At 36.0% G+C, this 72,089-nt stretch overlaps 4 protein-coding genes across 6 annotated transcripts; 2 read left to right on the top strand and 2 right to left on the bottom strand.

Moving 5' to 3' along the window:
* Positions 1-1,825: 1,825 nt before the first annotated feature.
* On the top strand, positions 1,826-8,857 carry LOC104884848 (cyclin-dependent kinase C-2). Of its 2 annotated transcripts, XM_048647554.2 has the most exons (12): positions 1,857-2,295; positions 4,222-4,303; positions 4,430-4,520; positions 4,716-4,825; positions 4,917-4,989; positions 5,085-5,205; positions 5,341-5,458; positions 7,094-7,233; positions 7,313-7,370; positions 7,578-7,648; positions 7,781-7,906; positions 8,039-8,857. In XM_048647554.2, the coding sequence occupies exons 1-12, from the start codon at positions 2,189-2,191 to the stop codon at positions 8,736-8,738; spliced, it is 1,797 nt and encodes a 598-aa protein (XP_048503511.1). In that variant the 5' UTR covers positions 1,857-2,188; the 3' UTR covers positions 8,739-8,857. The 2 variants fall into 2 exon arrangements, with proteins under 2 accessions (XP_057251976.1, XP_048503511.1); XM_057395993.1 differs by lacking the exon at positions 7,781-7,906 and having other exon boundaries at positions 1,826-2,295.
* A 30,417-nt stretch (positions 8,858-39,274) lies between these two features.
* Positions 39,275-40,459, top strand: LOC104896286 (hypothetical protein). Its single transcript, XM_019250271.3, is given in 2 exon segments — positions 39,275-39,877; positions 39,880-40,459. Coding segments are annotated over 2 exon segments (585 nt in total). The 5' UTR covers positions 39,275-39,414; the 3' UTR covers positions 40,002-40,459.
* A 1,316-nt stretch (positions 40,460-41,775) lies between these two features.
* LOC104884845 (protein root UVB sensitive 1, chloroplastic) lies at positions 41,776-50,830 on the bottom strand. 2 transcript variants are annotated; one of them, XM_057396067.1, is made up of 9 exons: positions 50,677-50,830; positions 48,627-49,573; positions 48,214-48,489; positions 46,579-46,635; positions 46,268-46,466; positions 45,957-46,072; positions 44,774-44,950; positions 43,285-43,723; positions 41,776-42,169 (listed from the first exon to the last, which is right to left on the bottom strand). In XM_057396067.1, exons 2-8 carry the CDS (start codon positions 49,467-49,469, stop codon positions 43,436-43,438), a joined length of 1,956 nt encoding a protein of 651 aa, XP_057252050.1. In that variant the 5' UTR covers positions 49,470-49,573; positions 50,677-50,830; the 3' UTR covers positions 41,776-42,169; positions 43,285-43,435. The 2 variants fall into 2 exon arrangements, with proteins under 2 accessions (XP_057252050.1, XP_057252051.1); XM_057396068.1 differs by having other exon boundaries at positions 48,627-49,632; positions 50,677-50,828.
* A 1,353-nt stretch (positions 50,831-52,183) lies between these two features.
* Positions 52,184-52,723, bottom strand: LOC104884846 (uncharacterized). Its single transcript, XM_010669549.2, has one exon. It carries the CDS (start codon positions 52,721-52,723, stop codon positions 52,184-52,186), a length of 540 nt encoding a protein of 179 aa, XP_010667851.2.
* Positions 52,724-72,089: the final 19,366 nt, after the last annotated feature.

Raw genomic sequence — 72,089 nt, 5'->3', positions numbered from 1 at the left:
TTGTAATTTTTCTTCTTCTCTGGACTCCATGTTCCTACCTCAATCTTGTTGTATTTCATTTCAAAATTTATTATGCTTTTTATCTTCAATTTATATGCTTGTATGTACCACATATGAGTATACTATTTTCAAAAAAAAAAAAAAAGAAAGAAAAAAAAAGAGTATACTATGCCAAAAATTATTCTTTAAGTATGAATAATTTGGGCAATTTATATTCAATGTATACATACATGTTCTTATATGTATTCTTTATATGGATTGGTTTGCGTGACATGGAAAAGTCTAACCTTGCATTACTAGCCAAGCTGAATTAATGCATTAATGTGCAAAAAGACCTACTTGTTCAAGGGTGTTATGGTAAGCACTCGACTCACCAATAAATTTGGGCTTCGGCCAAGGTTTCAAGCAAAGCCTCATGGGGTTTCAAAGGACTCTGTAAAAGCGTTGCTATGGTGAAGTCAAGATTTGGGTGAGTCTTCGGCCTGGGAAGTTAACCTCGGTTTGGCATGCCAATAGGCTAACGAGATTGTTCCCAAGCCCAAAGGATCTTATTCTCAATGTTAGCATTTCAAATTGTGCATCAGTTAATCAATCCTCATTCAAAAACATGGGAACCTAATATGATTTGGAGCAATTTTAGCCGTGATTCAGTTCTAGCCATCTTTGCAATGCATTTTCCTTCTTCCCACTCAACCGATTATGATGATTTCTATTAGATTAAGTTGGCATCAGGGATGGTTACTAGCAAATCTGCTTATAACCTCTTGTGTAATGGCACCTTCTCACGTCATCACAATGTAAAAAGTTTGAAACTGTCTCTGGAATATGAATGTTCCACCAAAATGGAAAATGTTCCTTTGTAGAGTTTTATGGCAAGCAACTCCACACAAAGGTTAACTTGAATAAGAGGGGTATAGATGTGACTAATAATTGTGTTTTTTGCAGTTCGCATGAGGAAATCGAAGAACATCTCTTCAGGGATTGCTTCTTTTCCCAGCACTTTTGGCAAGCTTCCAATCTGGGGTTGGTCACAAATTCAGGCTCTATGACTCCCTTTTGGAAATGGGTGCAAGACTTCATATATGATTTTATTCTTCAAGGAAGATGGGTACGATAACCTATGTGTTCATGAGTTTGCGATGAAAGTGTAGGCTACATGGCTGAACAGGAATAAATTTATTTCATATCAGTTTGACCATATCCGTGTGTGATTCTTGACGAATTAATAGGTGTCCGTACACAACTTTCACTATTTACTAGCAGGAAGCTTTTAGTGCCTACTGATCACCCCTCAAGTGCCGTGTATCCTCATCCTTGTCTACGTAAGGGTCAAGGTACCGCAAAGAGCCCATTACTAGTTCAAATAGATGGGTCTACTACCTAGGGAGCAAGAGATTAATGGCTACTTCAGCACTACAAGCTATGTATGTTACCTTCCGACTCGCCAATTTGGCCGGCGCATTGGTGTCGACACGACACGACACGATACCGGTATAGTACGATATACGGTCGGATCCTCCACCTCACAACAAAATATAATAAGAAATTTAAAATTTGGTCCAAACATGCAAAGACGACACAATAAACACACCAATATTCAAGTTAGACTTTTTGACAATAACGGCACAACATAAACACATTTTGGGACCTAGGTCGTAGTCTCGTAGATATTTTTCCAAACCATAGACACGTGAATTTAACCCAAAGCATGATACGACAAAACATGATATAGCACCATCACTATTACTAGGAAGAAGGTATTTATAGGATGAAATTCATGAACTGAATTTCATACTTTGCGGAATGTAAAATACAGAAGAAAGAAATGTAGAGAGAAGAAGGAGAGAAGAATTTTATTAATGTGTTTTGTAAGTAATGAATGAATAGTTATACACATTAATATCAGCTTATATACAAGTAGCTGATTTTCTAAGCTATAGAATTAACTATATACTTATACAAGAAAGTTAGTTATAACTAACTATATGCTGAGCTGGCAGCTAGTTACAAACAGAATAACTAACTATCTGATATCTTCAACATAGGAAGGATCATCAATTCATCATCTTGTCTGTTTCAATTTGTTTACACTCCCTCCGTTCTACTTACTACTGCTGCTATTTCAAAAGCAACCCCAACAACACTTTCTCTATCCTCAAGTCTTTCTCCCACAAACTCACATTCAATAATGGCGGTAGCAGAATCAGGGCAACTCAACTTAGAAACTGTATTTGGTGGTTCTAGAACCATCGATTCTTTTCAGAAGTTGCAACAAATTGGTCAAGGCACTTACGCGTAATTCTTCCTCTTTATTTATCTTTTTGCAAGTTTTGATTTATATTCATTTGTTTTGAGTTTCTTAATTGCCCATTTCTCGATGATATAGTATGTATAATTATTGTAAGAATTTGAATGTTGGGTAATTTTAAGTTAAATTAAGGTTAAGCAAGACTGAAATTTATTAGCACATTTGGGTTTGTTACTTGTTAGGTTGAAATTGAAGTGGGTTACTTTTTCTTTTGTTGCTGAAAACCCTAATTTGCTGTGTTTGCATGTTGAAAGGTATGAAAGAGTATAAGACTAGAAATTCAATTTCTGGGTTATCTTTACCATTTTTGTTTGATTTATCGTTAATAAATGTTAAATTAGCTTCTTGATGAACATTGTTGTGTCAGAAAAGAGGTTCTAGTTTCGTGTTCATGTCTGGTTGATGTACAAAAGGGTACAGTTCTATGGAATTTTGATCCAAGAAAGTGTTTCTTGTATTGGTTTAAGAAAGGTATAGCATAAAAACCTCCTGTTCATTATTTGTTAGCAGCAGCCTAAACTTTCTAGCCACTTAGTGGAATTTTGTTAAACTTGGAAGAAATGACATTTGATATGAAATCAAATGGTTCTAACACTAGTAGCAGACATTTGGAGATATAAGAAATCATATGTAATAGACAATTAGGCAGCAGTCTTTGATCTCCAACCTCCGAAGAGTGAACTTAGCAATTATCTAATGGGGATTGGGACAAATTGTGGGAATGTAGTGTTGGTTTACTTTGTGGTTATGATTGGCATAAGAAGAGGTAGGCAGTTTTCATGAGAAGGAAGAGGAGGAAGGGAGCAGATTAGGACATTGTGTATGAAGGGGAGAGGATGAGCACGAGTGGTCCCTCTGATGGAAAGACAGGGAAGAGGAATGCTTAGGGTTTTCCTTTTCACATGGAAAAAGACAAGTTAAGGGGTTACTTTATGCTCTGCAAAACAATAAGATAAAGTAGAATAAGGTGTAAAATTCTGTCACTAATGATTATATGTGTAGGATGTCAATTGTAAGCTTGATACTGTGGAAGTAAAACTATTACTATGTGACTTCTTTCTCTACTTTTAAGCATATCGAATTACTGGACGTGCTTCTAGCTTTGACTCTAGTATATTGTTTATGGTATTTCTTACATGTTTGTGTGGTTATAGTATTGTAACACTTTCATCGATGGTGTTTTTATAATATGTTTGAGGGAAACTAGGACTATGTCTATGGTTATTACCTTAACTTGGCTGGCAAACCCACCATTGGTATTGAGGTAGGGTGGAGTATGTCTATTAATGACCTGAAATTGACATAATGTGGCATAGCACCTGATCCAATCCAATCTCTCTCGTCTTTTCGGTGGTTTTCTCTAAGAATATCTCATTTAATTCCCTGAATTGCTCCATTTTGATAACTTGACCATTGAACCCTGTATCAGATTTACTATAGGACCAAGTTTTTCAGCGTTAATATTTATTATAAGGATGGTTATTATAATTACTCTGGAGGGTTTGCAGCATTCACTTTTCAGTTGTTCTGCTGGTTTTCTGACAGGTATTGGTAGATTTTTGGGGTTGAAGTCCTTCCAGATGAATAGTTGCGGTTTTTAGAACTAATAGTCTAATGTTGATTTGGGTGAGAGTTGAGCATTTGTGGCATGTGTGCTATCTTGTTGGCAGGGCTGGCTTTTGAATTTTACTAGATACTGTTTATATTGTTGTTTAAACTCTAAGATATATCTGGATGTGGGCTTGGTACTCCGTAAGCTTCTCCTAGAAATAGAGAAGTCTTGTAAGTTCATAGTATCTTTTCTTCAATCTTCATGGCTCCTCACCTCCATTCTTGTCTCTAATGAACCCAATCTATGTTATTTGCCTTTTGTTTCTATTATGAATAATGGCAGCATAATGTTATGCTTACAGTCAAGTTTATACGGCCAAAGATATTATAACTGGAGAAATTGTTGCTCTGAAGAAGATAAGAATGGAAAATGAAAAGAACGGGGTATGTATTCAGGCAACACGCCATCTATGTACATTGTCAGATAATAATATACTTGGAAATTCATTATACAGCTATGTTTAAGGTTTATTGTCCAATATGTTGAATGAAATTTAATTGAATTTCCAGTTTCCAATTACTGCGTTACGTGAAATCCGGATTCTAAGTAAGCTGCATCATGAAAATATAATCAAATTAAAAGAGATTCTGGCTTCTCCAGGTGAGATATATTGACTTGGCAGCATAGTTCTGTGGATAAATCTTATGTGTACGTGGTTGATGATTTGATTACTGCATGTTAGGGCCCAGGTCTTGAGAAGGATGAGCAAGGGAAGCCAGGCAAGTTATTGTGTTGGCTTTCCTTTGCATTCATCATATTGTGGTCTTACTCCTCATTGGATTTTGTGTGCTGCAGCTGATGATAACGATGAAAAAGGTGGTTACTACATGGTGTTTGAGTACATGGATCATGATTTAACTGGTCTTGCACGTCGTGTTGGGAAATTTTCCGTTCCACAGACCAAGGTATATATGTCTAGGGCTTCTTCTCAATAGTCAAAACTTATTATTAGAACATGTATCTGGTAACACGTAATACATTCTTTTGTGATTCCAGTGCTATTTGAAGCAGCTTTTGACGGGACTCCACTATTGTCATGTAAACCAAGTATTACATCGTGATATAAAAGGTGTCGACAAAGAAGAGTTTCCATGTTCCTTGGCCTACTCATTGCAAGTTCCTGTGGAGTGTGGACTGATATTTTGTATATGTTTGTACTGTCAGGTGCGAATCTTCTTATAGACAACAAGGGAACTTTGAAGCTTGCTGACTTTGGTCTTTCCCGCTATTTTCCCATTGATGAGAAAGGAAATCTTACCAACCGGGTCATTACCCTATGGTTTAGGTATGTCATTGATTTAGTGAATGATGTTTTGTTTTTCTAAGTATATCCTTTTTGTGTTGCATATTATACCTATCTATTTTTTTATGAATATCTCGTTGTCTAGATCAATTGCTAATGTTTTATTAACTGTTGTAGGCCTCCAGAGCTGCTGCTTGGCAGCACGAAATATGGTCCTGCTGTTGATATGTGGTCAGTTGGCTGTATCTTTGCTGAGCTTCTTGACGGGAAAGCATTGTTTCCTGGGAGAGATGAGGTAAAGCAAAAACCGGAGGATTGCCGGTTAGACTAAAACCACGTATCCTGTATCTGTAGTGTTCCTCCACTTTGCTGTCTTTACCTGAGTTGGTTGTGTGCGTGCATATGTGTGGGTGGGTGGGCAGGGTAGGGAGAACCCTTTCATTTATTATGATTATTATGCATAAAAATTATCTGAGCTGAAAGGGGGAATAAGAGAAGAGTGGGAGGGGATCTAATCCATGAGAAAAGCAACCCAGTCAGCTGCAACACTCCCTCTTTTTTTCAATTATAATGAACTCTTATTAACTATTTCAAGCTAATGGCTATAGAATTTTTAAAATTAAAATGCAGACTCTGTTCCCACTGTTGGTTACCGATTAGCAGGAGAGTCTTCTCTTTCTTTTTACTATTCCACCTAATCTTTCCAGGCCACTCTAAATATAGAAAAGGGTAAGTGGAAAATGGAAAGAACCAGAGAGCTCCCAGATATGCTACTGAACTTTATTAAAATGAGAATTTTGAATTTCTCTCTATATATATATTAGCCCGTTAATGAGAAATTTAATTTTGTTATAGCAAAGAATAATTTCGCGGCTGTGAGGTGCTAAATTTTTACTTACATCAATCATTTATCAGATTTTGGAGCAAGCATCCTCTTTGCTTGTAAACTATATACATATAGCCCAGTTGAATACATAACTTTTCTTATAATCAAGCCTGGCACTTAGAGAAAGTTATAGGCACATAGGTTTGTATATTATAATGACAATAATTGCTCATCAAGTCATCAGTTAATGAGAGATTCTTACCATAGATCAAGGCATATATAGATGCTTTCTTTTTGATACGTCAATTATGTTCCTTGCTGACATTTGGTGCTCTCCAATTGTTGATAATGTAATATATGTAACATTATGTTTCTAAACATGCTTGCAAGTGCTAAACTCGTCAAAGCAGAGTTGCCGTTTCTTAGATATGTATCGTCTGGCAATCAATTAAGCAGCACATTTCTTTTACAATTTCACCTGTACAGATGTTCATTTCATTGTTTCCAATTAAATATTTTCCACTTCAGAGTCTGAAGTGATGCAGGAACCTACTATGCGTTGGTTGCCTTGTCATGCAATGTGTTTTTGTGGTGTCAAGTGTTCTGTCATCTGTATTGTGGTAAATAGCTTGTTGGAAATTTCGTCTTGATGAACAGAGATGGGGATATGTTCTGTCTGAATCCTCATCTTATCAATATTATTGCTAAATGGCACAAATCTCCTTGTCACCATCTTCTAGATAATTTGGCAAAAACAGGGAACACATCCTTCAGAAGAATGTGTAGCTGCTAGAAAGCCTTCTTAGTTATTGGGCGCATGAAGTTATCTTGTTTTCCTTTTCCATTTGGGGGTGCAGGAGAGGGGCTTTCCCCAACTATCTTTCTATATCTATCGCTGTTTGTTTGAACTGGTATCTGGCTGATAGATTGAGAGATGGTGTTCTATGCTCTTTAGTTTATAACACTTGTGATATGAGGAATTCTCTTTTTTTTACTTTTCTTTTTGTTTTGTGGCACGTCAGTTCTGAATTACTATAATTTGGTATCGAGAATAATAAATGTCAGTTCTTATATTTTATTTTTTATATATTTTGGAAATCTCAGGCAGAGCAAATATATAAGATCTTTGAGCTGTGTGGAGCCCCAGATGAGTCCTGCTGGCCTGGTGTTACGAAGCTACCGTGGTACGACAATCTCAAGCCTAACAGGCCAATGAAAAGGTGCCTGCGGGAACATCTTAGACAGTAAGTGTGGGGGTGCCACAAACGATGAATGATTTTACCAATTTTTATTAAACTGAGTTTCGTTTCATTTATGTGGTAGCCTCGATCATCATGCTTTGGATTTGCTGGAGAATATGCTGATTCTTGATCCTGCACAGGTATGAATTGGCAGGTTGCTTTCGTCACCAATTAATTTGTTGTTTCTATGTTCTATCCCTTGTAGAAGCTATTAAGCTGGATTATCTGGCTAATTGCAATGACCTGGTTGCATTGCTGTTATGATGCATACTTCATTTACTTTATATATATATATATATATCCTGTTTCTTTTCACATATTGATCCCTTAGTCACTATTGAATACAGAGGATCTCTACGACCGATGCACTTGATTCTGAGTACTTTTGGACTGAGCCAGTGCCTTGTGATCCTAAGAGGTACTTACATTTCCTCTTTCCTTTGATAAGTTTCATCTTTACTCTGTATCGCATCTTGAAAAAATCTGTTTAAACTTTAAACACATAGTCGTGTTATTTATAGCTCCTCACAATCCTACCTTGCTGAAGCAGTTTACCAAAATATGAATCATCACATGAATTCACGACTAAGAAAAGGCATCAACAGCAACGACAGCAAGAGGAAGCAACCAAACGTCAGAAACTTCAGCGTTCACCAGTGCCTTGTGATCCTAAGAGGTACTTACATTTCCTCTTTCCTTTGATAAGTTTCATCTTTACTCTGTATCGCATCTTAAAAAAATCTGTTTAAACTTGAAACACATAGTCGTGTTATTTATAGCTCCTCACAATCCTACCTTGCTGAAGCAGTTTACCAAAATATGAATCATCACATGAATTCACAACTAAGAAAAGGCATCAACAGCAACGACAGCAAGAGGAAGCAACCAAACGTCAGAAACTTCAGCGTTCACCAGGAAGTCTTCCCTTGCCCATTCTACCCATTCAACAGTCTGGTCAAGCCCAAGCTCAGAGGCAGGCCGGACCTAATTGGCCCATGCATGGTTCTCAAATGCCTGTTCCTTCTGGGCCTGAGCCGCCTGACTATCATCACGGGAAGCCACGTGGACCTTCCAGACATACTCTGAGAGGGAATCACGGTGGAGGACGCAATCGCCCCTACCGTGGAAGTCACAGTGGTGAGCGAGCCCGTGGCAGTGTCTCACACCTGCAACATGGGCAGGGCCCAGCATATGGATCAAGTGGCACAGCCGGTATTGGCCCACGAGGTGGTGGATTTGGTGGTCACGAAGGTGCCAAAATCTACCAACAAGGTGGCCCTTATGATGGTTCAAGTGGCTTGCCTGGTATGGGCCCACAAGGTGGTGCTTCTTATGATACTTCAGGTGGTTTGCCTGGTATGGGCCCACCAGGTGGTGGTTCTAGTGGTCATGGAACTGCCCGAGATTTCCAACAAGGCGGTTCTTATGATGGTTCCAGGTCTGGCCGAGGGCATAACTTAGACATGAGGGGAACGAAACATTATCAGCAGCATGGTCGGAAGCATTAATATTACAGTTTCAATTTGGGTCACATTCCTTTTTGTTGTAGAATGTAGATATACTACTGAGCTGTGACTATATCTGATTACTGATATATACTGAAACTTCAGGAGATAGGCTTTTATCTTGTATAACACAAGTAGGCAGTTCTAGAAAGTCGAAGCGATGTACCAATTGTGAACGAATGGTTTACTTGGCTAACAATCGTTGAATGGGCAGGTGATGAAGATCTATGTCCACTTTTCGTGTAATAATCATGAGCAGCTATGTAAATTATTGTGATTCGTATAGGTCATAGTCTTTATCAGCTCTGAATTTTATTCATGGGGCAAAGGCGAGTAAGACAATCTTACGAAAAATGGATGTACGTTACATTATTGTGAATGAGTTGAAAGTTACTCCGAAAATGCACAAGTCTAAAAGTAAATAATAGGGAAATCGTTTAGCATAGCCCTAAAATGCACCATGTACTCCTGAAAACTTTCAAATGCATTGTGTACCTTTGAGTTTTGTAAAGAACTGCACCAAATACTCTCATTATTTAACAAATGCATATATGATTGACTTATCAAACTAAAATCATGCCCACACACTGTCTCCTTTTAAGTACTTTATATTTATCCAGTAAAACCGCCTAAAGGCATAAATTACACCAAAATTTGAACTCTATCAATAATTCTACATCATAAACTTTTGGTGTTAAAATTTGATTGATTGATTAATTAATTTTTCTTGATAGTTAAATGTTTTAGCATTACACTGTAATAATTTAACAAAATTTGATGCTTAAGGGGTCCCAATTTTAAAAAACTATCATTAGGGTAGTTGGTGTATTTTTTTACAAATCGCAGGGCTACACGGTGCATTTGAAAGTTTTCAGGGGTATACGATGCATTTTTCAAAACCTCATGATTACACAGAACAATTTCCCTAAATAATATAAATTGTATTTAAGGATAGGAAACAATCAATCAATGAGAAAAAACATTGTCACAAAAGTCATAATAAATCATGTAATACAAATAAAATACAATATAAACGATGCATTTTTCAAAACCTCATGATTACACAGAACAATTTCCCTAAATAATATAAATTGAAAGAATTTAAGGATAGGAAACAATCAATCAATGAGAAAAAACATTGTCACAAAAGTCATAATAAATCATGTAATACAAATAAAATACAATATAAAATAAGCTTCAGAAATAATTTTTTGGACTGAAGTGAACTGAATAGGTCTCCTTTTTAAGTGTTTCCAATGTAAATGAGTTGTTGCTTTTAGGCTCCGTTTGGTAGGGCGTAAAACATTTTCCCAGAAAACTATTTTCCTCTATTTTTAGTTTTACATTGTTTGGTTGGCAAAAGAGTGTAAAACTATTTTCCTTTGGGGTAAAATTACTCTCCCAATGATGAAAAACCATTTTCCTTTCAAAATGAAGGGAAAACTATTTTTCCTTATCTCTCTTGTACACTCCTCTCACTACCTCCTTACTTTCCCTTTCATTTTCCTTTCATTTCCTCATTTTTCTTACATGTAACCAAACAACGAAAAACTAATTTTGGAATTGTGTTTTCCATTGTAAATTGTTTTCCATGAAAATCATTTTACACTGAAAATATTTTACGCCCTACCAAACGGAGCCTTAATTGGATTTTTACTACTAGGCAATAGGCATGTTTAATTTTAAAATTAAACTTTTTGGTGTGATGTACACAACTACACACTGATCTGATCATTTCTCTCTTTGGCGTTTTGCAGGGTGTCCGGCTCACCTTATGGCTAGTGAATATACTAGCTTGGAAATTGGCTGCTTATAGACTTAGCCTTGGTGTTTTATATCTTGCTTAACTATGCTTTGATGCGACTAATGTGTGTGAGGTTTTGTCAATAACCTTGCTCATCTGCCTAAGGTATCCCTTTCCTTAATATGAGAAACTGAGCAAATCATTCAAGTTCATGGTAGTCACTCGGCAATAAGCAGCAAAAGAAAACTAACAATGATTCAAATCAATCATCCCATATCATAGTGGTTCTTTGTTGAGGGTTGACAATGATTTATGTCATTTATCACATATACAGTGAATCGGGAATTTGATTTGGCAAAAGTGGGATTGCAAACCTCTCTCAAACACTGAAGACATACATGCATACATGTTAAGCCTTGGGGGTATCAAATCGAAGGCGAAAGACAAGACTAAAGTAAACATAAGCACCTAAATACCAAACTTTATTACTTTACAAAAGATCAATAACAGTACAAACCAGATAAATCATAGATGTAAGTTTTCAGTTAAGAACGCAAAGGTAACATCATAAACAGAACATCATCATCACCATCACATCTTTAGACGCGAGTAGTGTTTGTAGATGAATGAAGAATAAGAAATGAAAGCAAAGCAAAGCACATCGTACCCATAATAAAGCTTTTTGACAGGCAAAACCATGCAGCAGTAAAGTTATGCACAACTAAAACAGATGGAATGCTGCTCTAGGAACTAGCATCATACATTTTACAGCTTCTTTTGCTTCTTTCCTTTGTTCCCCTTGAGTTCTCCTTGTAGATATGTGACCCTTTGTTTCGTAATTGCATCTGAAGACGGCCTTCTGTTAGCTCCGTCTGATAACTTAGGGGACTTTTTAGAATCCTTTTCAGAGTTGTGCGGTTGGGATGCTGATGCTGAAACTGACAATGACTCTGATTCTGCCTCTGACTAGGGTGTAGATCTACTAGCAAAAGACCTGTGCTTAATAGCTATAATGAGGAAAACATATAAGGTGTTGTTTTCATTAGAATATAAACCCAACTTGGTGATGGGGAATATGCCACCCATAACAAATCCTCTCTAGAGCTGGACATGGGCCGGGCCGGCACGAGGGCCACCTCGGCACGGCACTATTTGAGCCCGGTCCAGCACAAGCCCACTATGAGCACGGCACGACTAGCGGGCCGTGGGCACACATGAACAACATTCTAAAAGTTTGGCACGAACCCGACACGAGCACGATGGGCCAGCCCGCGAGTTGGCACACTTATTTTGGTTAAAATCTCATAATATTAAAATTTGTAAATCTCATAATATTTAAAATTTGTATAAGGCACGACGGCACGACACGAAACGTGGACTGGGCTGTGCATGGGCCTTATATTTTACAACTTGGCACGAGCCCGGCACAGCCCGGTATTTTTTGGCCCGTTATGGCACGAGGCACGCGGGCTTGGCACATGGGCCGTCCCGGCACGGCCCGTGCCCACCTTTAATCCTGTCGCAAAGAAATTTTGCCAAACATTAAGGCCCTGTTTGGCAATTGGTTGTTGGTTGTCGGCTATTTTAGTTAGCTGGTTTGACTGACTGTTTAGATTGGCTTTTGAGTTGGCTGTTTGATTAGAATCGAAGTGTTTGGTAAATCGGTTGTTGGCTACTAGCTGTTGTTAAATTAAATCAACATTAATAGTAATACAGTACTTTAATATTAATTAAGAATAAATAATAACTGGTAATTATTAGTAACTACTTATTAGGACTAATTATTATTAATTAAAATTTAATTATGTGAACAGCCAAAAGCCAAAAGCTGCTCCAACTAGATATTGGCTTAAAAGCCACCTTTTCAGCCAGATAAAAAAACAAAAACCAAACATGTTTTTTGGCTGTTTGAACAACTTGAAAAAGCCAGCTGAAAAGCCATTTACCAAACACCCCCTAAAATAACATAATAAGCTAAACTGAACAAACAAAATATGTTAGGTGTTCCTTTTTCACAAGCCTAGAGGATTCTCTTATAGCTGCTAGTGACAATATGATCATGACCTTCATACAACGCTAGAGCTAGAGCTGGAGCTGGAGCTGGGGCAACTACCTATAAGTGTGGAAGGTGTGATGACGGAAATAGACCAAATTAATAATCAACCCGCCAAATTGATTTAGCAAAAGACATCACATTTTTTGACTCAATAGCGAGGCAAGTATGTTACACACAAGCCAGCTCTGGAAGTTGAAAACGGGACTATATCAGTCAAGGGTTTCAAATTAAAAAATTGCATCAAGGTTCCCACAAACCACGTTAATTAATATGTTTAAATGGAAAACAAAATCTACAAGGAGCATGTATTCAGAAGGTTTAGAACCCAGGCAGTGACTAATTTGAGACCATCTCTATGATAATACACTACAGTAGCAACATAGCAAAACTAACCCCGGTACACAGTCAACTTTAAAAGAGCTCAACTTTGTTACTTGTCAGAAAAGCACCTATAACACAATTATGAACATGAATGACTCAAATTCAAGGAAAAGGACAAAACTGACAATAAGTAGTTGTGAGGTAATGATATATAGACTATAGTATATTATAATGGTCAAAACCTTTAGCAAACATACCACCACTCATTTTCTGTAAATATAGATAAATAATAGGCTAAATTTTGCATATTCCCTCCGTCCCTAAATTATTGTAACATTTTCCTTTTAGAATTGTCCCAAAAAAATTGCAACATTTCCATATAAAGAAATGTGGGACCACCACAATACTCTCACATAAACCCATCATATTTCTCTCTCCTCTACTTAAACACCACAATCACTACAAATTATACCACTACAAGACAAAAAAATAAAAAAGTAGCTTTTGTAAAATGTTGCAATTAATTCGGGACTGAGGGAGTATAAATTATATGATTGATTAACCTATTGGGATATTGCATATGACAATGGAATCAGGTTTGAAGTAAACCACTGACAAAGATGTGCCTGCAATACGTTAAGAAGGGTGTTTATTAAAGGTTCAAAAGGAAATGGAAAGGTTGAGAGTGTCCCTTCACTCCCTTTGGTATGCTTGGCTGTACAATTTTTACATTCCCTTTTCCTCTTTTTCCTTATGGCTTCACCCCAAATTCTTCTAAACTGATCACCCACTCCCCCCCCCCTCCTCTTCTCCAACGCCGCTAGACTCACCACTGACAACCACCGATGTCGCTGGCTCCACCAATCACCACTATAAAGCCTTTATTTAGCCCACAACTTTGAAAACCACCACAAAAACAACCCCTACACAAAAAAACCCCTACACAAAAATAAGGATCTATTCATTAAAAATCACATCATCTACCCTGAAATTCGATTAAGATCTTCAAAAACAACTAATCTAGGAGATATAAAGAGAGAGAATAAGAAGAAAAGGAAATTTTGGCAGTGGCGGCGGGAAAGGGTAACGATGGCCAATCTTGACAGTAGGTGTGGAGCAGCGATGGAGGGTTTGTGGTGGAATTTGTAGAGGAAGGGTAGTAGTGGTGGTGGTTAAATAAGAACGGTGGTTGTATCATTTGGGGGTTTTTGTTTATTTACTGTGATAGCAAACATCTTAGGAAGTCTAAGGGGTAGACTCTCCTTTCCCATTGTATCCCTTCCTTGTAGTCTTTCCAACTCCCTTGAAATAAACAAACACCCCCAAGTAATCAAGTCAAACATATATACAAAAGACCTAAAGGCAGCATGTTTATGCATATGGCGTTTGCTCATTGAAAATGCATACAACAAATGGTTATTACATGAGAATAATGCTAGCCCCATTGGAAACTAGATAGTAGCTTAGGATGTTCTTTGTAGCCTTTAGGTATCAGCAATGAAACAAGTGGCTAGCTCACAATGAGAAAGAACATATCTAGTATATTGGCTCTTTGTTACCACTAATAAAGTTGAATCTTAGGTTCACCTAAAGAGCCAAAATGAAAGACAGTACAAACAACTTAAGAGGGAGGAAAGCCAAATGACTTAACATAGTATCTACAAAACTTTCTAACAACTATTAACATGTAACAGATAAAGAATGCATAGACACGCACATTGAAATCAACGAGCACTAACGATATATGCAATATAGATGGAAGTAAACAATATTACTGGTCGAGCTGTAAAAACAATTGTATCCTCAAAGCACTAGCAACCTCTGTACTAAAGATCGGTTTTCAACATTCAAGACATACACGGAAACACCAGGATAGCTTTCTTTATTTGGTTAAGAGCTTAGCTAATCCCTTAGTCCCCTTGGTTCTCCCTAGCTACATGTTTTCACACACACACATACATCTCCACATATACCTTGCTGCGCAGATCTGAAATATTTGTAAACCAAAAGCCAACACCCAACTTCTGCTGGTTTCGCATATCTTCCAAAGTCTGTTCAGCTGGTAGAATAGTACTGAACAACATTTCTTGACAATTAGAATGGATGGCCCACATAATAGTCAATGGCTAACTTCTCAATTGCTGGGGTCCTACAGAATCTTCTACGAAAATCAAGTTGCTGAAGCCTTATTGCACGCCAAAACCTTTCATTGAACCAATAAAAAATCTCAGAAATAGTAGAGCATTGAAGTTTCAGAGACAGCAAACGATGAAGTCTAGTCTAGAGATACATGTATATTGAAAATGAATAAAGTTTATAAAATTGGATAAATCCTTCATAGCAAATCCTACAATGTTTGCCAACCCAGAGGTTGCAAGAAACAGGGTATGAGTTTATTCGAAGGTAAGCTAAATATTGATTAGTAACACTCAAAAGTGAGAGAAAAATGATATATATATATATATATATATATATATATATATATTATATATATATATATATATATATATATATATATATATATATATCCTCCATTTTTTTTACTTGCATCATTGAAGCAATTTACGCATCCCAATGCACAACTTATACGCTAAATATCTTCAATTGTACATAACAAAAAATTATGCAAACTAGATATTAATGATCTACACATTGAGACGAATCTAACAAGATTCCACATGACTATATTTTTCTTTACGCATAAGTCACAATAGTGATTCAAAGAGGCACATGTGAATAGTGCCCAACTCCAAAACGATGCGAGTAAAAAAAACGGAGGTAGTATATATATATATATATATATATATATATATATATATTATATATATATAATATATTATATATATATATATATATATATATATATAGGGGTAGGATCCGCTAAAAACAGCTATTAGTTTGAAAACTGAAAACGGGGTAACACTTACCACTTTTAGGGTAACTTTATATATTTTAGGGGTAACTTTTGCCTGTTTTAGGGTAACTTCATTATATTAAGGATAACTTTATATATTTCAAGGGCAACTTTATATATGATAAGGGGTAACTTTTAGTACGTTTAGGATAAGTTTATTATGTTACAATTAATTTTCATCTTTCTAGGGTAACTTTGAGTATTATAAGGATAACTTTGAGTATTATAAGGGTAACTTTAACTAATTGTATTACTAAACACACCATTATTGATACACATAACAAAGAGAATACATACGAAAACTAGAATAAAACAACCCACTTTAAGTACTCATCAAAAGACAAAGAATTAACAAATGAAATTATAATTGATCTTCCATATCTGAAAATCATGTTGTTAATTCTTGATAATAATCTTCAAGCTGTTCTATCAGAGTATCAGTATCTATTGACGGCCACAAATTGTAAAACCCTAATTCAAATCCTAGATCGATGATGGCCAATCGTCACCTAATTTTGCACCAACCGCATACTAAATACGCGAAATCAAACCCGATCAACGAATCATCGAATTCACGCACCAACAAGATAATTGACAAACAATAACACAGATCCAATTGAACAAAACTAAGCTGAAAAAATACCAAGAAACAACCTTTTAGAAATCAGAGGTATTGCAAAAGAAGGCAAAGAAAAAGATCGGTGAAGTGTAGATGCAACGATGTTACCGACCGCCGTGCAAAGAGAGATAAAGAAGTTGATGATTGTTTGAATTTCAATGACTGATGTACCGGTTTAAAAGCTTCTCATATTGGGAACACGTCATCCGCTTTTTGCTTTCCTTTTTTAATAGATGAGAGAGAAAAAATAGATTTTTTTAATAGAGGAAGGTGAAATGAGAAAAAAGAGTTGAGAGTCAGATGATAACAATGGTGACATCCAGTTGAAGAAGAGTGGGAGGAGAGAGGAGCAAGTGAGGAGAGAGAGTGAGAAACTCGATGAAACTATGAAAGAAGGGAGGAAAGAGAAAAGAGTGATTTTTACCCAAAAAACTGCAGCATCAATGTTGGCCACGCGATAAAAAATCAAGGGTGTGGATCTTTTATTTTCAGTTTTCAGCCTAAGAGTGGTTTTCACAAGATCCTATTCCTCTCTATATATATATATATATATATATATATATATATATATTATATATATATATATATACATATATATGTATTATATATGTATATGTATATATATATGTATATGATATATATATACACATATACATATATATATACATATATATATACATATGTATATATATATAATATATATATATATGTATATATATATATATATGTATATATATAATATATTATATATATATATATATATATATATACTCTCTCCATTGTGTAATGTTTTGTGCATTGTGTTTTATTCTATTTTGGAACACCCTCTCTCCAATCTTTTTTTGCTATTTAACCCCACTGTCTCTTACTTACCACACTTTCCCTTACTCTTCCCCCTTTTATAGATTTTCTCTTCGATCTATTTTCACTTCTTGACCTCACCCACATTAGAATATTTCACTCCTAAATTTCTCCCCAAATAGCAAATGCACGGAACATAGTAGAATGGAGGGTGTACAATAAAGAAGATTTTGATTTTTTAGCAACCATAAGATAGACATATACGCGGTCATAGACTTGGAGTTGATGAATGTGTATCATGTCATATATTCATGCCAACCCATTTACTTTCTCTAGTATCAAATTATTTGCAATAAACATTATTTACGAATTTTAAGATAAATATAAAAGGGTGTAAACGAACAAATTAGTCAATATAAGTCAAGAACATATAAGTATAAGGTTATAATCAAGTACAAACAAGAATAAGGTTAGAGGTTATTAATCTTATAAATATTTTGAATAATTTACTCGATTATACCCTTCTATCCTTTCCTTAAAATGCGTGTAAAATAATAAGTTGTAAGTAATTTGATGCGAAAAAGGTATATAAATAGGTGAAACCCGCTATTCAATCTTGTATAATAAACAAGTCATGTCGTGTCAGTCCATATATTTACATAAACTTGCCAAAATTCTTTACTCAAATCGTAGTTTTTCATATATTTGGCAAATCGGTCGGTCATGTATGTTTTGGTCAATCAAAAATGGGTTTCAGTCAATTTCGAGTCGGTCACGGGCCGAACTTCCTTGTTCAAAACCCGTTTGCTCCGGTCACGGGTCGGTCGGTTTATTTATTTTTGTGATTTTTTCACGAATTGATTTTTTTAAAAATTTTTAAGTGTTTCTTTCACTTGAAAATGCTATTTTATTATTTAGTCCGAGCCCGGTCCACAAAGGCCCACATTAGCTCGCACAACCCGTACAATTTTTTACGGGTTTGTGCATGATTTTTGTTGTATCCAACCCATTACCTCTGGAAAATTCTTATTCAAATTTATATCTAAGTTCAAAAAACAAGTAAAGGCTTGTCATTGTGGAGATCTATTGATTTATTTATCGTTTTTTTGGTCGGCTTCGGGTTCGGTCTGGTTGGACCTGCTTTTTGCCTATTTCCGGGCTTGGTACAAAACGGGTTTCCGGTTTGATTTTCTTTTTCAAAACCCTTTTGTAGTAGGTCGATTTTCGGTCAGTTGTGGGTCCGGTTTTATTTTTGCCAGGTCTAGTTTTGCATCAAGCCATTTTTCACACAATTAATTTGACAATTAGAGGAAGTCTTATCGTGTCATATTCATAGCAACCCGCTCACATGAATGATTTGATTCCATTGGTCATAACAGACTACTTTATTTATCGGTCATGTTGTGTAGAATTAACTACTTGAATGTGTAAAATCTCAATTTCAACTTATTCAAGCACTTCAGTGCCTATTTTAAAAATGATTAGCTTAGATAAGATTAGAGAAATTATAACCATACAAACAATTACAATAAGAAAAATGATGATCAAATATGAAAAAAAGGGAAAGAAAATAAATACTTTAGATTAGATTAGAAAAATTAATATATATATATATATATATATATATATATATATATATATATATATATATATATATATATATATATATATATATATGTATATATATATATATATATATATAAGAGGCAGAAATAGAGTGCATACGGCGCACCATGTCATCATATTATTTAGAAATTTATTTTATTAATTCATCAATTAAAAAATTTAAAATTATTAAATCCTATCATATTTGAATAAGGATAAAGTTGACCTGAAATATACACAAAGTATAAAGTAAAATTATTATAGGGATTACATTGCTTAAAAATAAAGTCAAATGTTGTACATTTATCTTTTAAATAACAAAACTAAATCTACTAAACATACCAAATTACCATGGAAAAAAAAATTGTACGTTCAAAATAGAATTAAATTTAGATACTATTATATCCTTAAAAAATATTGATTAAAATACCAAACCCTAAACAAAAAGATAGACTTTAATAATTCAAAAAGTTATATTAAATAAATAGATATATAAATACTCCTTATATAGATAAAACAGCAACATGCAAAATAAACAAAGAAAAAGATTTAATTTGTACGTTTAGACAAAAAAAAATTGTATGTTCAAATAAAAATTATATTTAAATACTATTATATCCTTAAAAAATAATTTTCTTGATTGATTAAAATACCAAACCCTAAACCAAAAGATATACTTTAATAATTCATAAAGTTATATAAATAAATAAATAAATAAATAACTCCGTATATAGATAAAACAACAACATACAAAATACACGGTATTACTTACGGTGTAGACATATATTATTGTATATTCACAGTTTTAGTTAGACAAAGCATCAAATACCATTTCACTTATTTTTGATATAATAACATAATAACATTTCACTTATTTTTTATACCATTTTCAATCAATAATTTTGATATAATAACATAATAACATTTCACTTATTTTTTAAACCTAGAAAATTAAATAACTTTTGTTACATAATTCGAAAAAATACACCATTTATACCATCAGATTTCTTATATTAAGTCCGTGCATCGCACGGGTTTCAACCCTAGTTTAACTGAAACGAACGCACCATTTGTTTCGTGTTCAGATAGTGATGTCAAGTCTCTAACTACAATTGTGTTTCTATAACTAATGCATAAGAAAGTTGATAACTAGTTTTGAGTCTAATACCTACTCCATATTCCATACAAGGTACATCCTTTTTTTCCCCCTCTTTATAAGAAAAGCAGATAATAAGTGTAAAGATAAATTTTGTTATAGATTTTCTTAAAAAGCACATATATGTAAGGTAAGACAAAACTAGTGTTTTTTATTATTGTACACTGTACAGGCACATAGGTCTAACAATGAACGCATAACACAACACAATATGGTCGAAGGCTTGAAGCTAAACCATCGTTATGTGCGTTGAAAAATTGGATGATCATAACTTTCCCACTACTATATATATTTTTGAAGAATTGAATCAACTATAAATTATAAGCGTATTTTTTCAAAACTACGTATATATGCGAATCCACAATATTACCAAGCAAACTTAGCTCGGTTGCTCACTTGATAATTCATCTTAATCCCAAAGGTTCAGGGGTTCAAATCTTATAAAGATTAAAATCAAAATCATTCAACATTTCAACATCTTTAAAAAAAAACATTAAAAAAATTGTGCGTATAATATGGTACACATGTAAAAGAAAGGATCAAAGGATGTTAAATTTGTGGACTAACAACTTGTGTCATTGTGTGAGAGGCAAAAAGGTAAATTCAAAAAAAGGAAGGTTAAATTTGTGGACTTGTGTAATGTGCAGTTGTGTGTGTGAGAGGCAAAAGAGTAAATCAAGTTTTACAGCAGTCACTTCTCTTGTGTCCCAAATCAAACTCAGTCAACAACAATGGCGAACCTTATCTTCTTCCTCCGCCGATCTCACCAGTATCCTTCCTCTGCAACTCGATATAATTCCACCTTCTCCAAACTTGTGCAAATCCATATCTTCAGTCATCATTTTTTTTTTTCCTGACTTCGCTGGGTGATTGCTTATGGAGCTTCTTTCTCTTCTCGTCATCTCTTACTTTCCTTCTCCTATATCTCCTCTGCAGTCTCGCATTGGTCTAATCTTCCGGCGAATCTTCGAACTTCTTCCTGAGCACGACGTCGTTTCGGTCGCTTTTTAATTTTGTCGGAAATTCCTTTTTCCGCTTCTGATGATCGCATTTTTCTCTTTCAGCATGATTCCTTTCTTTTGCCTTTAATTTTGCTTTCATTTATATCTATATTCATGAATTTGTAGCTTACGAAAATTTTCTGAAATAGTGAAATGTGGTGTTTCATCGGAATTGAACTTGTTTGAGATTACTATCGCTGAATTGCAGTTAATTGGAACTTATTTTTTACTTTTGAACTGAATTGCTTGAGAAATTATTGGTATGGAATGAATTTATCCGAACTTGTTTCTAAGGTCCTTCGCCAGTATTTTACATTTCTTTTTGGGTCATTCGCTTAAAATTATAGAGAGATGATATTTGTAATGCTATCCGTTCGTAGATTTAGCAATAAAAAGAAAAGAAAAATCGGTCCTGAACTTATTTGAGTTGAGTAGAGCTGAAAATTTACATACATGTGAAGGGTTGGTTTACGTTTGCTGAAAAAAGCTGAACTGAACTGAATATAGCTGAAACTAACATTTTATGAGAGAAGGAAATTGAAAGCTCAACTGAACTGATTTGAACTTAATTTAAGCTGAAGTAAACAGGCCCGAAATATGTACTTATTTTTACAATGGAAATGAATTCTATATGAAGCTATTATGATGAGCTGAACTTAAATGAACATGTTATCCGGATTTTCTTTAGGTATTATAAGCTTCCTTGGAAAGAAAATTTTTACTCCCTTACCATGCCCTTATTTTGTGCAATTAAATAAAGTATATTTATTTACAATTCTGACAAATTATAGCCTACGAAACCATAAAATACTCCGTATGTAATATTGTAATATTCTTAATCTGTTGATTCACGATTTCACATGGAATCTTTTAAAATTATAAGAACTGAACTTATTTGAGCTAATTAATGCTGGTTTGTGAACTTGTTATTGATTCTGAACTGATTCTATAAGAAATTGTTAGTGGTAAGTTTGGATTAGATGAACTTGTTAGTCCTAGGCTGAACTTATGTGAAGTCATTAGTTCTGACTTCTGAGGTGGTGAGGTGCACTTATGAATTCATGTTAAGTTATTGGGTTTAAGGTGAACTTGTTTGAAATGATTGGTCTTGAGGTGAACTTATATGAACTCTTTGACAGAAAAGAAGACCTTAGTTTTCCTTATAATGGTGAAAAGTCATTCATATATTCATGTCTTCGTCACTGGTCCATACTAGAGCCAAAATGTCAAGTATCCAATACAAAATTTAGAGATCCATGAACAATGTTTTGAACATTGGACGCAACAATACTAGTCAATTTTGTGGTGGCACATGAAATAAGAATCCAGTACCAGTAGTATGTCTATTAACACGAGTTGTGAGTGTGATTTTATTATTATAAGTCAGAATTTTGAAGTTTGAGGCATCTTTGAGCTCGTGGTAATTTTCCACTAAGGAGAAAATATTGGATAACATCATTTAGTTTGGGGCTGCCTTTCAATAGCCTAACGTGAGACGAGGGTCACTTTTTATCTTTATCCGAGGGAGCTTATTGATGTAATAGGGTAACGTTTCAAGAGACTATGAGAAATTGTCATCCATAGCTTGCTATTTTGTACCACAATGTTTTATCTCTTCAATTTTTAATCAGGTTTAATGGCATGGACTATACCAGAATGATGCTTTACATTCTCAGCTAATTAACGACGCCTTTGGGGTGAGAGAGGACACCTCTAATTGCAGAGTTCATATTCTTTTCAAGATTATTAGGGCCTTTCTTCCAATATGTTATACTAAAGGTGAATGAATGGAAAGGATTCCTCTGATCACACTAAAGCATTGCAGGTAGTTTTTTGACCTCTTAAATTATACATATCACTGAAATGGCAAGAATATCTAAGCTACTTAATTTGGAAATTCTCTATCACAATAATGGAAACATAGAAATTTCTCTGTTGTTACCAAACACTACAAACCTAATTCATTTTTCTAACAACTTTGTGGACTAATTTAGTTTGTTTGAAGTTCAGGAAAGATTAATTTACTCATGTTCAGTTTTTTTTGTTGGAGCCAGAGTGCTTTGTTCATGCAATCTGCCAAGGTTGACACCATTGCATGGATGGGCTCTGTAGATGGAATTATCTCAGGGGGGACAAAAGTCATGTTATGGAAAAGAAACGGCAAGTCATAGGAAATAGCATGGAAGTTCAGAATGAAAGTCCCTCAAACTCTTATTTCTACTACTTGGTCACTTGAAGAACCTTCAGCAGCTGGTCTAATTGAATCAACGACTATGCCCTCTGATGCAAATGATCATGTTAGTGTATTCATGTACGATGAAAAATATGGACATGTTGCTACTGAATCAAAGCATTCTCTACCTGTCTTGGCGATGCTGTGGAGACCTTCTGGAGGATGACAAAGAAATGGAGGTGTTCTATATGCACTAAGGCATGTTCTACTAACAAGCTGTTTAGATGGCGCAGTCAGATTGTGGTGTGAGATTGGTGGCAGCAAAATGCTGAAAGGCGGCAAGGATAATCGTGAAATGTCGACCCCTAGGCGATCTTTTTGTGTGGTTGGCGTTGTTGAAATCAATCAATCACTAGGTGGTACTCTGGGAAAAAGATCTTTTGATAAATTGGGCATTGGATATAGAGTGTATGGTTTGTGTTGGAGATGAAAATAACCAAGTTTTCATTGCTGGGAGATGCCAAAATGTTGAGGTTGGCAGTTGTGAACGGCTGGTTGGGGCAAATGCTTACAATTTGGGATGTGCACTGCCTTGATGACATTGCTACTATGCGGTCTCCACGGGTGACATTGTGGAAGAGACGGAAAATGATGAAACCCAATGGTCAGAGTTCTAAAGGATCTTATTATAATAAAGTTGCTATATGGAGGAATTGATTGTTTGGTCCACCAACCATATGCTCATTAATTCAATTACTTCCATGTTACAACTTGATTTGGTCAGTGTTATATAATTAGTCACACAAGGCAGATGAGAAATCTTCTCACCTAAATGAAACGAGTAACAAATTGTCTAGCCAGTCAGGAGGTGCCTTAGATATTCTTGGTCACCCTGGTAAAATTATACAAGTTGCTGCTCACCTTCTTATGCATGAAGTTGAACTTGTTGTTTCCTTGGACACTAATGGCTTACTTATATTTTTGGTCAATCTCCGCTAGTTCATATAGCCTCTGGGTTTGCCAACGTTTACTCCAACACGGAAACTTATAGAGAAGCTTTTCTTACAGGATTGATTAGCTCAGTGTATGATCTTGTGTTGGGCACCATCATGGCTGGAAGAGGACCAGATTCTTCTTGTGGGACATGCTCAGGGAATTAATTTCCTTACTAAAACTCATGTAACTGAAGAAAACAAGATTTTTGTACCATAAACTTTGTACTATTCCTTTCAATGATCATAGTCATTTATATGGGCCAGACAAGATTGTCTCAGTTCTCTTACATTCCAGTTGTAAATAGAATCTAAAATCCAGTCATTTCTTGCTTTTGGGGTTATGGATGAAGAATTTTCAAGCTGAATCATGGAAAGTGGCCTTGCACGCCTATGATTGATCCAAAAGTGATCACCTGTATAACTCTGACACTGGAAGTAATGCTGAATCCTGCATATCTATATACAAAACTAACTTTGCTGCTAAAACTTATTGTTTGAGCGTGAGTCCATGCTCAACAAATGTGCCAGATGGTCATGATGGAGCTACAAGTATTCCCGTGGTGTCCTCAAGTATATCGATGTACTCTCCACAGCCCAAGTTGATGAATGATTCTTGTCCGTACAATTTTACATATCACATTATCACTAGACACTCTGATGGTAGATCAAGACTCTGGAGGACTAATCTACCTGAACTATCTGTTTGTTGCACTCCTTTTGATCTTGTTGGCATATTCGGTTACCTTCAAGGCCCTGTTACTGCTATATTAGTGGTTGATTGGGGTGAGAAAATAGCAACCATATGTTTAGATGATCATACAAATAATGTGAGCATGCTTTATATATGGGAACATCTGCATCTTATAGGATAGGTGCTGGGACTCTGGTATTGGAAGACAGAATATGCCTGATTGGTGAAGTTGTGGCTTTCAATTGGTTTATAATGGAATACATATTATTTCTTGGGGTCTGCTTTCATAATGAGCTGCACATTTATTCCCAAAGGGCATGTGGTGTTCAGACTTCATTGTACCTAGAAGAATTGCAAAATGAGTCCACCTGGGTTTGCATTGGCGTTGTGCGTACATCACCTCTAATATGTGACTTTGTTTTAGGGCCTAGAGGCACACTTGTAGTCATTTTTTACTAGTAACAAGCATCTTAATGTTGGGCAGTTGAGCGCAGGTAAAATTCTTAGTTTTGAAGAGTTACCTTTTGACAAAAGCAGTGAGGAGGTCCCTATCTTCCCTCCTTTATTGATGTATTTGGTACAAAACCAATTGTTGTCTCCCGTAAAATAATTGCTTCTTGAAGATGACAGTAATGGCTGAAACATTGTATGCCCCCCCGCCTTTTTACCACCCTGAGACACTCTTGAATAATATATATTCAGGTATTTGTAGAAACATTCTATTAATGCGAAGTTTATTAGCACTAATGAATGAAAATGTTATTCTGCTAATACACCCTTTTCTGTTAGATGCTCTGCTAGATTAAATAATATCAATTCAGAAGAGTAGTGCTAGAAAGTGCTTATATTAAATAAAAATTGATGGCATTTGTTACCTCTGACATGTTATATGCAATTACAGGGATCTGTTCTATTTTGCTACTGAGAATCACAATACTTCAGTTCTTGTGCAATTTTGTGCAATATTGTGCTTGTCATTTTTGGTCTTGGTTAAAATGGAATTGCACCTGACCATTTAGTGTGTAAAAGGTTGTGTGTCATTGATGCATGGAGAAAGTAGTGTGAACCTTTATTTGCTATTTATCGTTGCTTATAGTGGTTTATTTGTGAATCAGAAGCAGTGTTCTTGTGGATTGAACACTACATTTCCTGCTAAGTAGAAGTAGCTAAAGTTTTGTCTTAATTTATTAGTTGAAGGTGAATGCTTGTTAATGTGACCTTAAAAGTTAAAATACTTTGTTTGTACATGAAAGTTCATAAATTAATCTTTTGCTATTATTTCTCTTCTATCTCAAGTGATGCATGTAGTCCCACAACAACACACGCTTCTGTAATCAGTTTTTCCACTTTTGTGATTATACATTTATACATTCATGTGACTCAATGATTATGTTTATCCTTGAGTTAGACATTGTAAGCATTTGCAAGACTTCTGGTATAGCTATTGTTACAGTATCATTTATCTGCCTGGATTCTAGATACTTTTACTGGCTTGTATTTATCTGCCTGAATATTAAAAGGTTAGTAAAATTCAGTTCAAAACAAACTGGACCATATGTTTATAGTATTAGCCTACCTAAATTATTATATGTAATTTTGCATATGAAGGCTTCAGGTTGTATACTTGCACTGTCTCTTAGAGACCTTGCAGGATTTAGTATCATACCTTCTTCAATTGTAGATTAAATTAAATCTATTAGCTTAGATTAATGAGTCCTATTTGCCGGTCCCCCCATCTCTTTCAGGAAATGGCCTGGAATTATTTTTGTAACAACATATTATTACTATTATTATTATTATTATTATTATTATTATTATTATTATTATTATTATATTATTATTATTATTATTATTATTATTATTATTATTATTATTATTATTATTATTATTATTATTATTATTATTATTATTATTATTATTATTATTATTATTATTATTATTATTATTATTTTATTTTATTTTATTTTATATTTTTGTGGTTTGTGAGATCTAAGTTGGAACTCACTTGGAAGGGTTTCTGAGAGGATTGACTTCTTTGCTCGCTCACTGTGACTGTGATGTGTGCACAATATTGGGGCACAAGCATGATGGTGAAAACTAGAATGTCTAGAAATCTAGAATGCAATATATATATATATATATATATATATATATATATATATATATATATATATATATATATATATATATATATATATATATATATATATATATATATATATATATCATCCTTTATGATAGGCTAACCTACGGTGAATTAGTTAGCCTAACCTCTAAACAAGGCCTTCAAATATGTCAAGACTTGAAGCTTCAAAAACATCTTAAGAAGGAATTAAAAGAAACTAAAAAGGAGTTAGGATCCTTCTGCCAACAATTCGAGAACTCCTCCCCCCAAACAAAAACTTGCGAAGGAAGTTGTAGTAAACCAGCCACTTACCAAGAACTTGCAAAGGAAGTTGTATTATATAATATATATATATATAATATATATAATATATATATAATATATATATATATATATATATATATATATCAATATGTGAGTGTTATATAACCAACAAGTGAAGATGAACAATTGTCCCCTGTTTATAGCCAAAAGCTTTGGATATAAAAGTCTTCAATTATTGCTAAATCTAAAAATCAGACCTTAACGACCTATTTGGTAGTCTTTTTTTAGGTGGAATTTATGGGAGGGAAACTCTTAAAATCTTTATGGGGATTCAATTTGCTCATAAGTATTTCTCTATAGAGAACAGTCGTACACTCAAACTTGTGTCTTTCTCTCCATGGGGACAAATTTCTTCATAATTTTCATTACCACACATTCTACTTGGCAGTGGCGGATCCACCATGGGTTCATGTGGGTTCTTTGAACCCAGTGGATCCGCATAAAAAATGGGCATTTTAATAGAAAATGAAACATTGCTTAAATAAATAAACATGCAAAATATATCATAAAATTTCAAGCAACGTCGTGGTTAGGCAGGCCTCGTGAAATGTGTTTCAATAACAAGGTCGAATGTTCGAATCCTATCTTATGCAAATTCTCTCCATCTTTCATAAAAGAGAGAAGGGATTAACATATATCATGAGTTTTAAGTGGGTTTAAAAAAAAATTATCTAGAAAAAATTGCAATAAACTTAATATCTTTGTTAAAGTTATTTACACCTAACTATAATTTTAATTCATTTATAATCATTATAAAATAATCTTTACTAATGATATACTCCAAGACAACACTACAATTCTACATGTAGTTATTTGGACTAAAGTATTGGATTTTTTTTGTTTCATTGCATTACGAAGCATGCAAAAATTTCGAACCTTATCGATCAAATTACGAAGCATGCATTCGTTTTATTTAAATTTTTCTGATCTAATTTAAACTATTTCTTTTCTTTTCCTTTTTTTCATATTTGATCATCATTTTTCTTATTGTAATTGTTTGTATGGTTATAACTTCTCTAATCTTATCTAACCTAATCATTTTTTAAATAGGCACTGAAGTGCTTGAATAAGTTGAAATTGACATTTTACACATTCAAGTAGTTAATACTATACAACATGATCTAAATGAAAATAGTCCGTTATGATGGAATCAAATCATTCATGTGAGCGGGTTGCTATGAATATGACACGATAAAACTTCCTCCAATTGTCAAATTAATTGTGTAAAAAATGGACTGATGCAAAACTTGACCAGGCAAAAATAAAACCGGGCCCAAAACTGACCCGCTACAAAACGGTTTTTGAACAAGAAAATCAAACCCGAAACCCATTTTGTACCGAGCCCGAACAACGGCAAAAAACAGGTCCAAACCGACAGAACTCGCAACCGATAGAAAAACCGATAAAAAAAGCAATTGATCTCCACAATGACAAGCCTTTACTTGTTTTTTTGACTTTAGATATAAATTTGAGTAAGAATTTTGTAGAAATGAAAAAAAAAAAAAAAAAAAAATGGGTTGGATACAACAAAAACCATGCACAAACCCGTAAAAAATGTATGGGCTTTGCGGGCCTTTGTGGACCAGGCTGGGCTTTATGATAAAAGAGCATTTTAACGTGAAAAAATCACTTAAAAATTTTTTTAAAATAAATTCGGGAAAAAATCACAAAAATAAACCGATCGACCCATGACCAGAGCAAACGGGTTTTGAACAAGGAAGTTCGACCCGTGAACGAAAAGTGACCAACCCGAAAACGACCGAAACCCGTTTTTGACCGACCGAAACCGACCTGACTAACCGATTTGCCATGTATAAATATTATTATTATTATTATTATTATTATTATTATTATTATTATTATTTATTATTATTATTATTATTTATTATTATTTATTATTATTATTATTATTATTATTATTATTATTATTATTATTATTATTATTATTATTATAAAGAATCAATCTGTGGATTTACAAAAAATTAGTTGGAAGTCGAGATACTATCTGGGCCCCCACTCCCTTAGCTATAGCAAAGCTAATCCTAGTAAAAATATGTGCCGCAACACTTGCTTCAATATCTTGGGTCAGAGAGAACTTTTTTATTCGTAAGCATACTAATAGCATCTGCCTCTAATTCTCCCAAAGAAGAAAAGGAGAATGGGAGAAAACCATTACCCAAAGTTGCACATTTTGCCTGATACTTAACTCGTTTGTGTTGTGCTGCATCAATTATCACACGACCCGCCACAAAGTTCGACAACCCAGATTGTGTCAAGGGAGACGATCCAGTCAGGTCGACACAACCATCAAGTCCCCTCTCCCAAGAGTAGAGTAACAAGTCTGCGGGGCGGAGGGGTCGGTCATGCCCATCACATAACCCTATATCCACTTCCTTACCAGCGGAAATCCTGTTCCGAAGTTAAATAATTAATGAAATTTATCTTTCAAAAAATATCTAACAGTAACCTTTTTTAACTTATAAAATACTCCCTCTGATTTTTAATGTTCTGTGCAATTTCCTCATATGGACGATTTTTAATGTTCTATGCATTGTGCTTTATTCTATTTTAGAACACTCTCTCTCCAATCTATTTTTGCTTTTTGACCCCACTTTCCCTTACTTTTCCCATCTTTCCTTACCTTTTCTCTTTCTACACACTCTCTCTCCAATCTATTTTCGTTTTTTGACCCCACTTATATTATAATAAATTATTCCTAATTTTTCCCCCAAATAGTAAATGCATAAAACATTAAAAATCGGGGGAGTAACCATTTTAGTAAGTGACATGATGTTACCATAATTTTCCCTAATTTCGTTGTAAGATAGTCTACTTAATACAAAACTTATTATTTGATGATTTATCTCTATTATATAAGTGAAGGGAGAGAAAGATGGAGTCCCCCTTACAAAACATATGATATATGCTTAATGAATTTAAATTGTTATATACATTAAATAATCTTTTCTTCTTTCTACTTGTCATATATATTGAACAAGTTAACCATGGAATTGCATTTGAAATTTCAATTAAATATTTAATTAAGGAGAATGATTTTCTCTTCTTACATATGTGTGAAAACTCTGGTCAAAAATTAAATTGATATTATAACTTGATTGACACACTCAGAAGCTAAGAAAAAATAAAAACTTGAATTTCATATTATTAATTATACTAAGAATGTTTTGAAACCTAAATGTTGATTTTTATTCGGTAATTTATACTTCCTCCGTTCCATAATAAGTGAAACACTTCTCTCTTTTATGTGAGAGCTTTTTTAGAGAAGTGTTTCACTTATTATGGAACGGAGGAAGTATTATATAACTCAAAATCTTCCACTTTATTAAGATTTAACAGTTGAATCTGATACATAATTATTCCACTCTATTTGAGCACAAGCTTTCTTCTACTTTATATTTCCTTCTTTCAATACTATATTTGAATAATGATGAGCGGATAACTAAAAGACCAACGAAATATTGATTTAAGAAAAACATATTAAAAAATTAAAAATAATCACAAATGTATGTTCGGATTTTCTTTTTTAACATTGATTTAAAACTAATTGAGAAAAAAATATTAATATTACATGCATGCATAACGTGTAAAAAAATGCTAGTTTCTTATTGAGCTATCTTTTTATTTTTGTACCAGAAAAAACGAATTCATATTTTTCTTGGTATTTGATCATGTTTGAAAGAACATAATTTATAATAAAAAGAGCATGAAATAAAAGGAACATACAGTTTAAAATCAAAATACAGATTGCACGAGTAGCACCATATATTTAGACGCACCTTCTAAAATGCAAAAAACATTTCAAAGGGTAGTTGTACACTTTCGTTCATCGGTCTCCATCTCCAATATGCTTAAAAGAAGACGTTGCTTTGACCAAAATCTCGGAAAAGTTCGTTATTGACTTTGATTTCACAAAGTCCTTCATATTCACATTGTCTACTGCAAGAACCATCCTTTTCTTTCTTACGCACAGAGAAAAAAAAAATGTTCTAGGGAAGTGTTATAGAGCAACAAACAGTAAACTGTAAGTAAATGTTAATAATAATGGCAATTGAGATAATATGAATGAAATAAATTAATATCCATGTTCAGAACTTGTGTTGGTGGAAACTGAATATTACTCTTGTTTGGGCTTGTTTTGAGCTGTAGCCCAATTACAAAGAAGAGAAGGCCTAGTAGGCGGCCTCCACCTGGCCTCAGGAAGCCCACATCCAGGTAGGTGCTTTCTATTTATAAGTGCCTTCTAGCTCACCTGCAGTTGGGAATTCCAAAGCACTATAAATACCACCTCCCTCATCAATGAACAGGTATTGAATTCTTACCAAATAAACCAAAGCATCTCTCTCTAGAATTTATCTCTCTATCTTGATCATCAACTGACTTGAGCGTCGGAGAGGCGATCTCGGAACCACCTCCAGGGCAGTATAACTTCATCTTTTGCAGGATTCCGGTGTACGGACAATTGACTTAGGACAGTGAGATCTGACCCGACACCTAATCAACATACCATAAACACACTCAGTTTCTTAGCAGAAACTGTTTGGCGCCGTTTGTGGGGAGAGTACAAAAAGTTACTCAGCACCTACTCCGAATTCGTCGACAGTCAGTCATGGCACCAACAAAAAACACTCATGGCAAGCAACCCTCCGCCCAAGGTCAAAGGTCTAAGAGGGGCCACTCACCTCCGCATAATAGGAAATCCGGACAAGCTCCATCTCCGGCTTGTCGGTCCCCCACTGTCCAAACCATGGACCCTAACCAAGAGCCCTCTCAAGGGGATCGTCAATCACCTTCTCGGTAGATACAACATGCCGATCCTCAACCGCTGTTTGGAGCAGATATCGCCTTCATCACGGCTCAGCTTCAGGAAACTCTGCAGCGAAGCATCATGGATATGATGGCTGCCTTCCAGCAGGGGCAAACCCAATTCAACCCCCCCAACCCGCCTGAGCCAAGAGAGCGCACCTTGATGCGTTCGCAAAGAGAAGAGCACAACCCTCGCTCGCATCGGGATCCGCCTAGCCGGCAACGATCCGATGCTAGGGAGCCCAGTCGTCAAGGCAGGGAGAGATCGGCTCGTGAAGCTAAGGATCGGCCCGCCAGCGTGAAGAAACTCACATTTCCAAGTCTCCAAGAAGGGGGGCCCAGTCGCAAACCCGAAGATGCCAGAAATTTTCTTAAACAGAAACGTTGCAGCCACCAAGGGTATGACGCACGGGAGCCCCTAAACAAAAAAGCCAATCAGCGAGAAGGGCAGGGTGACTCGGCCCACTCCAAACCACCCCGGCTGAATGGCGGCGGCCTCAAGTTCCTGATCCCATTCAGCCAAGAAGTTCTGGGGACTCCTACCCTCGGGAAATTCAAGACCCCCCTAATCGAGCCGTTCGCTGGCCTAACCGACCCGGACGACCATATGGCCAGCTACAAAGCCCAAATGAGTGTGCAGACCAGTTGTGAAGCCACGTGATGTCATTTTTTTCCCACCACTCTCAAAGGCCTCGCCCTCAACTGGTTCAAAGAGCTTCCTGCGGGAATCATTACTGATTTCTTAATATTGGAAGACCTATTCATCCATCAGTTTGTGGTGGGAAAGAGGCAAAGGAAGACCAGCCTCCGTCTCATGAGGGTCAGGCAAGAAAAAAATGAAAGCCTGACCGACTAGATCAAGAGGTTCAATGAAGAATTGCTAAAGGTCACCGACTTGCAAGACGTGGTGGCCTTCGTTTCCCTGATGTCTGGGCTTCAACCTGGTCGGCTCAGGTGGTCCCTGACCGAGAGCGAAGTAAAAACCTCTTCGGAAGCCATGACCAAGGCCCAAAGGTTCATCTAGACATATGTCGCCACTCGGATGATGAGGGCAAGAAGAGGAAACACGATGGGAATCACAAGGCTCAGCCAAAGCAACAAAAAAGGAAGGTCGGTCATACCGATTCAGCGACCATGGCAACAATCCTCGATTCAGCAAGAATCGGCGGGAGTTTTATCTGGACATCAAGGATAAAACTTGGCTCCCCAAGCCAGCACCCATTAGGACGTTCTCTTCTCGGAGGGACAAAAACTTATGGTGTGAGTACCACAAAGAGTGTGGGCATACCACCAAGGACTGCAGAAAACTCAAAAAGTCCATGGATAACCTAGCAGAGCAAGGTAAGCTGAACCGCTATCTAAAGCATACTAGTGAAGAAAAAGGCAAACAAAAGGTAGGTCAGTCGAACAGCGGGGACATCGAAGGCTTCATCGGCGTCATAGCTGGCGGCTTTTCCTCGGGAGGCCTGACCGGCCGAGCCCACAAATCCCACCTTCAGGGTCTCAAGCACCAGGTGCTTGACGTCCAAAACCCTCGACCCAACTGTCCTGTGATGACTTTCGGCGAGTGGAGATGATGACCCATTGGTCATCGAGCTCAAGGTGGCCAACACAAGGGTAAAAAGGGTGTTAGTAGATAGCGGGTCATCCGCTGATATCATACCCTCAAGTGCCTCCGAAAGTTGAAGTACAATGAGCGGGACGTCACACCCCTCAACCAGCCACTCATAGGCTTCGGGGGAAACTCAGTGCACCCACTCGGTTCAATAAAATTACCCACTAGGATAGGTGAAAAAGGAAAGGGAAGAATCCTACCGATCGACTTCTTGGTGGTGGGTATCCCTCTACCTTACGACATAATAATGGGGAGACCCACCCTGAACAAAACCTAGGCTGCCATCTCTACCTACCAGCTCCTCATGCAGTTCGAGACTGATGACGGTAAAGTGGGAAAAATACAAGGAGACCAATAAGCAACTAGGGAGTGTTATGTAAATAGCCTAAAAAAACTAGTGACGTCCAAAAGGACTCGAAAAAGAGAAAGCAGGAAGAGGGTCAACCCTCAAGTAGCCTCGGGGTATACAGCACTGAAAACCCCAAACAGTCTGAACGCCATCAACGAGCCGAGGAAGACGAAGAAGTAATGGTTGACACGAAACCTGGTCGGACGGTAAGAGTGGGAAAGGCAATGGAACCTCCGACAAGAAAGGAAATCATCCTGGTACTCACGAAGTACCAGGACGTATTTGCGTACGATGCTACGAAAATGCCCGGACTCGACCCAAAAGTCATGTGCCACGAGCTGAACATTAAAGAGGGGTTCAGGCCGATCAAGCCAAAGGTGAGGCACCAGGGCCCCAAAAGAAACGTCGCGGCAAGCACCAAGGTCAAGAAATTACTCGAAGCGGGGTTCATTCAGGAATGCCAATACTCAGAATGGCTAGCCAATGTGGTGCTAGTCAAGAAATCGAGCGGGGCATGGTGAATGTGTGTGGACTTCACAGATTTAAACAAGGCTTGCCCAAAGGACAACCACCCTTTGCCCAAGATCGACAGGCTGGTCGACTCTACCGCCGGCCATGCCCTCCTCAGCTTCATGGACGCAAATGCTGGCTACCATCAAATACCAATGGCCGAACAGGATAGGGTTCACACTGCTTTCATCACCCCCAAGGGGTCTACTGCTACAAGATGATGTCGTTCGGCCTCAAAAATGTTGGGGCTACGTATCAACGGACGGTCAACAAAATCTTCAGTGACCAATTGGGTCAGAACATTGAAGCATACGTCGATGATATGATAGTCAAAAGCAAATCCCAGTCAGACCACCCATCAGACCTGAGGGAAACCCTAGGCACGTTGAGGAAGTTCCGCATGATGCTGAACCCCATAAAGTGTTTCTTTGGGGTCAAAGGGGGAAAATTTCTCGGATTCTTAGTACACGAAAGAGTAATCGAAGCTAATCCCGATAAAATCAAAGCGGTGTTAGAGATGAAATCCCCTCGGAACGTACGAGAAGTGCAAGGCCGTTAAATTCGAGTTTTTGGGGTCCAACAACGAGGCCGAGTACGAAGCTCTCATCCTGGGCTCCAGCTATGCATCCTAGCTGGGGCATCATCTATCAGCGCTAAATCCGACTCCCAACTCATAGTGGGTCAGGTTTCAGGAGAGTATGAGGCCAAGGAAGACAACATGAGAATGTACTTGGCCAAGACCCAATATGTCATCCATAAACTCTCCAATTTCCGGATCACCCATATACCTCGGTCGAAAAATCAATAGGCCGATACATTGGCTCGAATGGCTAGCTCCACCGAGGGATCAACCCCTCGGACTATAACAAGGGAAGTACTCAAGCAACCCAGCATAAACACCAAAGAGTAACTGGTCCTCAATCGAGCCTCAGTATGGATGGATGACATAGTAAAACACTTACGGGGCGGATTCTTGCCCGATGACTCAAAAGAGGCCGAGCGGATCAAGCAAAAGTCGGGTTAGTTCCTGTGGCATGAAGATCAACTCTACAAGAAGTCTTTCACTCACCCCCTCCTCAAGTGTGTAACCCCGAAGAGGGTAATTCTATTCTAAGGGAAATAAACCAAGGGGCTTGTGGAAGTCATCAAGGAGGGAGAACAATAGCCGGGAAGGCATTAAGGGCCGGGTACTATTGGCCTACACTCAACTCAGACGCCCAGGATGTGGTTCAGAAATGCCCCTCCTGCCAGATCCACTCGGACATTCCAAGGGCCCCAACCACACCACTCACTACCATTCAAGTTGTGCTCCCTTTCGACAAGTGGGGTATGGACCTGCTTGGACCCTTCTCCCCGGTGTCTGGCCAAAGAAAGTTCCTGATCGTGGCCATTGATTACTTTACTAAGTGGACAGAAGCCGAACCGCTAGCCTCCATAACGAACAAACAAGTTAAAGCCTTCATATGGAAGAACATCATTACTAGGTTTGGAGTACCTAGGGCTCTTGTCTCATACAACGGCAGGCAGTTCAACAGCAGCCCTACCCGAGAATATTACGCCCGGTTCGGCATACAAACAAGATTTACGGCCGTGCAAACTAACGGACAAGCCGAGTCGGCCAATAAAATTGTCATGAAAGAGATCAAAAATCCCTTGAAGCAGCAAAGGGGGCCTGGGTAGATGACCTACCTGGGGTCCTCTGGTCGGCCGGGACCACGGCAAAAAAGCAACGGGGAATTCCCCATTCGGCCTGGTTTAGGGAAGCGAGGTCGTGCTTCCAGTAGAAGTGGGCATCCCATCTCCCCGAATGACTTTCTACGAGTTTGACAAAAACGAGGAGGAAAAGCCTATCAACTTGGATCGGCTACCTGAAACCCGAGGCAATGCCTTGTTGCAGTCATTTTGGAACAAGCAAAGGATCACCCGGCACTTTGACCGACGAGTGAAGCCTAGACCAGTTCGTCTCGGCGACTGGGTCGTTCGGAAGGTGGAAGCTACTGGGTTGTCGCACCTAAAAGGGAAGATGGAGGCAAATTGGGGTGGACCCTATAAAGTAACTGAAGTCGTCAAGCCGGGCACATTCCGACTAGAGTCACCCGAGGGGGTGTCGTTGGCCCGACCCTGGAACATGGACTATCTTAAAAAGTTTTATTTGTAGGCTTTTGTCGTTCGCAATAAGGGAATAAGCTAGGCAGAGCCATTGGGCATCTCGGAGTACTAAGTCAGACTTAACCAGTCCACTCAACTCTTTTTTGTAAGTACAGGGCCTAACCAGTCCTATTGTAATCTTTTTGTAATTACAAGGCTTAACTAGTCCTATTGTAATGGAAATACATTTCTAAATTTCCAAAGTGCATCATAAATAAATATATCAGTCAACCGAATTGCAAGAAATTATACGACATTGCAAATGACAAAATCAGAATTTGTATTCATTGGCTGTAAGTTCGCAAAATTACAAAAGTAGTTGTATCATCGGCGGCAATACATTAACAAAAAACTTATCTGAGCGAAGAAGCTTAAGAGCTAGGGGCCAACTTCGCGGGGTCGGCATCCAAAGTCTCAGCTACATAGGAGGTCTTATCCTTCTCAGCCTCGCTCTCGGCCTCGTCCTCGGCCTCACCCTCAGCCTCGTCCTCGGTATCTTCAACCTCTAGTCGGGCACAGATGGTGACAACTTCCTCGTCATAAAGCTTCTGATACCTGGACCAGATGGTATTCCAATCCACCGTCGGGTAGGTATCAGCCAAAGAAACCTTGAGTCGGGCCAACGCTTCATCCTCCCCGAGTTTGTGAGACGCATGTCCGACCTCGGCACTCGGCACTCGTCACAAGCCTCGGAGGCCTGCCATCTTTCAAACCATTGCTTTTCAGATAAAGAGGCCTTCGCCTCGGCCGTGCTCAGTTCGAACTTGACCCTATCTAGGTCACCTTGAATTTGGAGGACTTTGGCCTCGGCAGCGGCTTTGGCGTTTATATATATGAACAAGATCACATGAGAATGCTTCTTACATGAGAAATGAGCACGAATCTCAACCACACGATTGGATTAGAGTTACAACACTTGTTCATTAGAGTTATATATATATATATATATATATATTTATATATACGCTTGTTCATTAGAGTTACACCCCCTAAAAAAAAATTGAGCCATTTTTTTTTTTTGAATTTTTATTTCTCTAATATTCTTTTATTTGGAGTTACATCACCTTTTCATTAGAGTTACATCACTTATTTATAAGAGTTATAGCACGTAAAATTTATTCTCATGTAAATATGCATTCTCATATGAACTCGCTTTATATATATATATATACATACATACATATATATATGTATGTATGTATATATATATATATATATATATATATATATACATACATACATATATATATAAATACATACATACATATATATATATATACATACATACATATACATATATACATATATACATATATATATATACATATATACATATATATATATATATATATATATATATATATATATGTATATATACATATATATATATATATGTATATATACATATATATATATATATATGTATATATGTATATGTATATATGTATCATTTTTGACGGATCTGGATCCTCAAATTTCAGAACCTATGGATCCGGGTAGGATCTGGATCCTCCTTAAAAAAAGGATCTGGACCAGGTCCTAAATTATTACCCAAATCCAGATCCGTTTACCCATTTTTACAATATTATTATAATTCAATATTATATTTTGATAATATTATAACATTAGTTAGTACATGTAAAACGGATTTTCGCTTGGATTTTGGATTATTATTTTAATTAATGTGTGATTTTTGTGCGAATTTACAGGATAATTAAGTTCGAAAATTGGGTTGATAACTAATCTACAGTTTGATAATTGAATACTTGTAAGTAGTTGCAATGGTTATTTTTCAAAAATTAAATGTATTTTTTGGTTGATATTAGATAACTTTATCATTTGAAATCTTTAACTATTGTGAAAATTAGGTTAGTTTGAAGACAATAAGCAAAGATCCGTTTTGGATCCGTTTAGGACCCGGATCCATAGGATCCATACGGATCTGGATTTGGATCCTCATTTTTATTACCCAGTGGATTCGTGTAGGATATGGATCCTTGCCTAAAAAACGGATCTGGATCTGGATCTGGATCCTAGAGGACCCTGTCCAGATCCTACCCATTGCCATCTCTATATATATGTATATGTATATACCAAGGACCCTTGAGTCTAATGGTATGGCATCATATTTCTCACGTGAGACACAAAGGTTCAAATTTAGTGGAAGCAAAAATTTCGATATTGTTGGGGAGGGGGGGAGGGGGGTTGGGGCTTGTTGGGCCTCTGGGTGAGTGGCTCTATGCGAGGGCAGCCCAGAGGAAATTCATCTTATCTCGGGTTCTCGAAGGGGGGCCAAAACACACACTATATTAATTTTTTTTTAAAATTGTTAAATATTTTTTTATACTATCAATTGTTTCCCACATCTCACCGGCAGTTGATAGGTGGAGCGACTATGGGTGAAATTCTTGGTGGTGTGGATGGAGATCTGGATTGCGTGTGATTGGGCGGATGGAGTCCACCCCATCTCCGATCTCTATCATACCTTTTGTTCGTTCTTGAGTAGTAACACAACTACCTAGCTTCAAAAGAGCGTAACAATATCCTTTTGGGCATGCAATTGGGCTCAACACAATACACATCATCCGCCAACAACACAATGACAACCACAATTTCTTTAATGCAGAGAACATATCATCATCCCATACCATACAATTTCGACCATATTCTTTCTTAGCAACCCCAAAAAAAGAAAAACCAAATATACAATGCTCCGTTCTGGAACTGCATTCACCCCTCTTCCATCAACCTCCCTCAGCCAAACCAAAACCCACCCTGACCCTCATAGAGTAATACTCCCCATTATTTCAGCCCAACTCCCTAACATCTCCTACACTGTTTCCGACACCGCCCTCGAGTCTCGAGGCCTCATCCTACACCGTACACCTGAAGGCCTCAACCTTAACCAACTTAACTCGGTGTTCGTAGCCGTGGGGTTCCCTCGACGGGACCCTGATAAAATACAGGTTGCCCTCGAACATACGGACTCTCTTATATGGGTTGAGTCCCTAAAGACAAAAAGGCCAGTGGCCTTTGCTAGAGCAACAGGGGATGGAGTGTTCAATGCTATCATATGGGACGTGGTTGTGGACCCTACATTTCAAGGGATCGGGTTAGGTAAAGCTGTCATGGAGAGGTTGTTAGAGGAGTTGTTGCAGAAAGGAATTACGAATATGCTCTGTATTCGGAGCCTCGAGTTCTTGGGTTTTATAGGCCGATGGGATTTGTTGCAGACCCTGATGGGATTAGAGGTATGGTGTACTCCAGGAAACAGAACAAAAACAAGAACAAGTGATCTTGTTTATTTATGTACATGAATAAAAATGTCAACAGATCTTATGTGATCATAAACGTCCATAGAATAAACTATAAAGTAACATTATAACTCAGAAACTCTAATCTCTCAGGCAGAGCAGATAATCCACAGAAGCAACTTGCTTAGTTGTTTTATTAGTTGTGTTGATTGCTTCAGTAATCCAGCTAGTAATGGCAATATTATTTCAGTGGCAGTAAATCTGTTGGATGAATCACTAGCGTTTTAGGTAGTAGTTGGACAAGATCGAAACGCTACTTGAGAAAATTGTGAGTGTTTGGTAAGACAGGTAACATTTGAGGTTTATAGGTAGCGGTCTAGCAAATAAACATTATATAATAGCATAAGGTAGAATTATTAACTAATGTTTTTAGTTTCTTTTTCTTTTTTTGTTTATTAATTGCTTTATGACAATTTTTTATTTTTTATTTACAATAGCAGGGATGTGATTTCAATACTTATCTTTGAGATAAGATATAACTAATATTTCACTATTTTTTATACTCCTCATTCCACAAGCATTTTAGTTAAAATAGGTAATATAAATTTTTTGAGGGTTGAATAGTATTTAAAATTTATACAGTTTTTTTGAGCAGATAAATAATCGTATACTCTTTTTTATGTAAGTTATTTGAAAAAATAAATATTGAATTTATTAAACGAACATGAAATTGTTGTTGTTCATTTGATATTTGAATAAATGTCATTTATTACTTTTTATAATTTCAACTACTATTGACAAAAAAATTTAATTAAACAACTACTTTAATCGCCAACAGGCTAACAACTACTAGTAGACAGCTAGCAGCTACCCCCAATAACTACAACTACTGCAACAACTAACCATTACTAGAACCGCCAGATTTGTCAAACATGCACGTAATATACAATCTAATGTTGAAATGCATTATCCGACAGATTTTCTACAGTCAAAATTCCTCACCCTTCCCTACATATAGTAAAACACTGTTGTGGATGGTGGACATGATTTGCACAAATTTAAGAGGCTTAACATGAATAATTAAAGGCATGGAACTTGTAACCTACAATAACAATTTAGAGCATTGGGAGATTTAATACTTCATCCGTTTCAGTATATACAAGTCTTGATTTCAGAATATGAAATGTCTAATATTTTTTGCCGAGGGAACTAATTGGTGCATGTTTCGGAAAGAACGAACGAAACAGGCTTTAAGAGAAGCAATATGTTACAAAACTACCTTATTGGAAATAACGAGAACATCTTTGAATACTCAAAATTTTTTTATCCAAAGTGAGTTTTCAAGAAACAGCCCAAGTTTTAGCAGTTTAAAATAATCGATAGACAAGGTATAGCGACAAATTAAATTAAATTAAATTAAAATAGTTTGAACATTTAATAACCAGATTACTCTTCTTAAATTGTCTAAATTATTTTCATTATTTTAACTTATATGGCTCCGAGTACTGGGCTTCTAGAAAAATCCTATTAGAAAGATGAAGGTACTAGAGATATAAATATTGAGATGGACTTGTGGAAACACAATGACAAATAGATTGCAAAACGATGACATTCGAACGAGGGTTGAAGTTGCTAACATTGCGAGATAAGAGAAGACAAGTTGTAATGGTTTGTGCATGTAAAACGTCATCAACAAATATTACTTGGATGTAAGCATTACAATTGATATGGTTTGTAAATTACAAACCATATCAAGAAATTGAATTCGCAAGAGCATGTATACTCAACGGAAGATAATAAAGGCATGAATCCATGTAACTACCACAAAAGATGAAATTTTTACTCATGCAATGCACCCTACCCGAATTAGATTAAGAATTCGACATTGTTGTTGTAGTTAATTCGTCTATCTACATCATCTATGCTATCATCCTTATAAAATAAAATATCTAGGAGTTTGATTCCTTGATAGTTTTCACAATAATTGACTCCTATGTAGCATGGAAATGAAAAATTGATATAAAACAATAAGAGAAAAAGGGTATTTATATGATATTCCTTCCATGAGAAAGTTCCCATGAAATTCCGAAACGCATAAATGTGTCATGTACGAAATGGACACGCAACTTCCATAAAATTTTTGTGCAAGATAGAATTGACTCCATTAGGGCACGAACTTCCCTTCACATACAGAAACCACAAACTAGACCTGCAATTAGTAACATTGTCACAACACTCCATAAATAAGCATACCAGCACAAATTATATTCTAAGGATCCTTCATAGTTTTGTTGGACTATTCACATAATATCATGATCAGCTAATTGCAAACCTAAAAAATAGAACGTATGACTGACTTTTTCCGGAAATACCAAAATAATGTCTAATATCTTGAGACGGGCGAAAAATATTGCATAAGCATGTCAGCATCAGCAGCAAAGTCATCTGACCTAAGAAGCATCTATTATAGGAACTAAGAAGGGTTTAGTTCTTTTGATCTCTATTCTAGGAACTAAGAAGGGTTTAGTTCTTTAGATCTCTATTCTAGGAACTAAGAAGGGTTTAGTTCTTTAGATCAGACAAGTGGTGCTAGCAAGATGAACAACTACAGGTTTAATACTCCCATTTAACCGGCAGGAGGCTGGATTGTTAATTTGTTACATCTAATTTAAGGTTAGATTGATAGTGTGTAGACCTCAATAAATAGCCATCATGGTTAAAGTTTGCAACAGAAAAGAAAGAGAAGACACCTTGATTTGACGCTTCAATAAGATAAAAGGAGAACGAAACTGCAGTAAAATACTTAGAGCCTTAGAGCCAAAAGAGATATAGCAGTGAAATATCAGCACCAACTTCAGTTTATGTCATCTAATCAGATGAAAGATTTAACTGTGCAGCCCTAGTTTGCAGGATTTCATTATATCATCAAGGAAAATTTTCAAAATGCTTTTCTCTCTTCCCCTCTCGTTTCCCTCGCTACCCCACCAGCAGCAACCCTTAAGGCGACAGTCATTTAATGACTAATATTAATTATAAACATAAAATGGTAGTATATTGAAAGAAATTTGTTATAAAAGGTAGTTTTTGAAAATTTTCCTATCATCAAAGAACGGAATTTTTTGCCGCCAAATGAAATCAAATTACGCAAGTAAAAAAAAAAAAAAAAAAAAAAAAAAAAAAAAAAAAAAAACGCTACCAGGTTTCCCAGTATACTAGCAATTCCTTGGATGATGGCATGTCTCTTTAACACTTAACATATTCATCAAATTATTTCTGAATTAGCAGAGCATACCACAGTCTATACAGCATGTCGTTAACACTTACCATTGCCTCTCAGCCGCCCTTGCTCATTGCTTTTAATTCTGTTAGCATAAAGCCTGAAGTTCCCGAAACCACTATCACATATGACAGTTAAGCCATCGAATATATCTGTTTATCATGTTGCTGCTAGAACTGTCCAGATCTTATGCCAACATTAGCTACTAGGTGCAGCGGAAATTGTGTTGTTAAGACAAATCCTGTGAGGCAAAGGCCTAGCGATGAGACCATTAGTGACCCAACCTGCTGATTCACTATCATGCTTCAAATGATCAAACTCCCTTCGCACATAATCGAGAGATATCTGCAACTTCCCACCAGGTCCACAGTCATCACAAACATTTTTCGATTTCAATCCAGCATTTGTCTCGAGCCAATAAAGGAAATTGGTCTGGTACAAAGACATGAGCATGTCTTGTGGCGAAGCGCTTTCTTTAAGTATAACCTGTACCAATCAACACATCAGCAAATAAAATGCTGTGAAGCAAATTGGAGACCAGATAAAGGGGACAAAAATGAGGCACAAGAACTCTATTGAATAACATTCATTACTTCAGCATTATCAATAAGACATAGTAAAACGCAGTAACTAACAAGGAGGATGAACAATTATGAAAATTGGTTTACTGTTTGTGACAATCCAGATAGCAGCTGGTAATGACTACTGTCTACTAGTCCCCAAATGTAGAGCAAATGTGAAAATTGACATAGTGAAACGTATAACAAGGAGGATGAACAACTGTGAAAATTGACATAGTGAAATGGATAACAAGGAGGATGAATGATTCTGAAAACTGATAAGAGTGAAAGTGTGAAACAGATCACAGGAAGGATGAACAATTGTGAAAATTGACTTAGGGTTTGCAACAAACACCCAGATTGCAGCTCAATGACTACTAGTCCCAAATGTGGAGCAGAGTAAGTAAGATACTCTTGTTGCTCAAGTTCTGGCAAATTCTTTTGTGCTTGAAGCCATTTACCAATCTTGAGCGTTAAACAGTAGCTAAACTTCACGAGAAATGAGCTCATCCTTATGATAATAGGTCAAATTTTTTGCATCCACTTTCTATCCTTACACAGCCCTGCCCTCCTTCAACAACTAAGCCATCAGTCTCTGGTATGTTTCTCCTATTATTGTGCATCGTGTTTCCCACCAATTTTCACTTTCAAGTGTGTAGAGGACAAGTTCACCACTTGAGTATGTACCAAGGGCCCTGTGCCAACAGACAACTAAAAAGTAAATGCAATTCGCAACACTCAACACTCAGCGTATGTAGTGGTGCTATCTACAAATAGCTGCCAAACTCAACCATTTAAAGGGTGCAATTCAAGACCCCTTGATTCTATGCATTTGGTTAGCATAGTCCAAAATTTAAAATCCCAATCAGGAATCTAGGCCTAACAATACAAGAATGTATCCACTGCACCAGTCACTTGGATAAGCAGGAGCAGGGACCAATACAGCAAAAGATAAATCATGCAAAGAGTTACTTACACAGAATTTTCCATTGTGCTCGGTTAATAAGTAGCCTTCATTTCTATAGAGATCGAGAAGAGCAGCCGCATCCTCCCTTCTCTGAATGACATCACTAAGTGTGGATCCCAGCTCCAGCCTCCTCTCAATTTCTGCAGCTGCATTCTTGGCTACGAGAGATAGATTTGAAGAGCCTGGCTGAAAACAAAAGGTTATTTGTGAACAAATTAGCCATAACCTTTTGAAATATAATGCCATGTCTAATTCAGAATGTATAAGACTTCCACATTATTTAGAGCCATTGAATCTAACATCACACCAGGCCACCAAACTAGGGGAATGGATACAGGGATAGCCCCCCTTCCCCCGGGTAAGTCTCATGTCTCCACTGGTGGAAAGAAAGAAACTTTGAAAAGGTTAGGACAAATTAAAAGACAAATATACGAATAGCAGCAAGTGAGAACAACTTAACTTACCATTTACCAGCACAATTTTGCTAAGTTTTTGAAGTGCATATAGGAAACAAGGAAAGTAGGAAAAACCGCATATAGGGAAAAAAAGAAATAGAAGATTGTTTCTCACAACCCATAAATAAAAGCTATTGAAATATTTAATTGAAGTAGTTAAATATATATATTTGTCAAAACTTAAGCACCAAAATAAAATTTTATAAGTCATCATCATTTCCTCCGCCTTGATTTAAAATGTTTATAGAGCTAGGATTATTCAAGCATCAGATTGAGCCCATATATGCCAAACAAACAACCTCCAAAGCAAAGGGAAAAAAATAGAATACAATATCTGTCCATTCTGATACAGTTTTATTCCAGTGCTATTTTCTATGGTCCAGTTCGGTCTTCATCCAAACTATTGGAGAAATTCAGTTCCCGAACAGACTTGGACTCAACATCAGCCTCCAATTAAACTAATCTTTGACTAGTATTAGTAATTTCTTTCAGCGACTTCCCTTTTCAACAATTTGAAGCTTAACAGGTCTCTTGGAAACAACCTCTAGATACTAATAGTCTCAAATGGGGAAGGTTTTGGCCATGAACATCTGAAGACTGAACCACCCTATACCTCATTAATGATGGCTATGAATATCGTCAATTTAGTTTGGGAGAAGGACAAGGAAACCCCATAGTGTCCTATATGAACCATTTCTCCTACAGAAAATCAGAAACGAGAAAAAAAAAACACTCACTTTGTAAGGAGGCCTCAAATTCAGAATAGGTAATGCTGGAAAAAGAGGTTCCTCGTCATTAACGTCTTTAACAGAAGGCACCTGACCACTCAACAGATATTCACTGAACACCAAGCCTGTAAAAATATGTTTCAGCAAAAAAAAAAAATCATATTTATAGAAAATGGAGGCATCTCCAAGTATATCAAGAATAAACTATTGAGAACTTGGCCCCTAGTTCTTAGCTGTGACTTCCTAGTTCCTGTAACTAAATAAGAATCAGCATAAAATGTGCCTTTGAGAAAATGATTACTTCTAGGGAAAAGAAGTACTTGCTCGATAGGGATTCAAAGTCCTCAGTTGAATGGATTGATAAGACTTCAGATTGCAGAACATGTGGACCCAAGTTATGACACCAAAGCAAGCGAGGGCAAGTGGTACTGAGGAGCCTATGCAATTAGCTAATGCTATCCCAAGCATGATACCGACTGACTTGCTGACCATTCCTTGTGCTTCACCCTTTGCGATTACCTAGCACAATTCATCCCAAGAAGTCATGCAGTATCTTAAATCATCCTAGAAATAAAGGAAAGAAAAGGCCTCTCCCAATTTGACCACTAATACATTAAAAAACCATACTTACCTCTGCAAAATTCCTCTTTGCAGCAAAGCCTGCATAAAAACAGCTTCTTGTGGCAGCCTTCAAAAACCATGGCATCAAATATTAGCACATGACGAGCAGAATGTATAAGCTTCTATACCAAAATGCTATAAAAGGAACGCAATGAGTAGCATTCTGAACTACATGCAAATAAAATTCCACATAAACATGCTATAAGAGAGAAGTGACGAGTAAGGATAAAGAAATCAAAACGATAGCACCCCAATATTACTAGCAGTATAAATAGTTCCAACTCCAGGCATAATGTAATCCTTCTTCATGATCATGATTCTCATAAATACATATGCAAACAATGTAGAGTGCAACCAGATTCCAGAAATAATAATCAATAAAAACTGGCCATTGATCTACATTACCAAGAAAATTTGCAGGTAAAACAACAAAACCTTACTCCCAAAATGATTTGGGGTCAGCTAACATGAATCGTCATACGAAATCGTGACCATGACCAATGAAACAAGAAAAGAGCTGGGAGATAAAATGAATAAACAAGGAAGAAGGAGAAAGTAAAATTTGCAGGTGAAAGAAACATCAAAAAGAGGTACATCTCGCTTTTACCTCAGCAAGGAATACATTCAATATCTTACTAGCCTATTAAAAGTAGATAAATTTCAGTCTTGAAAGACCCGCCAAAAGAGAAAATGTACAGAATTTTCAAAATAAACTATTGGCAGGAGAGGGAGACAGCTTGAGTAACAGATAAACAGGCAAAGGTGCCAAAAACAAAAATGAAAACTTGCTCCAAATCAATAATTCACCATCAACGCAAACTGACTCATTCTCTAAGTTATCAGTACCCAGACTCGATATCTTCTTAGCCTGTGAGACTTGTGTACTTTAAGGGGGTAAAAATTTTAAATGAGTCTAGAGCAGTTTTCAGGATACAGACTATACAGCACAACGACAAAAAGAGAGATGTCAAATGCCAAAGAGAGAGATGGAATACATAGACTATACAACAGGTATCATGATTAGCCAGATCGATGCAATAGACAATTGAGGAACATCATCCATTTAAGAAGCTGTGGGTTTACATAATGAGGACACCATTTCTTTATCGATTCAAGTGAATTAATAGTAAAATAATAGAGATATGTGCATGATAATATAATGGAGGAATCAACTTTAAGACATTAGTACCAGACATTTGAGAGATGCATCATTAGAACAATTAGAGTTCCATTCAAACGCGTCAAACATCTTTATACGTTAATGGTTGGACTCACTGAAAATGTAGCAGTCATTTAGTTTTAGTAGTGGTGACAAACTTCAACAGATTAAGCTTCGAATATGTTTTGATATGGAATTTGAAGAATGTTAAAACATGTGCATTAGTATCCGGTCGATTACTTCTCTTATTTGTGAGCACACTGCTGCTGGTTAAAGACACTTATATCCATGCCCTGATGAGGATCAGGATCTTTGCAGCATTAACTACGAAAGATTATCTAGCATTTATTAGAACTCTCCAACTTTTTCTTTTTTGTTCTATCAGGTTACATGAAGCAATCTGCTAGCACAAAATCTAGCTCCTAGAAAGAAAGAAAAAAAGTTCTGCCAAAACAAACTGAAAATATAATGAAGCTTCTATCTTACCTGGATTAGTGTAGCAGCAGATCTTCCAGCTCCAGCAGTAGCACCAATGAAGATGAAAAGATGAGGAAAAGCAAGTGTTAGTATCTCCAATCCAAATGCAGTATTTTCTAAAAGATCAGCAAACAACCTCCATCCTTTTGGATGGACATCAAAGTGTCTCCCATATTTAGATAGCATGATCTTGCTAAGGTATCCAATTCCATCCTTAAGAACCCAATTTATTGCCGCTGCAGTTGGAATCGCTCCTTTTCCTAGCCCCACAGCAAAGAGCAAAGACTACAAGGACAAACAACCAAAGACTGGTCACAGACAAAGAGCACAACAGAGACATTCACTAGTGTGAAGTGTCTATACCCATCAAAAAACCACAAACAGTGAAAAAAGAGCTTCACCAAATTCATATGCATGCTAACCTGTGTGGCCAGTACCCCGCTAATCTGGCTAGCAATACCCTGGACCCCTCTCCACAAAGAGTAGTCCAAATAATCACTCGTCACACTCTCAGGAAAACCTTCTGGTAGCATCAAACGGAATACTAAATCTTTGCATAGTAGCCATAGACTAGGAAGTAGGACTGAGGGATTAAGATTTCTAAAACCCATATCCCCCTTAGCCGATGTTGATGAAGGCATTAAAGATGATGATGGAACCACCACAAATTCATCTTTAGAAGGATCAGGAATAAGCTTTGTCCTCTGACTTCCTTTGATCTCCCATACAACCTCCTCATTAATTCTTTCTAATGCAATTGCAGAATCTAAATGGAGCAGGCGAAGAAAACCTAAAACTGCCAGCAAGCACAGCAAAACCAGTTGAGGAGAAAACATCCCCTCTCTCATATTGAGCTTTCCATTCCATATTCGGCCACTGAAAAAGGAAGTCAAGTGATAGATCCAAAACAATGCAATGGTGTGCAGATTTGCACCATGACTTTCTCCATGGTTACTACCACCATCATTATCATTCTTATCATTATTGTTTCCATTACCATTGTTGTTATTATTGTTGTTGCCATGATCCCCTGAGTTGCCACTATCGAACAAGAAATCAGGTCCTAATGAAGGAGCCACATGTCTCAACTCAAATGCTTTAGTTGCAACAGTACGCTGCAAGAAATTGACTTTGGTCGTTAATGTAATGTAATGTGCTTCCCAACGAGCCTTGGGGTTTCTAAGTTGCGAGATGGATTTGGCTTGATATGTGAAAACTGCCAAATTATCCAAAAGTAGTGCTCCAGAAGTACAAGTGCAGCCCATGTGTAACTTGTTCAGCCACTAACTTCCAAGTATACAGATTAAACCTACGTATCCAATATCTTTGAACTTCAGAAGCCCATGATATTTATAAAATCAAATCCTTCCTGTATGATACACAACCGTCCTGGCCAAAGTTAGAAGATCTAAAACAGCTCACTACAACCTGAGAAAGAGAAACCCAAAACACTTTCATTCTCCAAAGACTATTCACACAAAATATGAACAAACTTAGGCTCCATTTGCTTTAGAGGAAACCGATTTTTCATATTTTCCATTGTTTGGTTGGATAAGGAATTTAAAAAGGGAAATAAAGGTGGAAAGAGTTTTCCATCCCTTTGAAAACATTTTCCTCAAAATTTTGATGGAAAAACATTTTTCTCCATTCTCTCATTCCCAACATCTATATTTTCCACTTCTTAGCTTAATAGTTTTCCATTGAACCAAATAAAAGAAAACTAATGTTTATTTGCGTTTTCAACCGGAACATATTTTCCATGGAAAATGTTTTCCATCAAATCAAAAGGATCCTTAGGGTAAAAATTTAAAGATTAATATACTAAAGAAAAAGGTAAGGCTCCTTACAATTGATGAAAGAAACTTCTAATATAAACTTCACCGTGTAATGTTAATAATGAAAAATAAAAGCACACAAAATATTAATTATTCCAAACTATCCTTACCGAATTTAACATTTTCCAAATAATAACTTCATCTACATCTAGCATTATATATGAAGCAAACAAACTATCGATAATCTAGATTCAGGCCCGTCCCTGAGCCAGGGCAGGCGGGGCGGCTGCCCTGGGCCCGAGGATGATAGGTCATTCATTCCTGATTTCCAGCCACAACACTTGAAAAATTGATCTGATGAAATTAAACAAGAACAAGTGAACACAAATATGCGCATCTACAGAATGTAACATAAATTTTCTTACTATTTAGTTCCATGAAACAAACAAACATGAATTAAGAAGTTATACCAGAAATTCATTGAAATCATAAGTTTATAACATGTAAATTATCCATCCCTAAAAACATGAAATAACATATATGAGATAAAGAAAAATAAGTTGAATTCATTAAACAAACAATAACAACCGCATAAAACCAATCGCATGAATAATCACATGAAGTATATCTTAAAAATCGCAATTCCACACCAAAACCCGCAACAAAACAAGTAGATTCTAAGGAACAAAACAAGAACCTGGAACGAGCTTCTGAATTTCGAGCTTTGGAATTAACGTATGAGTGACGAATTTGCGTATGCCTTATGAGAGTATCTAGAGGTTCTACTTCCAGCCATATGCCTTTTGCACCGTCACCGTGAGCGTCTATAGGTTATACCTATGTATTTTAAGATTTTTATGCAAAACACCCGAAAATATAACATGAATTCACAAGTTTATAATAGTTTATTGTGCATCGAGGATCTGTTAGGACTCTAAATATTATAAAATAAATAAGATTATTATGCTTAGCCTTTCTCTTTATTTTATTTTCAGTTCATTTACGATCAGTTGGATTCATGTTCCATTTGGTACGGTGTAAAATATTTTCAATGAAAATTAGTTTTCCTTTTCCTTTCATTTTATGTTGTTTGCTAGGCTAAGGGGTGTAAAAAAGTTTTCTATCAAAATAGCTATAGGTGGAAATTATTTTCCATTAAAAGAGAAGGGAAAACATATTTTTCTCTCTTCTCCTTAGCAACCTTTTACTCTCCTCTTATCCATCCTCTTCTTCCCCTTCTATTATTCTCATTTCCATAACTTTTTTTAGATTGAACCAAACAAAAGAAAATTAGCTTCACAATTAGATTTTCCATGTAAAATGTTCTACATTGAAATTTTTTTACTTCCAACCAAATGGAGCCTCGGTTCCAATTACTTTTGTTCCTAATTTATTTTTCTGATAATAATATAATATTATTATTATTATTATTTCAATTACGATTATTTTATCATTAATATTATTATTATTATTATTATTATTATTATTATTATTATTATTATTATTATTATTATTATCATCATCATTATTATTATTAATGTTGTTGTAGCCTAAAGATCAATGGCACTAAAAAGGTCATGTGGCTTCATCTAGTCCATACACGTGTCCTTCCCTTGCTGTAGGGAATACAGGGTCCAAAAGGCATATGGCTGTAAGTACAACCTTCTGAATAAAAGGATGTACTAACCTACCTTTTTGGCTCAATTTGTACTTAGGCCCAACATCTCTAAAGAGCATTAGAATAAAGTCACGTGTTATAATTTCATTGCTTAGTCAATCAGGTGCTTCCAAATTAGGGTGACCTCATGGTACAACAATTATTTCAGACACTATAAATAGTCCTTGAAATCAGGAGAAATGTACGTTTTTCAGAGCAGTAAACTGTTATTCTGCCATAAATTCTCCCTCTCTCTACTTTCCCTCTCTAAAAGTTTCCTTTTCTACTCCTGATACCTGACTTAAGCTTCGGAGGGGGAAATATCACCCAAACCTCCAGGGTGGGTTCCTTTTTGCAGGTTCGGAAGCAGAGCTCGGGTTCGGGTTTGGGTCCAGGTGTTGTTGCACAAGTCTTCTATCGAAAAACCTACTGTTGGGGGATAGTAGTATTGTTTTACGAGTATGACACTACGTAACAACTATTACTATTACTATTACTATTACTATTACTATTACTATTTTTTTCTACGGAACACACTAACATATTATTACTCAGCAAACTTGTCACAAATTACACCATTAGCAACCTCCAAAGGTGCTTCCTCTATCCACACTCTCAGCTCAATGGCAGATTTGCACATTTGAGCTAAGAGATGGGCAACTTTGTTTCCTTGCCTTTTCACATGAGCAAATGAAATAAATGTACATTGAGAAGCATACTCTAATATATCTGCAACTATTTTCCCAAAGGGAGACATCTCATAAATTCGCGCCTGCAGATAATTTAAAAGCTTTTTGCAATCAACTTCCATAATCAAGCTCCTCAATCCCGCTTCCACAGAAAGTTGAAGCCCGTGTCTCGCGCTTAGTGCTTCAGCTAACTCGACATTTGCTATGCCCATCATACCACAACAAGTAGCCATCATGACATCCCCTTCTGAGTCCCGATCCACTCTTCCCATACCAATACCTTTGTCCTTTACCATCGACGCATCAGTGTTGAGTTTATAAACATCCCCTATTGGAGCACTCCACCGCACTTCTGTAGCATCCCCATCCGAGCGGCCTTGCTTGCTAGCAGCTGCCATGTTGAACTCCATATCCCCCCTCGCTGCTCTACTCACTACCTTCACAAACGAGAATTTTTTACTCTCGAAGACCCACGCATTTTGACTTAACCAAATATTCCAGCACAACAACCAGAACATAGCCCACCACTCTTTTTCTCGCTTACTCGCCAAGTGCACTTCCACCCAGTCTCGCAATGTTCCCGTCTAGATTTTATCTGTCTCCAATCGAAGGGGCGAAGTGTACCATACCCTTACACTCTCCTCACATTTCAGTATCATATGTTCGACCGTTTCGGCTCCTTCACCACATCTCTGGCAGACACTAGCAACAGCCCTGCCTCGGCTTGCAAGATTTTGATTGACCGGTAGCCCATTACAAAGCAATCTTCAACTGAACATCTTCACCTTTTGTGGGACATTTGCACCCCAAAGCTTCTGCCACACTTTCCTACTAGGTTTCACTGACGCCGACGGTTTTAATCTCCTTACACTAGTTAACTCAATGAAGTATGCACTACGAACCGTAAATTTGCCATGGGACGTATGGTACCACATCCACTCATCATTTGTATTGTACTTCGGCAAAGGTATGCGTTGAATAGCATCACATTCATCAGAACTGAACAGCCTCTGTAGAACCTCTACATTCCACCTCCCACTCGAAATCAATTCACTCACTCTTTGCGGCACTCCCTCACCCTCCTCCCTTGTCGTATTTTTCACTCGGCATTGTGGCAGACCTGGCACCCAAGGATCATTCCAGATACTCGTTTTCCGCCCATCTCCAACCACCCGACACATGCCTTTTAGGACCAGACTTTTAGCCGATAGAATTGATCGCCACGTAAAACTAATGTTCGAGTTTGCCTTTGCCTCCAAGAAAGTCGTAGAGGGAAAGTACTTAGCTTTTACAACCCGAGTCATCAGCGAACTTGGCATGGTAAGGATCCGCCAAGCTTGTTTTGCCAACAAAGCTTTATTGAACACCTCAAAATTCCTTATACCCATGCCCCCCTCTCTTTTCGATAGGGACATCTTATCCCATGCTACCCAAGCTAGCTTCCGTTCCTCCTCTCTTTGGCCCCAGAAAAAACTTCTACACATTTTTTCAATTCCATCCGTAATACTTTTCGGGAGTTTAAAGCACTGCATTGCATAAGAAGGGATTGCTTGAGCCACCGCTTTTAACAACACTTCACGTCCTGCTTGTGAGAGATATTGTCCCTTCCATTCTTTTAACTTTTTCCAGACACGATCCTGAATTGATTGGAAAACTCTTTTTTTGGAGCTCCCGATGTAGGCAGGTAACCCCAAATATTTATCATGTCCCTCAACAACCTTAAAAGTTAACTTCATCTGAAGGATATTAATCTTCTCTAGCTCTAAGTTTCGGCTATAGGACATTTCAGACTTTTCCATGTTCAATTTTTGCCTCGAAGCAGCTTCATAGATAGAAAGCACCTCTAACACATTATCCACTTCTTCTTCTGTGGCTCGAACAAACAATAAGCTGTCATCTGCAAAAAACAAATGAAAAATAGGATCGACTTTTATCCCAATTTTAACACCATGAATGAACTTCTTTGATTCAGCATCTCGGAGTAGTGTGGATAGGCCTTCTACTATTACTATTACAATTACTAATATTAATATTAATATTAATATTACAATTACTATAATTACTATTATATCATCATCATTATTATTATTATGCTTATATATCTACAATCTACTAGAAGTTGTTGTGCTCTAAGCATATTAGCAAGACTTACAAATATTTCTCTACTTAGCCGAAGTTGTTCTTTACACAAGTTACGATGGTTTGTCAACAATCAAGATCCTATGTATGAAATGATGCCACGATTTTCCCCTCGAATGCAAAGGCGTATGTTCAACTTGGGTTGTCAATCTCCTAAACTCATGCAATGCTATACGCGTCAAACTTTGTTGCATCAAATCTTCATCCATTCTACATAGGTACATATACATTTAATGCAATTTGATTTAGACAAACATATAAAATACGATAATAACTAAAAGTCCTACAATAAGTCCCACATGTAAAATACGGTAATAACTAAAAATTCCACAATAAGTTCCAGGCCACATATAAAATCATCATAAATATAAAATAACTAAAAGTTCTAACTTAAAAACAATCTACCATAAAGTCAAACAATTTTAACTATATTATCCTTCGCAACCATCTCAGTCATAAAACATATTATTATCCTCCATAGGCATCTCTGGCTTATAACAATAGTCATTTGAAAGTGCACAATGCTTCCTCAAGAAACGAACTCTGCCGTCATCATCACGCAAAGAGACGAAAACATATTATATTACTAAAAACTATTATTATATTATATTATATTATATTATATTATATTATATTATATTATATTATATTATATTATATTATATTATATTATATTATATTATATATTTATTATATTATATTATATTATATTATATTATATTATATTATATTATATTATATTATATTATATTATATTATATTATATTATATTATATTATCACAATATTACATTGAAAATTTAAAGTCGGGGAAAGAAAGTGAAAATTGGGGGGATTACTAGTTGGAGAATTACAAGTGCAACATTCAGGGGCGGAGGGACGAAAGGTGGTGGTGTGGTGCACTCGTGTTGTGGTAGCGGCACACATAAAGTGAGTGGTGCAGTGGTTAGAGGTGGTGATACGGTGGTGACAGAGATCGGAAGAGAAATAGAAGATGCTAGGTTGTGTTTTGGTGTATGGTGAAAAATGTGCGAATATTTACATTGCTAACAAGTCAAATGTACATGAATAACAAGTTAAATAAATACATGTAAAAAATAGATAAAATATTGTGTTGACCCTTGAGTTTTTGAAGATGACCTAACCACAAAAGACATAGTATATTTTATTTATGTTGTTGCAAGGTAATTCATGCTCGAGCTAAGAAAATACTTGATTGACGATTAAAGCGGAGAATTAATCAAGATCGAAGTAAAGATGTTCGAGAGATGAAGAATCAAGCATGGAATGAAGATTAGAATACATTAGGGTATTTATTAATCTTCTTGTTAAGGTTGAGTAAAAGCTTTATTAAGTTCGTGGTGAATTCTCAAAGGAACTTGGTTCTGTTCCCATGAAAGGAACAAACCTGGCACTATAGGAACAAGGCTAAGGAACAAGACTTAAAATTAGGGAACAAGACTTAAAAATTAGGGAACAAGACTTAAAACTAATTTAGGAACTTCTAAGTGACTAATATTGTGCGCCTAAGTGAAATGTGTGCCCAATATAGTTGTTAGAGTTTTTAGGGATATTTTGACTAAGATCCATTATTTTAGGAAGTTAGTTTAAGTTTGTTAGGAAAAGATTTTAAAAAGATTTTCTGATTTTAAATTAACTGGTTTTCAAATATTATCTTTTTAAAATATATATTTTATCTTTTATATTTTATTTAAAAGATTTAGTTTTCGAAAATTCAATATTTCCGGTTTTCAAAATGTTTCGGATTTTTAAATTATAAAAACTGTTTTCCGGTTTTATAAAAGATTTTGAAAAAGATATTTTCCTAAAAACTAGCTAAAGTATTTTCTTTATTTATTTCCTAAAAACTAGATTGCACGCCTAAAGTTTACTGCTACACGTTTTATGTAGTTAGTGGATTTAGTGGCTTAAGTTAATTATCCTCCAAGTATTTATTTAATTAAATAAGTTTAATTATTCTCCAAGTTTTGTAAAAACCACGTAATGTGTTACTGCTTCTATTAAGTGAAGTAGTGGATTAGTGGATGCTTTACATGACATGGAATAATTAATTTAATTTAATTAATTATTTAAACATCATGGAGAACATGTGATAATGGTCTAAATTAGTGGAGAACATGTCTTGTCTTAATTGTCTATTAATAGGCGCCTAATTCATTTAAGCAAAATCGTGTCTGACTTAGTTAATTTGTCCTAAGTTATCTAAAGTGTCAGTGCCTTTTCTTTAAAAGAATTCATACTTACATTAATCGAGTTTATTACTCTTCCATTATTTTATAAAGTGTATTTTTGAGAAAAAGTGTAACAGCCCGTTTTCCCAAGCTGCTAGGTAAATACACTTAAGATTCACTAATCACAATCAATGCTTAATAAGCCTCGAATTAAACATTTACTCGCAACGGAAACACAACCTAGAAAACGATCCTAACCTGTGTGTTATTGGCCCACAAAACAAAATCCTTTATATAAGACTTCAATTACACTGATATCTCGATTAATATTCCCAAATATTGTATACAACAAAATATATTAGAAACTATTCCTTAATTGACTATCTAAAATACAAACTCAATCCATAAGCTACGACGACATCTTTATCTTGCTTCACTTCAGAATCCTGAGCTCACAACACCAAACCTGCAACAATATTTCACTCTGCCACCCACCAAGTGACAGGCCACAGAAATGACAACACCATCAGCAAAGCTGAGTACACACTGTGTAATAGAAAATACAAGTTTAGGTGTATTTTGAAAACTAACACATAGTTATAATCACAGATAATCACATTTAACTCAGTTATTATCGTTTCACAAAATCAGATCGTTTGGCATGAACGCGAGTGGAGAGGGGTACCACGCAGTACCAGCTGTCTCCAAACTATTGAGGGTCGTCACCCAGCCTTTTATTGTTATGCTTGCAAGACTTACCCGGACATCCTAACGCCAGGAATTCGCCCTCCTGGAAGGCAACAGTTAAGGACTCTACCGCCCTAACTCGGGGTGCCTATTCATGCCTCACTTTCATATTTATAAAATAAGATATTTAATGATTCATACTTGAATCCTCAATACTCATAACATAACACCATATTCGACCTTATCTGGTCTTAACTCATATCTGAATCATTTCCTCATTATCATACCAAATCATATTTTGAGAAATATAGTATTTTCGAACGATTTCGATAATTGAACAAAATGATACTTTTATAACAATCCAATAGCAATTCACAACTAACTCACAGAGATGTATCTATAATCATGGCCATTACCACAAACGATATATGATATCCAAAATTCAATATAACGCCCATGGGAGCATTTGAATATATTTTGCTGAACCCAAAGGTTACCTTAACTCTATAACAATTATACGAAACCTCCAAGCATCAGAACTTGATTTCCCATATCATCTTGAATTCTATACGTCTACATAGCCATTCTCCAACAACCATCTCACGATAACATCAATAATCAATAACCAAACTTAAACTAATTCCCAATTCACCAATTCTCAACCTTTAACATTCTAATTTCCTTAATCCTTAATTAATATCTATAACTTCGATGATATTAGCTACATCGACTTGCATCCCAATTCATAATCACAATTCCAAATTATATAACTAAACAAACTAAACATAACTCACAACTGTACCTAAATCAAGCACTTAATTGTGCTACCAACAATTATATTGAGAATATAAAGCTAGCTCGACTCGTAAATAAACCTCAATAAACTGATTTCTATGTTGCACTCAAATCCTTAACCAATATATCAATTCCAACATTATAATCTCCTTCATAATTCCGAATGATACTCCATTCCAAAATCATCCTCCAATGATCACCTCATAACAATAATCATAATCAACAACCAATCTTAACTATTCTAATTATCTTCTTCTAACGCAACCATTATGCTAATAAAACTGAATCCCGCAAATAGAAGTTAATGAAGTCATTCCCACAACTCATAACTCGACTTCATACATATCAACTCCAACTACAATAATTATAACAGTTTCCAAATTCTAAGATTAGGACTTCCCTCGCATCATCAACAACGACTATCCAATAAGAGCGATACAACAACAACAATAGGCAACAGCTTCACAGCAACTCCACCACAACCACAATGACAGAACAACAATAACCCAACAACACTACTACAAGAGCAACAACAACAATAGCAACTCCACAAGAACTTCACCACAACCACCACAACAACTCCACAACAACAATAACATAACAACTCCACCTTAATCATCATAATTACTCCACAAGTCCATGTACTAAACATATTCCATTAAGAATCATAATCGTAATGACTTAGTGTATAAGTGTTGTTTAGGTCAAATGAAACATATCTAATGAACCTTAGCATGTTATACTCATGTAATATAATAAATATACACATAATAAAATACAAATCATAAGTAAATTCATTTCATAAACATGCTTTACACTAGAAAGAAACAATCACCTAACTATAGGTATGGAAATCTCTAGGGTAAAACCAAACTAAGTGTGTACCTTAACTAAGGAGGCTTAAAGCCACGAAATTCCTTAATCCACTTGGTTAACTACTCCTACAGCTTCCCCTGAATGTATAAAATGCTAAAGATTAGTTTCAACAAGCTTATAGATATGAAAACTAAGCTTAAATACAAGAGGTGTAAACTGTTGAACTTACAGCAACTTATGTGATCTTTCAGCAAGGTTTTCTATATGAGTTTAAGGTCTAAAGATTGAAACCAATGCTTGAACTACTTTTTATGGATGTTTAGAAGAGTTCTATGTAGAGAAAAGTGGGTGTCCAAGAGGAGAAAATAAGAGAAAGGAGACAAAAACCCAGAACAGTCTTTTATAGGCTGTTCTGGCGGTACCCTATGAGGAGGGAAATGACTTCTGGGCAAGGTCGGTTTCTTGGAGTTTCTGGGTGATTCTTGCTTGAGGTGTTAGCCTAAGGTGTTGGCTTTCATGCATAAAAAGGTCTTTGAGAGATCGACACTTAAGAAGCTGCTAAGCAGCTTTCTTTGAGCATAGGTCTGAGCTGTAATTTCAGCTGGCCAGGTTTTACTATGTAAGCAATTTACCTTATTAAGCCACGTAATTCTTGGGCATAAATGACCATTTTAACCTTAAGACATCCCAAGCATGTCATATATCAAGTTTGGTTGGGTTCCGAGCTCAGATTCAATCCCAAATGGCTCTTTAACTGGTAGTTCATTGCTACCCGATAAAAAAAATCTCCAAACGATTTTCATAATCTTAATGTTTAAGGCTCTCAAGGACTTTCTCACTTATCTATTGGTTTCCAAAGCCTTATTAGCCAATAATAATGATGGTTCTTATCCTCTTTGACCTTTCTTAACCATTAAGAATGATGATGCTTATCCACAAGCTTTCTTTAACCATTAAGAATGATGATGCTTATCCACAAGCTTTCTTAACCACTAAGAATGATGATGCTTATCCACAAGCTTTCTTAACCATTAAGAATGATGATGCTTATCCACAAGCTTTCTTAACCATTAAGAATGATGATGCTTATCCACAAGCTTTCTTAACCACTAAGAATGATGATGCTTATCCACAAGCTTTCTTAACCATTAAGAATGATGATGCTTATCCAAAAGCTTTCTTAACCATTAAGAATGATGATGCTTATCCAAAAGCTTTCTTAACCATTAAGAATGATGATGCTTATCCACAAGCTTTCTTAACCACTAAGAATGATGATGCTTATCCACAAGCTTTCTTAACCATTAAGAATGATGATGCTTATCCACTTTTATCTTTTAAATAAAGGTTCTTAAAAACAGGGCTATTACATACTACCACCCTTAAAATAAGTTTCGTCCTCGAAAACTTCAAAACATAAACTCATAGATCAAACTTAAGTGTCCATATATCAAGCACTAAGCCTCCGATAGTCTTTACTAAATTTCTATGAAAAAGTTCTCAATATACCCAACAAATAGATTTCAAATATCCTCAAATTACAACTTTGAATTCCATAATCTTTTCCATAGATTTACACAAATCTAGAGTCTTATTCTTATTCTATAGCTCAAAACTTGAATTCTAATTACCAAAGTAACAAACACACATTCCCAACGATCTTTTACCCCCGCTATGTGGCTAACTAAGCGCACAGTCGCAGGGTTGCTCTGATACCATTTGTAACAGCCCGTTTTCCCGAGCTGCTAGGTAAATACACTTAAGATTCACTAATCACAATCAATGCTTAATAAGCCTCGAATTAAACATTTACTCGCAACGGAAACATAACCTAGAAAACGATCCTAGACCTGTGTGTTATTGGCCCACAAAACAAAATCCTTTATATAAGACTTCAATTACACTGATATCTCGACTAATATTCCCAAATATTGTATACAACAAAATATATTAGAAACTATTCCTTAATTGACTATCTAAAATACAAACTCAATCCATAAGCTACGACGACATCTTTATCTTGCTTCACTTCAGAATCCTGAGCTCACAACACCAAACCTGCAACAATATTTCACTCTGCCACCCACCAAGTGACAGGCCACAGAAATGACAACACCATCAGCAAAGCTGAGTACACACTGTGTAATAGAAAATACAAGTTTAGGTGTATTTGAAAACTAACACATAGTATAATACAGATAATCACATTTAACTCAGTTATTATCGTTTCACAAAATCAGATCGTTTGGCATGAACGCGAGTGGAGAGTGTACCACGCAGACCAGCTATCTCCAAACTATGAGGTCGTCACCCAGCCTTTTATTGTTATGCTTGCAAGACTTACCCGGACATGTCCTATAACGCCAGGAATTCGCCCCTCCTGGAAGAACAGCAGGGACTCTACCCGCCCTAACTCGGGGTGCCTATTCATGCCTCACTTTATATTTATAAAATAAGATATTTAATGATTCATACTGAATCTCAATTATTAAATAAACCTATTACCTTATCTGTCTTAACTCATATCTGAATCATTTCCTCTTATCATCCAAATCATATTTTGAGAAATAGTATTTTTGAACGACTTCGAATAATTGAACAAAATGATACTTTATACAATCCAATAGCAATTCACAACTAACTCACAGAGATGTATCTATAATCATGGCATTACCACAAATATATGATATCCAAAATTATATAACGCCACGGGAATTTGAATATATTTTACTGAACCCAAAGGTTACCTTAACTCTATAACAATTATACGAAACCTCCAAGCATCAGAACTTGATTCCCATATCATCTTGAATTTATACGTCTACATAGCCATTCTCCAACAACCATCTCACGATAAATAATCAATAACAAACTTAAAAAATATATATTCACAATTTAACTTTATAATTTCCTTAATCCTTAATATATCTATAACTTCGATGATATTAGCTACATCGACTTGCATCCCAATTCATAATCACAATTCCAAATTATATAACTAAACAAACTAAACATAACTCACAACTGTACCTAAATCAAGCACTTAATTGTGCTACCAACAATTATATTGAGAATATAAAGCTAGCTCGACTCGTAAATAAACCTCAATAAACTGATTTTTATGTTGCACTCAAATCCTTAACCAATATATCAATTCCAACATTATAATCTCCTTCATAATTCCGAATGATACTCCATTCCAAAATCATCCAATAGATCACCTCATAACAATAACCATAATCAACAACCAATCTTAACTATTCTAATTATATTTTAACGCAACCATTATGCTAATAAAACTGAATCCCGCAAATAGAAGTTAATGAAGTCATTCCCACAACTCATAACTCGACTTCATACATATCAACTCCAACTACAATAATTATAACAGTTTCCCAATTCTAAGATTAGGACTTCCCTCGCATCATCAACAGCGACTATCCAATAAGAGCGATACAACAACAACAATAGGCAACAGCTTCACAGCAACTCCACCACAACCACAATGATAGACGAACAACAATAACCAACAACACTACTACAACGAGCAACAACAACAATAGCAACTCCACAAGAACTTCACACAAACCACCACAACAAATCCACACAACAATAACAAACAACTCCACCTTAATCATCATAATTACTCCACAAGTCCATGTACTAAACATATTCCATTAAGAATCATAATCGTAATGACTTAGTGTATAAGTGTTGTTTAGGTCAAATGAAACATATCTAATGAACCTTAGCATGTTATACTCATGTAATATAATAAATATACACATAATAAAATACAAATCATAAGTAAATTCATTTCATAAACATGTTTACACTAGAAAGAAACAATCACCTAATATAGGTATGGAAATCTCTAGGGATAACCAAACTAAGTGTGTACCTTAACTAAGGAGGCTTAAGACCACGAAATTCCTTAATCCACTTTGGTTAACTACTCCTACAGCTTCCCCTGAATGTATAAAATGCTAGATATAGATTTTAACAAGCTTATAGATATGAAAATAAGCTATTAAATACGAGTTAATGTTGAACTTACAGCAACTTATGTGATCTTTAGCAAGGTTTTCTATATGAGTTTAAGGTCTAAAGATTGAAACATGCTTGAACTACTTTTTATGGATGTTTAGAAAGATTTATGTAGAGAAAAGTGGGTGTCCAAGAGGAGAAAATAAGAGAAAGGAGACAAAAACCCAGAACAGTCTTTTATAGGCTGTTCTGGCGGTACCCTATGAGGAGGGAAATGACTTCTGGGCAAGGTCGGTTTCTTGGAGTTTCTGGGTGATTCTTGCTTGAGGTGTTAGCCTAAGGTGTTGGCTTTCATGCATAAAAAGGTCTTTGAGAGATCGACACTTAAGAAGCTGCTAAGCAGCTTTCTTTGAGCATAGGTCTGAGCTGTAATTTCAGCTGGCCAGGTTTTACTATGTAAGCAATTTACCTTATTAAGCCACGTAATTCTTGGGCATAAATGACCATTTTAACCTTAAGACATCCCAAGCATGTCATATATCAAGTTTGGTTGGGTTCCGAGCTCAGATTCAATCCCAAATGGCTCTTTAACTGGAAGTTCATTGCTACCCGATAAAAAAAAAATCTCCAAACGATTTTCATAATCTTAATGTTTAAGGCTCTCAAGGACTTTCTCACTTATCTATTGGTTTCCAAAGCCTTATTAGCCAATAATAATGATGGTTCTTATCCTCTTTGACCTTTCTTAACCATTAAGAATGATGATGCTTATCCACAAGCTTTCTTTAACCATTAAGAATGATGATGCTTATCCACAAGCTTTCTTAACCACTAAGAATGATGATGCTTATCCACAAGCTTTCTTAACCATTAAGAATGATGATGCTTATCCACAAGCTTTCTTAACCATTAAGAATGATGATGCTTATCCACAAGCTTTCTTAACCACTAAGAATGATGATGCTTATCCACAAGCTTTCTTAACCATTAAGAATGATGATGCTTATCCAAAAGCTTTCTTAACCATTAAGAATGATGATGCTTATCCAAAAGCTTTCTTAACCATTAAGAATGATGATGCTTATCCACAAGCTTTCTTAACCACTAGGAATGATAATGCTTATCCACAAGCTTTCTTAACCATTAAGAATGATGATGCTTATCCACTTTTATCTTTTAAATAAAGGTTCTTAAAAACAGGGCTATTACAAAAAGGGTTTGAGTGAACTCTTGTAAGTGTGAGAAAGCTTTGAGTGAAGCAAGAGCAAGAGAAAGAGAAAGAGAAAGGAACTTCGAGTGAAGTTTGAGAGAAAACGTCAGTTGTTGGGAACTGTCGTTGGGAACTTGAGTTGAGTGACTTAAGTTGAGAATCGAGAGAAAAGTAATAGGTTGTAATCAGATTGTTTTGGCCTATTATAGTGGAAAGTTTTTAAAATCCCTTGTGGTCGAGGTTGTTTCTTCCTACTAGGCCTAGGAAGTTTTTCCTCGTAAAATCTCTCGTGTTCCCATTGTTTGTTCCCAAGTTTACTTTTAATTCCGCAAAAAGTATAGCTTATTCTCTCACTATAATTCACCCCCCTCTTATAGTGCTCATATTATACAACAATTGGTATCAGAGGTGGAACTCTAATATTCAGGAAACCCTGTTGAGTTCAAGATCTTGAAAAATATGAATACTAGAGAGAAACTGGAAGAAGGGTACTCTACGCAGAGGCCACCAATGTTCAATGGTAAGTTTTACACTTACTGGAAGAACAGAATGGAGATCTTTATCAAAGCCGACAATTACCAGGTATGGAGAGTCATAGAGGTAGGTGATTTTGAAGTCACTACCACTAATGACAAAATGAGGTAATTCCTAAATCTATATCTGATTTTGATAAAGCTGATTTCGAAAAGATGGAAATTAATGCTCTTGCTATAAAACTGCTTCATTGTGGTCTTGGACCTCATGAACACAATCGTGTCATGGGATGTAAAACCGCAAAACAAATTTGGGATCTTCTTGAAGTCACTCATGAAGGTACGAGTGAAGTTAAGAGATCAAAAATAGATCTTTTGATGAACCAATATGAACTTTTTCAAATGAAATCAAAAGAGTCTATCCAAGACATGTTTACACGCTTTACTAATATTATTAATGAGCTAACATCTCTTGGTAAAGTGATTACATCTGAGGAACAGGTACGAAAGGTCCTAAGGAGCCTTCCTAGGGATCGTTGGATGGCTAAGGTAACTGCCTTACAGGAAACTAAGGACTTTACTAAGTTCAATTTGGAACAACTTGCTGGTTCCCATATGCATGACTCATGAGTTGCAATTGGACAATGAGAATGGAGACATGTCCAAGCAAAAATCGATTGCCCTAAAAGCTGATGAACATGAAGACTCAGAAACTGATGAAGAAGAATCGCTCTCATGGTCCGAAAATTCAAAAGAATGTTTAGGAACATGAAAAGGAGATTACAAAGGTAAGAATAAGAAATATTCTAACAAACTTGTTTGTCATAAGTGTGGCAGTTCTGAGCACTTCATCAAGGATTGTCCCCAATGGGAACAAGAAAAAGGCAAAGGAAGGGAACGAAGCAGAGATAGGAACAAGGAATACAAAAACTCCTATACTCGATCTGACATGAAGAAAGCTATGGTTGCTGCATGGGGAGACTCTGACTCCGAAGAAGAAGATGATCCTCAACCAAATGAGGAGACTGCAAACTTCTGTCTTATGGCTCTTGACAATTCCGAATCTGATGAAGAGATTGAATCTCTTGAGGCAAGTCTAGACACCATCAAAACTCGTCTTAATTCTTTAAGTAAAGAAAATTATTTGAGTTTATTGTTGACGCTGTAAATGATTGCAAAGATGAGACCATTAAACTAAAACAATGTCAACATGCTTTAAGTGTGCAAAGGAACATACCTCTTGGCTTAAAAGTGTTCGAATTGATATTGAGAAAAGATTTTTCGAGTTTGACAAAAATCTTAAATTAAAAGAGGATTTCGAAAATCTTAAAAATGAGAACTACTTGTTAAGTCTTGAGTTTCACAACTAAAAGATTTGTTCCTGAAGTAAGTTCATTTGACATTAAGTCAGTTCCCTTGCAAAGTTTCAAATCTGAAATAAACGAATTGAAAAATCATGTTTCATTTTTGGAAATTGAAAATAATGAACTTGTAGGGGAACTGCACCAAATGAGAAATGAAAAGAAAATGCTACCTATTCCAAACTGGATTAAGAACCCTCAAACAAAACGAACTGAAGGTCTTGGTTTTAATCACAAAAAGAAATTTGAAAAACCTAAAAAGAGAGTTGATTTACCAAGTGATAAAGTTTGTATGTTTTGTGGGAACACTGGTCATTTTAGGAACTCTTGTCCTAAAAGACTTGGTCGCATTAATGAGAACTTGGAAACAAGTAGAGTAATTTGGAAAAAGAAATCTATTGTTCCTGAAGGAAAGGAACCCAAGAAAGATTGGGTTCCTAACTCTAACAATTAGTTTTCTTGCAGGTTGGAGTGAGGGGGAACAACACATGGTACCTAGACAGTGGTTGTTCTAAGCATATGACTGGAGATAAATCAAGATTTCTCTCACTCTCAGCCTATAATGGTGGAAGTGTGACTTTTGGTGACAACAAGAAAGGTAACATAGTTGCCATGGGCAAAGTTGGTAAGTCATCGTCACATTCCATAGATAATGTGTTTCTAGTTGATGGATTATTAAAGCATAACTTGTTAAGTGTTTCCCAATTCTGTGATAAGGGAACTGTGTGAAGTTTAATAGTGAAAAATGTTTAATGTCAACAATAGCACAAAGGATATCATTTTGGAAGGAACAAGGAAAGGGAACACATATGTTGTGGATCTCAACCTTGTTCCCAAAAACAAATTCACATGCCTTAGTGTTATTGATGATGATTCATTTTATGGCACAAGCGTCTAGGTCATGCTAGCTTTTCCTTGCTTGACAAACTGCGTTCTAAAGAACTAGTTTTAGGTTTACCCTCTACTAAGTTTCATTTAGATCATGTGTGTGATGCATGCGCAAAAGGTAAGCATGTTAGGTCCTCTTTCAAGTCCAAGAATGTGGTAAGTACCACAAGACCTTTAGAGTTAATCATATGGATTTATGTGGACCTATGAGGATACAAAGTAGGAGTGGAAAGAAATATGTGTTAGTAATTGTAGATGACTTCTCTAGATTTACTTGGGTTATTTTTCTTTCTAGCAAGGACGAGACTTATGATGAGTTCCTTGTCTTTGCAAAGAAAGTCAAAATTTGAGTGGTCATAAGTTATTCACCTTAGATCCGACCATGGAAAGAGTTTGAAAATTTAAGTTCGATGACTTTAGCAGAGACAAGGATTAGATCACAATTTCTCAGCCCCTAGAACACCTCAACAAAATGGTGTTGTTGAAAGGAAGAATAGAACACTAGAAGAGATGGCTAGGACTATGCTGATAGCTAGTGGTCTTCCTAAAAACTTTTGGGCAGAAGCTGTGAATACTGCTTGTCACATTATAAATCGAGCCATGGTAAGACCTTTATTAAATAAAACTTCTTATGAGCTGTATTTTGGTAAAAAGCCCAATATTACATATTTCAGAACATTTGGATGTAAATGTTTTGTTCATAATAATGGGAAACAAAATATTGGAAAATTTGATGCTAGAAGTGAAGAAGCTGTATTCTTAAGATATTCTTCTAGTAGCAAGGCTTATAGAGTGTATAATAAAAGGTCTATGTGTGTAGAAGAAAGTGTGCATGTTATTTTTGATGAAACAGATAAATTTGATGCAAGCACACAGGTTGAAGATGACTTCGAAATAGGATTGCAAAAAGATCTAAGTCTTATTGATGAGACTTTGGAAGACGAAGTCATGGGAACAAAGCCAAGGGAACAACATCCTGTTCCTGTTCCCAATGAGGAAGAAGAAGAACTAAGTGATGATGCACTAGTGAATGAATCCACTATTGTTGAACCTGGTTCCCAAGTACAGGGAAATGAAGATGATCAAGGAAACCAAGTTTCCATCCAGGATTTCCAACCAAAGCCTTGGAAAACTCATCGTTCCCATCCTGTGGAACTAATAATCAGTGACATAAAAAGGGAACTCAAACGAGATCTCAATTGAAAAACCTTTGTGCTTTTCATGCTTTTCTTTCTATGTTGGAACCTAGCAATGCAGGATGAACTTCATCAATTTGAAAGAAACAAAGTTTGGCACCTTGAACCTAAGCCTAAACATAACAAGGTTATTGGTTTAAAGTGGGTGTTTCGAAACAAATTAGATGAGTTCGGAACCATAATAAGAAACAAGGCCAGGTTAGTTGTGAAAGGATACAATCAACAGGAAGGCATTGATTATGAAGAAACTTTTGCTCCAGTTGCAAGACTGGAAGCAATTAGAATCTTCATAGCTTTTGCTGCCTTCATGGGTTTTAAATTGTATCAAATGGATGTAAAATGCGCTTTTCTAAATGGTTATCTTAATGAGGAGGTATTTGTAGAACAACCTCCAGGTTTTGAAAAGTAAAGAATTTCCTAATCATGTCTTTAAGCTTGACAAAGCTCTTTATGGGTTAAAGCAAGCTCCAAGAGCATGGTATGAAAGACTTTCTAAGTTCCTTCTTGAAAATGAGTTTAAAAGAGGAAAATTGGATCGAACCTTGTTTTTAAAATCAAAAGGAAAACATTTATTAGTTGTTCAAATATATGTTGATGATATTATATTTGGTGCCACTAATGAATCTTTGTGCAAGGACTTTGCTAATCTCATGAGTAAAGAATTTGAAATGAGTATGATGGGTGAGCTCAACTTCTTCTTGGGGTTGCAAATCAAGCAAACAGAAGAAGGAATCTACATCCATCAACAAAAGTACATAAAGGAACTATTGAAAAAGTATGGTTTGGAAGCATCCAAAGTAAATCATACACCTATGGGAATTCAACCAGATTGGATGAAGATTCTATAGGAATAAGTGTGGATCAAACCAAGTATCGAGGTATGATTGGCTCATTACTATATCTAACTGCAAGTCGTCCTGATATTGCTTTCAGTGTAGGGTTATGTGCAAGGTTTCAAGCCAATCCAAAGGAATCTCATCTCACAGCTGTGAAGAGAATCCTAAGATACCTCAAGGGAACAGATGATTTAAGCCTATTCTATTCGAGAAGTGATACCTTTGAATTGAAAGGATTTGCGGATGCTGACTATGCAGGAGATCTGGTCAATAGGAAGAGTACATCAGGTATGGTTCAGTTCCTTAGTCATAGTTTAGTTTCTTGGAGCACCAAGAAGCAAAACACAGTTGCTTTATCTACAGCAGAGGCTGAATATGTTGCAGCAGCAGCATGTTGTTCCCAAATGCTATGGATAAAACAACAACTACGTGACTATGGAATTACTTTGAATGTGTTCCCATCTATTGTGATAATACTAGTGCTATTAGTATTTCTAAAGATCCCGTGCATCATTCAAGAGTCAAACACATCCATATTAGGCATCACTTTCTGAAAGATAATGTTGAAAAGGGTCTTATTAAAATGGAATTCTGTGAGACTGAACGTCAAATTGCAGACATCTTGACAAAGCCCTTAAATAGAGATAGGTTTGAGAAATTGAGACTTGAACTTGGCTTAATCAAGTTGAAATGATTGCTAAAATATTCCCCTTTGTGTTAATTCTTTGGCATTATGTCTGGATGTGCGTATTCGATGTTTTTATTTTTTTGAATACATCACAATCCTATATGATTATTTCATGTATAAGTAAAAATGTCTGAAAACTGCTCACCAATGTCCAATAATATTCCCCTTATTGTTCATAAGACAATTCTATGCCTTAAGTGATGACAAAGGATTAAAAGAATTAATGGAGTTCCAAAGTAGCAAAATTTCATTGTTTCCATTCATTGTTCCCAAACGCTGTTCCCAGCGTGTTCGATTTATATTTTTCTTTCAAAATTCAAAAAACCAAAAATATTCTGTTCAGATTTTATTTCCTAAAAATCTGATTTTTTCCTTATATCTCTCAAGTTAGTTGAAGATATTTTTTTAATAGTAGAATTTTTTTTAAAAACGTTAAATACACGGTTTTATATTTATTATATTTCCTTCCTAAACAAAACAAAATTTTTTTCCTTCCTTCTCATAAAACCGAAAATCACTCCACAAAATATGAATACCAAAAACACTTCTCACTCTCTCTCCTCCCACAAAGCCGAAAAACCCTCTCCTTCCTCCACTAAAATTGAATCACCAACCCATGGATATTTCTCCCAATTCTTCATCAGAATTCTAAGGAAAAGGAAGAAAATGGAAGAATCGGTTGAAATGGAGGTTGAAGAAGCTCATGCAACACGTGAGGGGGAATCGGATGTTCCCGAGAGAGGAACAACACGAGTTGCTCGAAAAAATCCACAACATCAGGTATGTTCATGGACTTTTTATTGATTTTCTTGGTGCAAAAGAGTAAATTTTCGTCAATTGCTCAATATGATTAAGTTTCAAGGTGGGAAATCTTTTTGTAAATGTTATGGAAATAGTTTGATTCCTAAATTGATGGACGAATTTTGTGAAAACTTTTCCATGGATGAAGAAGGAAATTGTTCCACTTGGTAAAGGAACTCAAATAGATTTTAATGCTAAAATTTTGGGTAAACTGCTTGGTGTTCCCGTGAGAGGAACTGATGTTTATTTCAAGAAACAACGTGGTTCATATCCATTTTCGGACATCTCTTCTGATCAATTGATTGTTAAGTATGGTGGTCAAAAGGGAAAAACATTTCTTGATCATAACCTTCTTTCTCCCTACCACAAAATTTTGTTTCACATCCTCAAGAAAGCTTTATTGCCTCGTCTTTCCAAACGTGCTCAAGTTAGCATGTTGGATTATTTATATCCATTGCTTAGCCTCTCACAAACACATAAACTTTCCCTCTTTAATGATTCAACACTGAGTCATTGCATTGAAAATGGATTTGTTGTTGGCTAGGGCCTTAATAACCGAAATATTCTTAAGTTTAATAGTGAAAATTTCGGGAACTACCATAGGTGTTCCACGGGAAATATGTTGAATGTGCGTGCCTTGAATAACTTGAATGTTTGTGTTGTGAATGGGAAGTAATCAAGGAAGGGTTAACCTTGATGATGATGAGGATGATGATGTGGATGATGAAGTGGAAGAAGAAGAAGAAAAAGAAGTTGAAGAGAAGAAAAATGAAAAGGCGGAAAAAGAAAAAGAAAAATCAAAAAGAAAAAGAAGAAGCTAAGAAGAAAGGGAAGAAGGTGGTTGATAAGGTGAAGTAATCAAGGGAAGGGCTAACCTTGAGTTTTGAAGATGACCTAACCAGAAAAGACATAGTATATTTTATTTATGTTGTTGCAAGGTAATTCATGCTCAAGCTAAGAAAATACTTGATTGAAGATTAAAGCGGAGAATTAATCAAGATCGAAGTAAAGATGTTCGAGAGATGAAGAATTAAGCATGGAAAGAAGATTAGAATACATTAGGGTATTTATTAATCTTCTTGTTAAGGTTGAGTAAAAGCTTTATTAAGTTCGTGGTGGATTCTTAAAGGAACTTGGTTCTGTTCCCATGAAAGGAACAGACCTGACACTATAGGAACAAGGCTAAGGAACAAGACTTAAAAATTAGGGAACAAGACTTAAAACTAATTTAGGAACTTCTAAGTGACTAATATTGTGCGCCTAAGTGAAATGTGTGCCCAATATAGTTGTTAGAGTTTTTAGGGATATTTTGACTAAGATCCATTATTTTAGGAAGTTAGTTTAAGCTTGTTAGGAAAAGATTTTAAAAAGATTTTCTGATTTTAAATTAACTGGTTTTCAAATATTATCTTTTTAAAATATATATTTTATCTTTTATATTTTATTTAAAAGATTTAGTTTTCGAAAATTCAATATTTCCGGTTTTCAAAATGTTTCGGATTTTTAAATTATAAAAACTGTTTTCCGGTTTTATAAAAGATTTTGAAAAAGATATTTTTCCTAAAAACTAGCTAAAGTATTTTCTTTATTTATTTCCTAAAAACTAGATTGCACGCCTAAAGTTTACTGCTACACGTGTTATGTAGTTAGTGGATTTAGTGGCTTAAGTTAATTATCCTCCAAGTATTTATTTAAT

This window comes from Beta vulgaris, chromosome 6 (genome assembly GCF_026745355.1).
Source record: "Beta vulgaris subsp. vulgaris cultivar EL10 chromosome 6, EL10.2, whole genome shotgun sequence".
NCBI lineage: Eukaryota > Viridiplantae > Streptophyta > Magnoliopsida > Caryophyllales > Amaranthaceae > Beta > Beta vulgaris.
This window is presented reverse-complemented; position numbering and strand designations above follow the sequence as displayed.

What these genes read in the sequence shown, in the direction of transcription:
- LOC104884848 (XM_048647554.2), top strand. Translation starts at nt 2,189, where the DNA reads ATGGCGGTAGCAGAATCAGGGCAACTCAACTTAGAAACTGTATTTGGT. An exon ending in TGGAAAATGAAAAGAACGGG is followed by an intron (nt 4,304 to 4,429) that starts GTATGTATTCAG and finishes TTGAATTTCCAG; the next exon opens with TTTCCAATTACTGCGTTACG. An exon ending in GTGCCTTGTGATCCTAAGAG is followed by an intron (nt 7,907 to 8,038) that starts GTACTTACATTT and finishes TTGCTGAAGCAG; the next exon opens with TTTACCAAAATATGAATCAT.
- LOC104884846 (XM_010669549.2), bottom strand. Translation starts at nt 52,723, where the DNA reads ATGGCAGCTGCTAGCAAGCAAGGCCGCTCGGATGGGGATGCTACAGAA.
- LOC104884845 (XM_057396067.1), bottom strand. Translation starts at nt 49,469, where the DNA reads ATGGGCTGCACTTGTACTTCTGGAGCACTACTTTTGGATAATTTGGCA. An exon ending in CAAAGAGGAATTTTGCAGAG is followed by an intron (nt 46,467 to 46,578) that starts GTAAGTATGGTT and finishes GAATTGTGCTAG; the next exon opens with GTAATCGCAAAGGGTGAAGC. An exon ending in ATTTGAGGCCTCCTTACAAA is followed by an intron (nt 44,951 to 45,956) that starts GTGAGTGTTTTT and finishes TTTTGTTTTCAG; the next exon opens with CCAGGCTCTTCAAATCTATC.